The following is a 72,089-nucleotide window of genomic DNA, read 5'->3' on the forward strand; positions in this document are numbered from 1 at the left end:
CACACCCACTCACTCCATTGCACCACAAAGAGTGTATCTTGTGAGATGTGTGATATATGTCAAACAAACATCAGACCAAGTGCATGCAGTGTGAAATGACTGATGCTTACTCATCTATCTGAAACTGTTAAACAGCTATTCCTACTACTGATATCAACCTGTTGCATACAACAAGCTATTTAGCACTTTTGTTCATTCTCCAACACCCTAAATGCTAAATGTTGCCAATGCAATACAGGCTAATGTCAGCACAATACCAACGGAGGGTGCTAGAGTGTTTGTGGCCTGTATCAGCACTGTAGTGGTGCACTGGCCTGTGTTATGACAAAGACAGAGAACAAGGGCACGTCTTTAGAACGGTCTCTGCAATTTATTGTCTTGCTGGTAAGCAACTCCAGAGTAGATTTGGCTTTGTGTTGTATGTTATTGTCCTGCTGAAATGTGATTCCTTCCCCAGTCCCTGGTGTAAAGCAGACTGAAGCAGGTTTTCTTCTAGGATTTTGCCAATGTCAAGCATACCCATACCATGATGCAGCCACCACCATGCTTGAAAATAAGGAGGCAGTTACTCAGTGATGTGTTGTGTTGGATTTGCCCCAAACGTATGCATTTAGGCCAACAAGTGCATTCCTTTGATGTGTTTTGTTTTCTTCTTCAGTGTTACTGTAGTGCCTTGTTGCATACATATGCATATTTTGGAATATTTTGATTCTGTATATTTTGATTCTTATTTTCACTCTGTCATTGGTGACATCCCTAAGCAGTTTCCTTCATGTCCTGCTGCTCAGTGCAGAAGGACAACTGCATCTTTGATGTGTCTGTGTCTGACATCATCCACAGCATAATGATTAACTTGACCATGCTTAGACATATTAAATGTCTGATTTGTTATTGTTAACCATCTACCAACCACTGCCCTTCTTCATGAAGCTTTCGAAAAGCTCCCTGGTCTTTGTAGTTGAATCTGTGCTTAAAATTCAGTACTTGACTGAGGGACCTTACAGATGTTTTATGTATGAGGAACGGAGGAAGGGTTAGTCATTAAAAAATAATGTCATCCTCTATTATTTGGACACACAGAGTGAGTCCATATAACTTATGTGATTTGTTAAGCCACATTTTACTTCTGAACTAATTAAGGCTTGCCAAAACAACGGGGGTGAATACTAATGTGACTATATTTCAGTTATTTAATTTTAATTAATTTGTAAATATGTGTATCATTTTATTTTCACTTTGACATTATGGAGTATTTTGTATACTTTGTAACTTTGTAATGCAACACCATGTGAAAAAGAGGGTGCAGACTTTCTATAGTCTCTGTACTTTACACCAAAGTGATTAAAAAACTAACTGTAACGTTGTCAATGCAATACAGGCTAATGTCAGGCCAATACCAACGGAGGGTGCTAGAGTCTGGTGGTTGAGGCCTGTATCAGCCCTGGTGGACTGGCCTGTGTCATGACAAAGACAAACAGGGGAACAAGACAAGGGTGAGTTTTTACAGTTTTTCTCAATTGCTAAAACACTAAAACCCATTGGCTGAACAAAGTTCTCAGTTGCCTGGACTCATTTAGCTAATTATGCAGTCTGTTGTCAATACCTTAAACCATTTCACATGGTAAAACACAATTTGCAGATCTCACTTAGACTTTTCAGCAAAACTCTAAACACATTCTCAAAACACCTTCTGCACTCTATTTCACATGTCATCCATACTGGTAAACACAAGTGGCAACAATCAAATACAAATAGAGAACACATGTCATTGACTGAACACAACCACTCAAAATTGATTTAACCTGTTTCAAATGATGCGACACAACCAATATAAGCCAATTCAGAGAGCAAACAGGTTGTTGAAGGTGGGAAGGAGAAAGTCTGAGAATGGATAGAAGAAACAATGTGAGAGGACGAGTGCGTATGCGTATGCGAGGTGGGCGACGAGGAGGAAGAGGAGGAGGAGGAGGGCAAGAAACAGGAAGAGGAGGACGAAGAGGAAGAGGAAGACAAAGAGTAGAAATATCTGATGAAATTCGGGCAACAGTTATAGACCATGTTCTTGTCCATGGACTGACAATGAGGGAAGCAGGACTTATAGTGCAACCCAATTTCAGCCGATTTTCTGTGTCCACCATAGTAAGGACACTCAGAGAAGAGAACAGGGACAGTATACTACTGTAGTTTTGTAATTGCAAATTTACTGTACTACACTATATGCAGCTGTTTCAATAGACATTTGTAAAGTTAATCACTGTATGTATTGTACTGCATGAATATGTTTTGTAACTGCACAACTACTTTTTGTAGAATTGCAAGGCTGCGACATGCAGGTGGAAGGACAGCTATATTCACTCGGGAGCAAGAGGCCGTTATAGTTGGCATGGTCCTTCAAGATAATGCAATACGACTCAGAGAAATCCAGGAACGAGTGATACAAGACAACACACACTTCCAGGGAATCGACAGTGTGAGCATTTCCACAATTGACCGTGTCCTCCATCGTAACAGGATGCGAATGAAACAAGTATACAGAGTACCTTTTGAGCACAACTCACCAAGGGTGAAAGAACTGCGAGCTCAGTATGTGCAAGTAAGTGTACATTCAGAAACATTTACTGTAATCCAGATTGTCTACAGTACTAACACATACTATGTGAATGACATTACTCTTCAGTACATACAATGTATGTGAATCAGAAGTGCATACAGTAGGCCTAATTGTACTCTACAGTATAGCACTGTCTCTGTACGACTTACAAAATCCTACATACAGTATATTGTATTTCTACACAGACAATATTTGACTTGGAATCCTTGGACAGACCCCATGAGTTCATATTTGTCGATGAAGCAGGCTTCAATCTAACAAAGAGGAGAAGGAGAGGCCGAAACATGATTGGACAGCGGGCCATTGTTGAAGTCCCTGGTCAACGAGGTGGCAATGTCACAATCTGTGCTGCTATCAACAACCATGGTGTTCTACATCACCATGTTACACTCGGGCCATATATCACCCAGCACATTCTAAGATTTATTGCCAATCTAAGAGATATTTTATTTGAGCAGCAGGTTCAAGAGCAGCAGGGTCAAGAGCTAAATGAGAATCCCATTCCCACCTATGTGATAGTGTGGGACAATGTCAGTTTCCACCGAGCTGCTCAGGTAAGGGAATGGTTTAACATCAATGGGCAGTTTATGAACTTGTACCTCCCTCCATACTCGCCTTTCCTGAATCCGATTGAGGAGTTTTTCTCCTCTTGGAGATGGAAAGTGTATGATAGACAACCCTACACCAGAGAAAATCTGCTGCAAGCCATGGATTTAGCCTGTGGTGATATAGGTGAGGAATCATGTCAGGGCTGGATACGGCACACAACAGGCTTCTTCCCCCGTTGCCTCAGGAGGGACAATATTGCTTGTGATGTCGACGAAGTGCTCTGGCCTGACCCAGCCCAAAGACAAGAAGAAGCACATTGATCACATGTTTACTCCTTTGATTTTTGTCCCTTTTAGTATTGTATACTGTAGTACAGTGCATTGTAGGCTGTATACTGTACAATGGACAAATTGTATGGCCCTGAACATTGTGCTTTCCATTTATTAACAGTACTGACTGCTTAATAGATTTTGACTGGTTGCAGGTTCATATCAACAAAGAACAAGAATTACAGTATCACAGAGACAAAGGACAAGTTTGTGAGATGCAGGGTACAGTACTGTAAAAATAGGGGTACAAGGAGGAGGAAGAACAAAAAACAAAAGAGCAAAGCAGAGTAGTAATTTCTGATCAATTTTGAGCTACTATGATAGAACATGTTTTCGTTCATCAAAAGACAATGAAGGAAAAATATGAATCTTTTTTTCAATTAAAAATGTACTTCTCCCTGAGAATTGTATGTTTTGAACAATGTGTTTTCTATTTTTCGGTGTATTGTTTACTGACTGCTTGAGAGTGTATATCATTTTGATCACTTTGTTTATGATTTGAGAGCAGTGTTTGATTTTGAACACAGGTAAAACTGTTTTGAGGCGAATGTTTCATTTTGCAAGAGGAGTCAGAGGTTATGTAAATAGTGCTTGAAGATGAGGTTTTGTGTTTAATGTTTTCAGGAAATGAAGCAAGGTTTCAGAAATTGTGTTTTAGCAATTGAGAAAAACTGTAAAACGGTCTCTGCCCGCTGCCAGGAGAATCGTCCAGCAGCCACTAGACTTCTGAACAGCTGCCTTAATGGGGCTACTGAACCTAGGAGCCGCAGTAAAAACAAAATAACAGCTTGAAGATAATTAAAGTGGTAGAGTTGAGCAAATGATGAGCCAATTAGCAACAGCTAATTAAGTAGTGGGTGGGAGAATTGGAGGCATGGCTGTCTGTGTAGGGCTTTATGAATAGTTTGTGACAGATGTGTAAAAAGACATGGAAAACTGTATCACTCAGTGACTTGGTGACAATATTGCGTATTGATGCTACAGGATGTTGCAGTATAATCATGAGAACACAATGCACTATGCTGTCAGTAGAGGGTGTTCTTCTGCATAAAATGTGTGATTAGTCTAGATGGCCACATGGCATGTAGTTGTTAACAGTTCTAACATGTGAGCTAATCAACATTTTATTACCAGAGATTTCAAAATGAAATACATTTCAACATTTTTTGTGAAGGTAGAGCATCAGTATTTCCAGAAAATATCAACGTGATTCCCATATTATTTATATTTGTTATGAGGGAATGTGCATCCCTTTCTTAGTTCTCGTGTGGAAAATGTGTATGGAGCTGGAGAATGGGAAGTAGGTGAGGATGAGGGGGGAAGCAGCCTCTTCATCACGGTGGATGGGTTCTCATAAGATATTTTCTCTGACAGGGCAGCAGGCCCCAGGTTAACCAAGGCTTGTCTTAGCGAGTATTATATTGGAGATCATACTGGTGGAATATAAGCGTCATACCGCTGAGTTATCCTCTTTCCAAATGAGAGGAAATGCCTCCCTTTTGAGACAGTATTGGGTTATATTGCACCAAAGCAGTTCTTAAATGGATACTTCGGGATTTTGGCAATGAGGCCATTTGTCTACTTCCCCAGAGTCAGATGAACTTGTGGATACCATTTTTATGTCGCTATGTCCAGCATGAAGGAAGTTAAAGGTAGTTTCACAAGAAAATGTTAACTAGCATTAGCGCAATGACTGGAAGTCTATGGGTATCTGCGCTAAAGCTAGTTAGCATAGGCTCGCGAAACTACCTCTAACTTCCTTTATACCTCAATGTATAGTCAGCACAGGCATACATGACTGTGATGTTTTCTGTGTTCCGAGTATGAAGACAAAGCTATCTATCTCGAGTTAAGGACAGTGCTTTATATATTCTGTAAATAGTTTCCCAAAACGACGATAATAAATTGATACAATTGATAAAAAAATTCTAATCAATTTATTTTTTATTCTGTGCATACAATCTATACAATACAGTGGTCTTTGACTATGGTTGCAAAATTCCAGGAACTTTCAATATATTCCCTGGTTTCCCAGAAATCCTAGTTGGAAGATTCCATATTTCCTGCTTATTGTCTTCTTATTCCCAAAATCCTCCAACTGGGTTTTCATGAAAACTTGGGGATTTATTGAAAGTTCACGGAGTTTTACAACCCTATCTTTAGTTTCAGTGCAGCTTAGATGAACTTATAGAGAGACACATTTACTACCATACCTTTCCATTGACAGTTCATTTGTTATAATAATATTTTAACAGAAAACAAATATACAAACAATAAATCCGCAAAGAATATTGCTATTCCTCAAGAGAAAGGAATAGAACATGTGTGTCATAAAGAGTGACATTAAAGGGAAAGTTACATCTCAACAAGCATGTCTTGATTCGACGAAAAATGGTGTTTACATTGTTTAAAGTGAATAGCCATATCTGAGTGACCATTTAGTGCAATTGGAGCAAGCATACATGAATGTAAATCAAAGCTGAATTTCATGTAGCTCATGCATTGAAGCTTCTCTGATCAAATACCTTGACAATAACAGGTGTAAAAAGCCATTTGTATAGGAAAGAAATGTATATAACTTGTTTTGGTTTATTTGTTATTGTGTATAGAATCTAATGTAATTGTGTCGAAATGTATATTAGAAACCACACCAACAGGTATGCAGATTTTATGACATACATTCAAAAACAATTGATCTAACCACTTGTTAGAGGTTGACCGCTTCCTAAATTCACATAATTTCTTATCAAATCCATTATCCTTTATAAAACACATCAAGAAACAAGGTCATGATGAGTTACCTGAAGAGAACATTATCACCAGACTTTAAGTTGCAAATTAGGTATTCATTGTTTTGAAATATTCACAAAATCTGTTTGACAGGTTTGTAGTCCTTTTGTGGTGTCATATTTTTTAACCGCAAATGTGGATGGGTAAGCAGCTAGACTAGGAACATCACCAGTTGGATTTGTGCAAAAGATTTCTTTCTCCTTTGAACAATACTACCTCAGAAATCTTGATACATTTCTGCTTCGTCTAATTCTTTTTGTTGTTCCTCTCCAGTGACAAAACCAATGTATGGAATTTTTTGTATCACAGAGGGACGGATTCTTGGGAGAATGGGTCTGTAATTGTGAGCTTGAGGCTATCAAGACTCAGTAGAGCCATCATACGAGCATAGAAGAAAAAAGACTTATCTTCTATGCTTTTGATAAATATGCTGTTTGTAACCTCAACTGCTTGCATCAAAGTTAGCGTAAGTGAATAAAATATGATTATTTCAGAATCGAATCTTCGGCTATAGAGAACAAGTGCTTGAACATTTGGGCTTTCGGTTAAACAGGCGGTTCAAACATACTGCAGCTGATGCTAAATAAGCAAGTATGTATACATAAAGAAAGTTGCCGAAAGTAGATTTCCTTGCTCTCTCGGTCTCAGTAGTAGACACACGAGTACATTCAGTATATTCATGCATGATGCGTCACCTGCATTCTCCACTGGGAAATCCCACAAAGAACAAACAATGCTCAGCTGTCCTAAAAATCTAACAAAATCAGAATAAAAATCTAACCAAATCCAGAGATGCAATCACCCCACTCTCCCTCCCTGTGACCACAAAGTCAGGTTATCTGATCCGTCGCAACACTTTCCCCTTCAGGCTAAAAGGGAATGAGGAAGGTTGGCTCTGACTCTGACAAAGGCATTCCCTTAATGGCAACAACAATATTTTGGAGTTTGGATCTACAGCTCAACAGAGGATTTCCTCCATGGTTTCAGGCGGCCATTTTGTGGGAAGAATGGTCCTCTCCCTCATGCCTGAGGTTGGCATCTAATCAGAGCTACTGTCAGAGCCATCCCTGCGCATCATGGGAGTGTGCCACTGTGCCTCTCCTCCCTCCTCTCTCTCCTTCTCTTCCTCTCGTTATCTCTCTCCAGCACTCTCTATTTCTCTCTCTCTCTCTCTCTCTCTCTCTCTCTCTCAGATGTTTTCCAGGACATCACAGGGCACGTAGCCTCTCTTCTTTCCACTGGCCACTCGGATGAAGCCACTGTGTTCATCCTCACCGCTTACACAAATCTGATGAAACAGTGAAGAATGATCTCGTGATTTAGTTGCTTTTTGTACAAACCAAACACATTTTAAAACATTCAATTCACAATGCACAGTGGCCCTAAAGCGCAAAGTAGCTTTAGGGTCACTGTAAGAAATATATAATTCTCCCACCAAACAACAATGACACCTGTCTGTATTTGCCTGATAATCTTTGATACAGCTGCAGAGGGGTAGTTTGAATAGTCTTTGATACAGCTGCAGAGGGTAGTTTGAATATTATTAGATACAGCTGCAGAGGGGTAGTGTGAATAGTCTTTGATTCAGCTACAGAGGGGTAGTGTGAATAGTATTTGATACAGCTGCAGAGGGGTAGTGTGAATAGTCTTTGATACAGCTGCAGAGGGGTAGTTTGAATAGTCTTTGATACAGCTGCAGAGGGTAGTTTGAATAGTATTTGATACAGCTGCAGAGGGGTAGTTTGAATAGTATTTGATACAGCTGCAGAGGGGTAGTGTGAATAGTATTTGATACAGCTGCAGAGGGGTAGTGTGAATAGTATTTGATACAGCTGCAGAGGGGTAGTGTGAATAGTCTTTGATACAGCTGCAGAGGGGTAGTGTGAATAGTATTTGATACAGCTGCAGAAAGGTAGTATGAATAGTCTTTGATACAGCTGCAGATGGGTAGTGTGAATAGTCTTTGATACAGCTGCAGAGGGGTAGTGTGAATAGTCTTTGATACAGCTGCAGAGGGGTAGTGTGAATAGTATTTGATACAGCTGCAGAAGGGTAGTGTGAATAGTCTGATACAGCTGCAGATGGGTAGTGTGAATAGTCTTTGATACAGCTGCAGACGGTAGTTTGAATAGTATTTGATACAGCTGCAGAGGGGTATTGTGAATAGTCTTTGATACAGCTGCAGAGGGGTAGTGTGAATAGTATTTGATACAGCTGCAGAGGGGTAGTTTGAATAGTATTTGATACAGCTGCAGAGGGGTAGTGTGAATAGTATTTGATACAGCTGCAGAGGGGTAGTGTGAATAGTATTTGATACAGCTGCAGAGGGGTAGTGTGAATAGTCTTTGATACAGCTGCAGAGGGGTAGTGTGAATAGTATTTGATACAGCTGCAGAAGGGTAGTGTGAATAGTCTTTGATACAGCTGCAGATGGGTAGTGTGAATAGTCTTTGATACAGCTGCAGATGGGTAGTGTGAATAGTCTTTGATACAGCTGCAGAAGGGTAGTGTGAATAGTCTTTGATACAGCTGCAGATGGGTAGTGTGAATAGTCTTTGATACAGCTGCAGAGGGGTAGTGTGAATAGTCTTTGATACAGCTGCAGAGGGCTAGTGTGAATAGTCTGATACAGCTGTGGATGGATAGTGGGAATAGTCTGATACAGATGCAGATGGGTAGTGTGAATAGTCTTTGATACAGCTGCAGACGGTAGTTTGAATAGTATTTGATACAGCTGCAGAGGGGTAGTGTGAATAGTCTTTGATACAGCTGCAGAGGGGTAGTGTGAATAGTATTTGATACAGCTGCAGAGGGGTAGTTTGAATAGTATTTGATACAGCTGCAGAGGGGTAGTGTGAATAGTCTTTGATACAGCTGCAGAGGGGTAGTGTGAATAGTATTTGATACAGCTGCAGAAGGGTAGTGTGAATAGTCTTTGATACAGCTGCAGATGGGTAGTGTGAATAGTCTTTGATACAGCTGCAGATGGGTAGTGTGAATAGTCTTTGATACAGCTGCAGAAGGGTAGTGTGAATAGTCTTTGATACAGCTGCAGATGGGTAGTGTGAATAGTCTTTGATACAGCTGCAGAGGGGTAGTGTGAATAGTCTTTGATACAGCTGCAGAGGGCTAGTGTGAATAGTCTGATACAGCTGTGGAGGGATAGTGTGAATAGTCTGATACAGCTGCAGATGGGTAGTGTGAATAGTCTTTGATACAGCTGCAGACGGTAGTTTGAATAGTATTTGATACAGCTGCAGAGGGGTAGTGTGAATAGTCTTTGATACAGCTGCAGAGGGGTAGTGTGAATAGTATTTGATACAGCTGCAGAGGGGTAGTTTGAATAGTATTTGATACAGCTGCAGAGGGGTAGTGTGAATAGTATTTGATACAGCTGCAGAGGGGTAGTGTGAATAGTATTTGATACAGCTGCAGAGGGGTAGTGTGAATAGTCTTTGATACAGCTGCAGAGGGGTAGTGTGAATAGTATTTGATACAGCTGCAGAAGGGTAGTGTGAATAGTCTTTGATACAGCTGCAGATGGGTAGTGTGAATAGTCTTTGATACAGCTGCAGATGGGTAGTGTGAATAGTCTTTGATACAGCTGCAGAAGGGTAGTGTGAATAGTCTTTGATACAGCTGTAGATGGGTAGTGTGAATAGTCTTTGATACAGCTGCAGAGGGGTAGTGTGAATAGTCTTTGATACAGCTGCAGAGGGCTAGTGTGAATAGTCTGATACAGCTGTGGAGGGATAGTGGGAATAGTCTGATACAGATGCAGAGGGGTAGTGTGAATAGTCTGATACAGCTACAGAGGGGTAGTGGGAATAGTCTCTGTTGATGCAGAGGGGTAGTTTGAACAGTCTTTGATACAGCTGCAGAGGGGTAGTGTGAATGGCTGTGTGACTGGAAACAGCGGATGTTGCTACTCATTGGGGATGGAGGCAGAGCTATGAGGTCACTGAGTCATCTTCAAAGTGTTAGGAATGGATGCATCTCCATTGGGGTTTACAAGCATGAACTCTCCTCTGAGTCCTAAAATGGCCATGCAAAGCATTGTGGGAAAAGGATTTGAGACGGCAAAGCCATTTGCCATGCCAAAATGGTAATGCCATGGAAACTGCTGAGAGGGGGGGACTACCAATTGGCCAGCTCAGGTCCATCCTTTGAAGTGAATGTTCACTGAGAGAGTCTTTGGACTGAGTGCCCAGGACTCCCATTGCCTATGGGAATTGGTGAGCGTATGAACTGTGTCTGACGTCCACTTGTATCTGAGGCTTAAACATGAACTGCAGCAAGTAAAGTTGTACATGGAAACATATAAGGGACTAACTACACAATTCTTTAACAACAGATAATAACAATCATGTTTTCTTGTATATTAGTTCAATTGGGGATAATTGGGTACGTTTTTGTCACAAAATAGTTTGACATAATTATAGTATGATTTTTAAAGAAAATGCTGTTATGGAATTTTCTGATTTTATTGGAGACATACAGATAGAGGATGACAGGAAAGATAGAGAGAGAAATATAGAGAGATGGAAATATAGAGAGATGGAAAGATAGAGAGAGAAAGATAGAGAGATGGAAAGATAGAGAGAGAAATATAGAGAGATGGAAAGATAGAGAGATGGAAAGATAGAGAGAGAAATATAGAGAGATGGAAAGATAGAGAGAGAAATATAGAGTGATGGAAAGATAGAGAGATGGAAAGAAATAGAGATACAGAGAGATAGAAATATAGAGATAGAAAGAGATAGCAAGATGGAAAGATAAGAGGGCTAGAGATAGCAAGATAGAGAGACAGAAAGATAGAGAGAGGTTGTCTCAAAAGGCAGCAGGCCAGATTCAAACCTATGCGTGGCAGAGGCTGGGCATTACCACTCAACCAGACAGGCCACAATAATCATTGTATTCAAACATGCGTGGCGGAGGCCGGGCATTACCACTCAACCAGGCCACAATAATCATTGTATTGTGGGTAACAGTGAGATCACATACCTGGCCCTCCTTCAGAGTGATCTGGCCTTGCTCCTTACAGCCGATGAACGTCCGGTGACACCTGAACACTCTGTCCCCAGTCTTCACCTGGTGAGCAAAGGCTGCTGGGAAGAAACCGATCCTGTCCTCGATCATGCCCTAGATCCATCATCCAGAAGAAAAATTATACACCATCACAGCTACTGGTCATACTAACATGGCAGCAGACTGGTGCAGATCCAGCGCCAGAAAGAATCCGTTGGACCGGCCTTTCATTTCCATAGGGGGGCATGTTTTTCCACAGGACCTCCTATGTGTGCACCCGCTTGAGCCTTCACAATGGGTTAATGTGTCTAATAGTAAAGCACATAGGCAGCTGGTGAGTTTCAAGTTTGGGGAAACTTACAATTTATCCTACCACTTCTACCGATCTGCTTGCCAGTCATGATCATTTTTATACCCGTAATTTCGTGGAACAGTTTCATTTCAATAATAACGTTTTAGTTTTTTTTTCAAAATTATTGTCATGTGGTTAATCATAAAAATCTGAAGTAAAATGATAAACATCTAAAAGTTCAAATTCAACTATGGCGAGAGCGCCAGCCTCATATGGACCCATTGATACACTGTGATCCATTGGCGGCTAAAGAAATGATAGCATAGAACTCAGAGATAGCCTATAGGCCAATGCAGCAGTAGGCCTATAACTTCCATCGTCAACTAAGTAAAATACATGGGCATAAAGCCGACAAATACAAACAGTAGAAAATATCCCGATGAAAATTCTGATTCTTTCAATCACATTCATCTCTCTGCCTCCCTTTCTATCTGTCTTGATATGAGCTATTGCTAGTGAAGTGCAACATTGTATCAAATCATCACTTGGTCCAGCCTGAAGCTCTAGCTAGTGAACTTGCAACATTGTATCAACTAGTCTATTCTGGGCCCATGTGAGTTTCCTGCCAGTGAGCCCAGGACAGAAATATGTTCGTTTTTTTATGTTTCCACTGGATATATGGGATCATGATATTTATCTCTTTCACACCGAGGCTTGGTGATTATCGAGGCCGGGGTGTTGGATAGATTTTTCACATACTGAGGAACTATCATTCGCATGTAAAAATGTTTTTAAAAAAATGTTTAAAAAAACTCAGACTTCGTTGACTTGTGTGAGGTGAATAAAAAATGGACAGAGAGGCTCAGCTTATTAGTGGTGTACGTGGTCAGTAACAACAATCAGAAATCAGACATTGCCAAATGGGCTCTTTCCAACAAATGTATTCTGGAGAGAGATGCACCCTATTCTCCACACAAACCTCCCCTTCTTCTTGATGCAACATTTTAAATTATAGTCACAACACATGCCATGCTATTTTGGTCCAGACAGCATCAGATACATGGTCTACACATACTGAGACAAAGGGGCGCTGTTTCATTCACTTGGATGCTTTAACTGAGATTGATGAGTCTGTCTGTTGGTGCGTGTCTTGGTCAAATAAATGATCAATAACGAGGTAGGGTAGGGTTATGGAGGTAGAGTAGGGTGGGCCAGGCCCCCTAAGCCCCCCCCCCCCCCCCCATAACGCCGGCCCTGGACTGGTGTAGTGTAGTGGTTTAAATGTCAGTGTTAGCTGTCTTCTACTTAAATACATACCTTCCACCAGTCATCATTGGAGTCGTCTGCCAGTACGATTCTGTCTCCAGGTCTAAATTAGAAATAAATTGCGTATTAAAAAAATCAACGTCTCTGATGCTGTAAATTAGATTTAATCTGACAATAAGAAAGACAAATCTGAAATAATGTTTCAATTATGACTCGTTGCTTCCTAGAGTCATAATGTCTCTTTAAAAAATATCCTGTCTATTGAATCAGGTCTGTGAGAGGAAAAACACTGGTTTTAGTTTGAACATGTTAAAAATGGTTGTCTATTGAGATGTTTCGATTATGAAAAAAAGATGGACGATTTTGGTTTATTAAATACACTGCTCAAAAAAATAAAGGGAACACTAAAATAACACATCCTAGATCTGAATGAATGAAATAATCTTATTAAATACTTTTTTATTTACATAGCTGAATGTGCTGACAACAAAATCACACAAAAATAATCAATGGAAATCCAATTTATCAACCCACGGAGGTCTGGATTTGGAGTCACACTCAAAATTAAAGTGGAAAACCACACTACAGGCTGATTCAACTTTGATGTAATGTCCTTAAAACAAGTCAAAATGAGGCCCAGTAGTGTGTGTGGCCTCCACGTGCCTGTATGACCTCCCTACCAGGGCTGGGCATGCTCCTGATGAGGTGGCGGATGGTCTCCTGAGGGATCTCCTCCCAGACCTGGACTAAAGCATCTGCCTACTCCTGGACAGTCTGTGGTGCAACGTGGCATTGGTGGATGGAGCGAGACATGATGTCCCAGATGTGCTCAATTGGATTCAGGTCTGGGGAACAGGTGGGCCAGTCCATAGCATCAATGTCTTCCTCTTGCAGGAACTGCTGACACACTCCAGCCACATAAGGTCTAGCATTGTCTTGCATTAGGAGGAACCCAGGGCCAACCGCACCAGCATATGGTCTCACAAGGGGTCTGAGGATCTCATCTCGGTACCTAATGGCAGTCAGGCTACCTCTGGCGAGCACATGGAGGGCTGTGCGGCCCCCCCAAAGAAATTCCACCCCCCACCATGACTGACCCACCGCCAAACCGGTCATGCTGGAGGATGTTGCAGGCAGCAGAACGTTCTCCACGGCATCTCCAGACTCTGTCACATCTGTCACGTGCTCAGTGTGAACCTGCTTTCATCTGTGAAGAGCACAGGGCGCCAGTGGCGAATTTGCCAATCTTGGTGTTCTCTGGAAAATGCCAAACGTCCTGCACGGTGTTGGGCTGTAAGCACAACCCCCACCTGTGGACGTCGGGCCCTCATACCACCCTCATGGAGTCGGTTTCTGACCGTTTGAGCAGACACATGAACATTTGTGGCCTGCTGGAGGTCATTTTGCAGGGCTCTGGCAGTGCTCCTCCTGCTCCTCCTTGCACAAAGGCAGAGGTAGCGGTCCTGCTGCTGGGTTGTTGCCCTCCTACGGCCTCCTCCACGTCTCCTGATGTACTGGCCTGTCTCCTGGTAGCGCCTCCATGCTCTGGACACTACGCTGACAGACACAGCAAACCTTCTTGCCACAGCTCGCATTGATGTGCCATCCTGGATGAGCTGCACTACCTGAGCTACTTGTGTGGGTTGTAGACTCCGTCTCATGCTACCACTAGAGTGAAAGCACCGCCAGCATTCAAAAGTGACCAAAACATCAGCCAGGAAGCATAGGAACTGAGAAGTGGTCTGTGGTCACCACCTGCAGAACCACTCCTTTATTGGGGGTGTCTTGCTAATTGCCTATAATTTCCACCTGTTGTCTATTCCATTTGCACAACAGCATGTGAAATTTATTGTCAATCAGTGTTGTTTCCTAAGTGGACAGTTTGATTTCACAGAAGTGTGATTGACTTGGAGTTACATTGTGTTGTTTAAGTGTTCCCTTTATTTTTTTGAGCAGTGTATATTGCCAATCGGAATATGTTTGGAATCATGCTTTTATGGTATCATCACCATCATCGTGGGGCAACAGGTAGCCTAGTGGCTAGAGCGTTGGACTAGTAACCGGAAGGTTGCACGATCGAATCCCCAAGCTGGTAAAAATCTGTCGTTCTGCCCCTGAACAAGGCAGTTAACCCACTGTTCCACGGCCGTCATTGAAAGTAAGAATTTGTTCTTAACTGACTTGCCTAGTGAAAAAAAGTACAAATAAAATCATCACGTAGCAGTAGGCTAATAACAAATTATACAGAAGAAAGTTATCACAAGACAGGTGTCACAACATGTAATGTAAAAAGAGAGTGAAATTTCTCCACCTTTTGATGAGGGTGCCTTTAAAGTCTACAGTACAATGTGATTTATTGTGTCTGTCTGAAGTGTTGATTAGGGTCTGTAATGGGATCCTGAGACCTTGATCCTGTCTAGCTTGTCTTTCATAGGAGAAGATTTAAAACAACACCCAACTGTACAGCAGCTATTTGTGAGTTGGGAGTCATGCTGTGATGTGGGTGTGAATGAATTTCAAATGAAGTGGGGGAAGATTGAAGTCTTTCTGGGGAGCAAGGAGGAAGATCTCAGATGATTGGAGCGTCTGAGAGGAAACAGTGTAGACATTATACACGCCAGGTCCAAGGACTGGATTACTAAGGGAACGATGGAGTAAAATGGATACTTAGGATCAAGAGAAACTCTTATTGCTTAAGGGCCCATTGCAAAATGACATAAAAAAAGGGTGCCCTATATGTTAATATTTACGTAGTCCAGACAATTCTCACTGGGCACAGACATGGAATAGACGTTGAATTGACGTTGGTTCAACGTAATTTAATTGAAATGACATGGAAACAACCAGTGTGTGCCCAGTGGGTTGCCAGCTTTCCACAGGTTCCAGAAAATATCACAGAGACGTTGATATTTGTCTCATTAAGCAATGAGGACCGAGTGGGTGTGGTATATGGCCAATATACCACGGCTAAGGGCTGGTCTTTTTCACGACGCAATGCGGAGTGCCTGGATACAGCCCTTAGCTGTGGTACAGTATATTGGCCATATACTACAAACCTCCGAGGTGCCTTATTGCTATTTTAAACTGGTTACCAACGTAATTAGAGCAATAAAAATAAATGTTTTGTCATACCCGTGGTATACGGGTAGCAAATCAGCATTCAGGGCACGAACCACAGTTTATGATAAGCAATAAACCATCAGGTATTGTCTTTCTATCACATCATATTGTAATTGTGTCAAATCACAACCATATTTATCTAACAACATCTTTATAAGCTAATGAATCGGGTCAAATCATAACCATATTCATGTGTCGATATCTTTGTAATCGAATGAATTGATGTGGGTTTATGCCTGGCTCATGATTAAAAGATAGTCTTATGGTCGTTAAACTGAGCAAAGTACAAGCAGAAGACCACATACAAATCACAGACAATTTAATTGTCATGCATAACAAAACAGACAATGTTTATTCATGTTGTATTAGAGAATAGCACTGGCAAAGACCAGATATCTACTGAGCAGTGATTACAGCGTGCATTCAGTGACGTCTGCCTGCTTATCGAGGTAAACACAGTGTGTTCTACATTCAAGAGAAACCTAAGGTAATTGTTAACGTCATGGTTTTAACAAAGAAAATGCAGGAAATGTCCAGGCAAGGCCAAGGCCCATCAGAAACCAATCAAACCCCCCGTTCTGACAGTCAGCTAGTAGGAGTGTCTGGCCCTTGTAGATAAGAGAGTTTAAACTAAGCAGTCCCATAAATCAGTCACACCATTTATGATACTGTTTTTGTAAGTATTACAAAAGTGAGACCGGTAATGTGTGACTGACTGGCCATTGGTGCCTGCTTCTAGGTTAACGGACAGCTTCAGTGTGTGTAGATTTGTGCGTGTAGTTGTGTGGGTCGACTCAAGCTTATTTCCATTACAATTTGCCACCACAATTGGGGGCCACACACAAAAATAATATCAACTTGGAGAGAAAAAGAGAATGTGTGTGTGTGTTTGTGTATACCACTGACCTCATCTCCAGGTCTTCACTCTCCTGGGGAGTGAATGTAAATAAAGCAACGTAGGTGTTGAGCTGAAGTGTGTCCTTCTGCAGCCATTTCCTCTCCTGCAAGGCAAAACACACACACACACGCATACAGACACACACACACACACACACACACACACACAGACACACACACACACACACACAGCAGCTGTGAGCACCATCCACAAAACAGAGTATAGACGTGCAAAGAACTACTACAGGTTTGTTGTTATTCCCTAATCAAATCACAGAGGAAATGCATTACTTCTTTCGTTCCTTTTGATTATTCCTAGAATAGAATGAGCTCTTCCAATGGAAAAAGAGAGAATTTCTAAAGTCGTTCTGCCACCTGCTACTGTAAAGTTTCCACAACATTATATACATGTGTGGGAGGAAGCATCCTCTTGTTGAGTTGATCTGTTTTCATAAGCTCCCAGGAAATTAAAAGACAATAATAGCAGGGGCGGAGAGGATGTTGTTAGAGAAGTGCTAACACAATTACCGCAGACACATTCAGTAACCGTATTTGTACACACTCGCACCTTTAGGCACTTTCTACTTTTGTCACAATTAGTCGCAATGTCACAATGACCAAGAATGCCAGGCGGTGTCTGAGAAAGGCCCATAAAATTGCCAAAGACTCCAGCCACCCGAGACATGGACTGTTCTCCATGCTCCAGTTTGGCAGACGGTACCGGTGCATCAAGGCTCAGACCAACAGATTACTAAACAGCTTCTATCCCCTGGCTATAAGACTGTTAAATGGGTAATAACTACTGCTCACCCTCACACCTACGCTGCTGCTAAAATGATTATTGATTTGATGTATTACTACCACTATGCTGCTGTTCACTGATTATTGATTGCCATTACCATTAGTACCTATCTATTTTAGCCAGTTACTTGTCACTGTTACTCCTGTTTACATGTATACTGTATACAAAACCTTAGGAACACCTGCTCTTTCCATGGCATAGACTGACCAGGTGAATCCAGGTGAAAGCTATGATTCATTATTGATGTCACCATAAATCCACTTCAATCAGTGTAGATGAAGGGGAGAAGACAGGTTAAAGAGGATTTTTAAGCCTTGAGACAATTGAGACATGGATTGTGTATGTGTGCTGCTGGCCCTGGGTGAAATGTTCTGCTGGCTCTGGGTGAAATGTTCTGCTGGCCCTGGGTGAAATGTTCTGCTGGACCTGGGTGAAATGTTCTGCTGGCCCTGGGTGAAATGTTCTGCTGGCTCTGGGTGAAAATGCGGTAAGGCACAACAGAAACTTTAGGGGATCATTATGGCAGACTAACAGCTCTCTGGGGACATTTCCTCCGCCCTGGGTGGTTATATTTGTCTGTATGGTGGCCATTACATTGGAAAATGTCAAAACAATGATAACTGCAGTAGGGCCAATGAGACAGAGTGAAGAGTTAAACAAGCAGCAAAAAAAACTCTAAGTTCACAAATCAGTGTAAGAAAACAATGTACACGCCATTTGATTACTTCGCAATCATTCAAGAAATGGGGACATAAAATGTCCAGGGAACAGGTCTTGTTGGTTCAAGACATGGGGACGTAAGATGTCCAGGGAACAGGTGTTGGTTAAGACAAGGGGATGTAAGATGTGCAAGGAACAGTTGTTGGTTGGTTTGGAATTTAGGACATTAAATGGGCTGTACATTTGAATAGGCCAGCTAGTAATTTGTGTCTCTCATTTCAGATAGGACAAGAGGCAACACGGGACAATCTGCTCCTGCAGCGTGTGGTTCATTCCTCTGCTCATTATCCTGTAGAGCCTGTGTCTGTGTGTCCTTGTGTTTGGGTGCCAGGCTGCTTTTATAGACCTGCCTTCAGACGAACAAATGACATCCTCCCAGCTGTGCTAAGCTCAGCCAGATAAGAGTGGCGGAAAATACCACTTTACATGTTTCAGCGAGCTGGCCAGGAGAGATCGCATAGTGTGTGTGTGCGCGCGTGGGCGCGTGTGTGCGTGGGCGCGTGTGTGTGTGTGTACACATTCACATGCATGTTTGCTTGTATATCTTTGTGTTTCTCTGTACTTTGTGTTTTTGGTCATTTCCAAAGATGACATTAAGGATAAACATGTAAAATGAATGATAGAGGCAGGCTAGAAATATTACAAATATGAAACATGTTCTGGGAACATGAATACGGCATTTCTTATACAAGTATTTTTTTCATTCTACCACCGTAGAAGCCAGAGAGAGGGCAAAATAAATCTGTCTGAGATTTGCTAATCGATATTACACTACAGGGAACAGTATGGAGTTTGCACTAGTTTTGTAACGTGTCAGGCTATGCACAGAAAATAAATATTGCACAGACCGGAGCTGGAGATATAAACATCAGGGTCAGAGCCTATTCATATCTGTGTGTGTGTCAGTGACCGAGGCAAGGGTATAATTTGTCTGTAAGGGAGATACGTTTTTCTCCTAACTCCTGGGAAAGTAAGTAGTGATGGGAGTCTGGCCAATAGTAAGTAGCATGCTGATGGACACCCACACAGTAAGAACTGGCTCAGGATCAGGTCTCAGGCTGAAGGCACAGAGTAGAGTACAGCCCACCAGCACGCACAGCACAGACACAGTTCTCAGAGGCTTTCAATAGAATACTGTACAATATCTCAGGACATCCTTTAGTCCAGAGCTATGATTTGCTCAGGGCCGGCCAATAGACAACAAAAGCTAATGCCTCATGTCAGTTCTCTTCCTCGCCATACACTAATTGTGACATGATGAAATCTAAGTTTAGAAGCTAGTTATTGATAGGATTTTCACACTGCTCCTCTTTTGGGTAGGTCCAAGCCCTACCCATTATAGACAATGCATGTTTCAACTTGGGATGACACCAACGTTACTAAGCCCAGAGCTCATTTGTCTCCAGAGCAGTTTGTGCTATCCTTAGACTTTATGTCAATGTGTTAGTCCGCAGGACAAATGGGCAATAGACTAAGGATAGCCGTGGGTTAAGAGACATTTCTGCAGCACACACAAACAATAAGGACTGAGAAAATAATCAGTCACTGGGCTCCACTGAAGAACAATAACTTTGCATTTTCCATTTCCAGATCAGAAGTTATTATGATTTGTCATGAACAGCTCTTGCTGTGTTTACTTCTACCTGTGTTCTATGTGCCAGCAGTCTTTCTCAATGCATTTGTGTTCTGTCATGAAAGAGCGCATCGCCCAAGACAACGGAACTGTACAGTAGATGAGGCAGGCGCCTCGCAAGAGACATTATTTGTGACCTCATAAAACAGTATTAAAATGATGGTTGGTGTGTTCTACTCTGTTCCGCCTGTGTAAGACAAGACAGACTGGTCATTTGTCACACCCTCAGCTGCCATACTGTACCCTTTTCTCTCTCTACTGACCCTGTTGTCTCAAAGCATCTGGGTGTTCAGGGGCGTCCTGGATGAGTTCAACACACAATCACACAGTTACTAATTTAAAAAAGATCTGTAACTCCCTTAGCATTCCACTGATATGCTTGGGCGGGAATTAAATGAGTAACACTAATGTAATTCACAGTAGGAAAAAGTCTGTGTGGAACTTGAACTTTTCTCTCCGCTGCCCTCCTCGGAGTTAGAGGTAGTCTGGTTACTATACTGTAAGTGTTTGTGTTCCTTACCGGTGAATCATCAGGTTTCCTCTCAGCTACGTGGCAATAGGGAATGGGCTCCGTCCCATTCTCAAGCGATGTGAACACTGGAAAATGTCAAAACATTCAGTAAATCACCCCAAATCAATGACAAATACTTCAATTATCAAAGACAACACTAAAGCTATCAACACTTTGACAATCATAAACAAGACAGCAAAGCTTGGATGAATCTCAATAGCAGTGGGATTTCATCTACTGAACGTCCTGGAATAAACCAAAATATTTATTTTTATACTGAACGTCCTGGAATAAACATAAGTATTTATTTTTACAGTACAAGCTGTGATAGAAAAGCTATTTCATAAACAAATACATCATTTCAGAAAGCCATAGAGTATTTAGATGGGATTACTAATGGGACAGATTCCCATACTGGAATCTGTCCCATATTTTCCTCTTCTTAGTGAGCACTGTCCAGATATTCAAGTAGGATTGGGGAGTAATTACAGTCTCTACATGTGGCAAGTAGAGAGGAACACAGAAGAAGGTTACCCTTCCTCAATCCTCAGGGGTCAGATATTGTTTTTGTGGAGCTTCTAAAGGCATTTTAGCCTTCCCTGTAGCTCGGTTGGGTGAGCGTGGTGTTTGCAACGCCAGGGTTGTGGGTTCAATTCCCACGGGGGGCCAGCACAGAAAATAAATGTATGAAATGAAATGTATGCATTCACTTCTGTGAGTCGCTCTGGATAAGAGCGTCTGCTAAATGACTAAAATGTAAAATTGTAAAAAATGTGAGGTCTACTTCAACCAGTGTCCCTTCTACAACTTCATTGTCCTGGGTCAATGCTACTGCACGCAAAAGGTCAGGGCAATAGGCGTATTACTCTTCCTCTTTGAGATCTTACAGTACATAGAACTGAGAATCCATTACATTCAGTCGGCATCCATTACATTCAGTCGGCATCCATTACATTCAGTCGGCTTCCATTACATTCAGTCGTAATCCATTACATTCAGTCGGCATCCATTACATTCAGTCGGCATCCATTACATTCAGTGAGTATCCATTACATTCAGTGAGCATCCATTACATTCAGTGAGCATCCATTACATTCAGTGAATCAACTGAAATTTAGATCAAGGATCTGGCATATAAGGTTATAGACATGCCATTGAGCAGTCAGTAATGTTTCATTCATAAAGTCTATGCATAACAGAAGTGCATTTCCAAGTGTCACTGATAGCTGCCTCTTAGTGACTGATGGCTGCCTCTTAGTGACCGATGGCTGCCTCTTAGTGACTGATGGCTGCCTCTTAGTGACTGATGGCTCCCTCTTAGTGACTGATGGCTGCCTCTTAGTGACTGATGGCTGCCTCTTAGTGACTGATGGCTGCCTATTAGTGACTGATGGCTGCCTCTTAGTGACTGATGGCTGCCTCTTAGTGACTGATGGCTGCCTCTTGGTACAACGTGTACAGTACTCACCATTATCACTGTGCTTCCTGGTGAGTTCATGTCGACTGCTGTGAGCGTCGTCCTCCTCTGGAACCTGGGCTAAGTCACTGGTCTGTGGGAGCAGATAGAGAGCATTACATCTAACTGACAGATTGTTGCCAGTCATTCAGATCCTATAGTAGCTAGATACCTAGACCACACACACACATTTCTGATCTTTAAAGTGATGCAGCAGAGTTTTTGTAGTAGCTAGTAGTTTTGAAGTAGCACTCACGAGTCAAAATGGGTCCCCGAAAATTGTGTACAACGTCATCCATTTCTTATGATATGTTACGTCCTTATTTTGTTCCAATTTGTACTTTTTCCTGCAATTCGTACCATATGACAAAGTGCTTAAGATCCTGTTAAATCTCTTTAATGTTTGTGACACATTTCCTAGAAATCGTAGAGGGTGGTCTAGATTTAGGACCACCAAAAAAACTTTGATGTTATCTTGAATTTACAAACGCTGCTCAACAGAGCACAAAAACATTGACTAATATTATGACTGGGCAACAGTTGAAGGAATCATAACAACATATGAACCCACCAAAGCAGTACTGTAGATGTTCTAAATAGTTGCCAATTATCATTGTAACCTATGCGAAAAGTATACAATGTGTATGACAAGTTTAACGTGCAACTTATGTATTATGTTGAGTGTAGAATATACAGTGTCTATTTTGTATGCAGCACTACTGTGTGTCTAAGACTATTTTCCCTTCGGGGACATTAAAGTTCATCCTATCTTATCCTTACCAGGGATGTACTGGTAAACAAACTAGGTGGTTGAACTGAGTTTACCCTCTGCTATCACTGATGCTAACCATTGTCCTAGTTTTTAAGCTCCGGGTACTTCAGCTTAAAAATAGCAGCTGCAGTTGGCAGGACTTCCCTGGTGGTTTTAAGACATAATTTCCAGGACTGATTCAAGCCGCAGATACAGTTTAAATTAGATTTACACAGATAAGCAGCAGAGAGTAGAGAGGTGCTCCCTTTTTCTTTTGCAATGACTGCATTGTTTACAGTTTGAGTCTTCAAGTCCTCCTCTCTGTCTAAAAGCTCAGCAGATATCTGTCCTGGAATAATTATTTCAATCCCCTCATCATCATCATCTCTTCCTGGAATAGATTTCCTTTATTGGTAATATTTACTCCACAATGGCTGTATCCAAGTACACCTTTATTGGTCATATTTACTCCACAGTGGCTGTATCTGAGTATACCTTTATTACTCCACAGTGGCTGTATCTACACCCACCAGACATGCCACCAGGGGTATTTTCACAGTCTCAAAATCAAGAAGAAATTCAAAAAGCGTGAAGTATCATATAGAGCAATTATTGCATGGAACTCCCTTCTATCTCATATTGCTCAAATTAACAGCAAACCTGGTTCCAAAAAAACAGATAAAGTAACACCTCTCCCCTATTTGACCTAGATAGTTTGTGTGTATGTATTGATATGTAGGCAACGTGTGCCATTTTTTAATTGATCTAGTTCTGTCCTTGAGCTGTTCTTGTCTATTAATGTTCTGCAGTGGGTGTATCTGAGTACACCGTTATTGGTCATATTTATACCACAGTGGCTGTATCTGAGTTTACATTTATTGGACATATTTACTCCACAGTGGCTGTATCTGAGTTTACATGTATTGGTCATATTTACTCCACAGTGGGTGTATCTGAGTACACCGTTATTGGTCATATTTACACCACAGTGGCTGTATCTGAGTTTACATTTACTGGTCATATTTACTCCACAGTGGCTGTATCTGAGTACACCGTTATTGGTCATATTTACTCCACAGTGGCTGTATCTGAGTTTACATTTATTGGTCATATTTACTCCACAGTGGCTGTATCTGAGTTTACATTTATTGGTCATATTTACTCCACAGTGGCTGTATCTGAGTACACCATTATTGGTCATATTTACACCACAGTGGCTGTATCTGAGTACACCGTTATTGGTCATATTTACTCCACAGTGGCTGTATCTGAGTACACCATTATTGGTCATATTTATTCCTTTGTGGGTGTATCTGAGTACACCGTTATTGGTCATATTTACACCACAGTGGCTGTTTCTGAGTACACCTTTATTGGTCATATTTACTCCACAGTGGCTGTATCTCAGTACACTATCATTACTCAAGGCAGAGCTGGCATGCGCATACAACAACAACACCATTACTGTAGCTTTTCAATCTATACTTTGCCTTTTTGCACATTCATTGCTGTAAGTAAGAGACAGAGCTCACTTGGCCCAGACTTTAGCATGAGTCTCCCGTCTATACCATTAATCCAACTGAATATGATGTATTCACTTGACCCGTCATCCATGCTCCCAGGCCCCAGGTTAAAAGGAGTGATCGAACTCTAATTAATTAAGCTGGGATAACAGCAGCCATAGAACTGTGCCGGAGCGCAGACACACCAACAGGTTTCCTGGGTGCCACAGTCTCTTCTTATCTACTGCGGCCCTACATTCCGACACTCATTCACTCACAGTAGGCAAAGACGAAAGAGAAGTAAAACCAAAAACCAGAACAACGTGTTATAAACACTTTGAAATCACCTGCTTAATGACCATTATATTAGTAGCCTAACCACTGGCCTGACATAGCTATTAGTTCATTTCGTTCTTAATCTTTATACGTTGCTGATGAGGTAGTTCCTTAAATGACAGTCAGGTGGTGAATTGCTAATGAGGTAGTTTCATTACAGTTTTTCTATCTGAGTTGAAACGTATCGATAGCATAACAGCGATGATCAAATACTCAAATATATTTACTGACTCAGGTGAAGAAGCCGGATGTGGAAATCCTGGGCTGGCGTGGTTACACGTGGTCTGCGTTTGTGAAGCAGGTTGGACATAATGCCAAATTCTCTAAAACGACATTGGAGGCAGCTTATGGTAGAGAAATTAACATTCAATTCTCTGGCAACAGCTCTGGTGGACATTCCTGCAGTCAGGATGCTAATTGCATGCTCCCTCAAAACTTGAGACATCTGTTGCATTGTGTTGTGTGACAAAACTGCACATTTTAAAGTGGGCTTTCATTGTCTCCAGCACGAGGTGCACCTGTATAATGATCATGCTGTTAAATCAGCTTCTTGATATGCCACACCTGTCAGTTGGATGGATTATCTTGGCAAAGAAGAAATGCTCACTAACAGGGATGTAAACATTTTAGCGAAATAAGCTTTTTGTGCGTATGGAGCTCATGAAACATGGGACCAACACTTTATATGTTGCGTTTATATTTTTGTTCAGTGTAGTTACTCATCAGCATATCAGGTATTTCTATGGTTGTGTCATAATGTTACCTCATCAGCATAGCTTCATGTCTTTACTCATCCTTTACTATTAGCAAGCGTGCAGAATGTCATTCACCTAACTTCAGCCTATGAGCATGGCAATTCCACCACGCTTGCTGATTAACCTATGAGTTCACTCGTGCAATAATCCCTTTCCTTTCTTTCAACCAATGGGCATAAATCTAGTGTATTAGTACTTATACAGTACCAGTCAAAAGTTTGGACATTGTCGAATAATAGTGAAGACATCAAAACCATGAAATAACACATATGGAATCATGTAAAACCAAAAAAGTTTCAAAAAATCTAAATATATTTTAAAGTATATTTGAGATTCTCCAAAGTAGCCACCCTTTGCCTTGATGACAGCTTTGTACACTATTGGCATTCTTTCAGCCAGCTTCACCTGGAATGCTTATCCAACAGTCTTGAAGGAGTTCCCACATATGCTGAGAACTTGTCGGGTGCTTTTCATTCACTCTGCGGTCCAACTCATCCCAAACCAAATAGCCCTTACACAGCCTGGAGGTGTATTGGGTCATTGTCCTGCTGAAAAACAAATGATAGTCCCACTAAGCACAAACCAGATTTGATGGCGCATCGCTGCAGAATGCTGTAGTAGCCATGCTGGTTAAGTGTGCCTTCAATTCTAAAGAAATCACTGACAGTGTCACCAGCAAAGCACCCCCACATCATCACACCTCCTCCTCCATGCTTCACAGTGGGAACCACATATGCAGAGATCATCCGTTCACCTACTCTGCGTCTTACAAAGACACGGCGGTTGGAAACAAAAATCTCCAATTTGGACTCATCAGACCAAAGGACAGATTTCTACCAGTCTAATGTCCATTGCTCTTGTTTCTTGGTCCAAGCCAGTCTCCTCTTCTTATTGGTGTCCTTTAGTAGTGGATTATTTGCAGCAATTCGACCATGAAGACGTGATTCACGCAGTCTCCTCTAAAAAGTTGATGTTGAGATGTATCTGTTACTTGAACACTGTGAAGTATTTATTTGGGCTGCAATCTGAGGTGCAGTTATTCTAATGAACTTATCCTCTACAGCAGAGGTAACTCTGGGTCTTCCTTTCCTGTGGTGGTCCTCATGAGAGCCAGTTTCATCATAGCGCTTGATGGATTCTGAAACTGCACTTGAAGAAACTTTCAAAGTCCTTGATATTTTCCAGATTGACTGACCTTCATGTCTTAAAGTAATGATGGACTGTCGTTTCTCTTTGCTTATTTGAGCTGTTCTTGCCATAATATGGACTTGGTCTTTTACCAAATAGGGCTATCTTCTGTATACCACCCTTACCTTGTCACAACACAATTGATTGGTTCAAACGCATTAAGAAGGAAAGAAAGAGGAAAGAAATTCCACCAATTAACTTTTAACAAGTCAAACCTGTTAAATGAAATGCATTACAGGTGACTACTTTGACTACCTTATGAAGCTGTTTGAGAGAATGCCAAGAATGTGCAATGCTGTCATCAAAGCAAAAGGTGGATACTTTGAAGAATCTCAAAAATAAAATATATTTTGATCTGTTTAACTCTTTTTTTGGTTACTACATGATTCAATACGTGTTATTTCATAGTTTTAATGTCTTCACTATTATTATACAATGTAGAAAATAGTCAAAATAAAGAAAAACCCTGGAATGAGTAGGTGTGTCCAAACGTTTGACTGGTACTGTTTGTCACCTCAAACCTTGTGTGTCACACCTGTTGTTTTGCAGTAACAGTCTTCCAATGACCTTCCACCTGCCCACCCCCAACAACAAAATTCCATATTGTATTCTGTCTCTGTTGTCATTCAGTTAAGCCTTTACTCGACTGAGCTGTAATAGATTGTGTTGTTGTTCTTACAGAATTCCTGTGGGGGGACTCGGAGCCACTGGCCCTCTTGTCCCTCTGTGCCAGAGATGTCCCAAACCGGAGAGCTTCATACACAGGGTCCACTTTACTGCCACAAGCTGGGGAGAGACAGCAGAGAAGAGAAGCTCATGTCAGTCAAAACAGCCAGACAAGGACAATCTAGTTGTGCATCAATTTACTGTAAGTGTATTGACATTTTGAAAAGCAGGCCTATATAAATCGCTTTGGCTTGTCTCACATTGCTTTCAACAATCAAATATATATTTTTTAAGCAAACTTCCATTGTCTTATAAAGAATTGCTGAGTGTCTTTTCATCTTCAGTTTTCTCCACTGTTCATGCACCTTGGTTTGTAATGACATTTCTTTGTCTTTAGAGTATTGTAAGGCAAAGGGAAAGTGTGCTTACCAATAGGCATGACTTCTTTGATGCAGCCAAATTGCTCTGTTATCAGCAGTGGGGAGCTGTAGTACCTTCGAAAGCCCTTTGGCTGTGGAGGGGGAAAGAGAAGGGAGGGAGGAAGGGAGGGAAGGATGGAGGGCAGGAACATCATGGTGAGTGAGGGATCAATACATCAACAGGCAGTGCAGCACACCACTAGCAAAATACATTAGAGCCACTGCATAACCTAATTTCTCTGTTAGTTTCCACATGCACTATACTGTACTCCAGTCTGGGTTTGTTTCTGTTTACAACAACACAACATCATTGTTTGGTGAGACAACAACAAGCTGGCTAAAGCAGAGGAGACATTTTAGACACATCCCAAGCCAGAACAACTGGTTAAAAGCCATTCACCATTATAGACCTCTCTGTGATCACCACCTGCTGATCACTCTCTCTACCTCAGCCATGCTAAACAATATTAAACAAGGTGTAAATAAAAAATTGCTTCATGAGGGTTGAGTGAAGATGTGCATCTGGAACAGGATCAGATTAGTCCAGTAGGGTAAGCAGAAATACATTGGTGGGTGGGCCTGCAGAAATGTGGTTGGGCCCAAAATAATATATGTTTTAAAGCAAATTTTCTGCTATTCTACACATTTTTGCCATGAGGCTGAGGTAAAATGCTGCAATTTTAAACCTAACTAAAGCTAGAACATACAATCTATTCGATAAGTAGGTTACAGCCTTATTCTAATATGTATTTAAAAAAAAATCATAATCAATCTACACACAAAACCCCATACTGACAAAGCAAAAACAGGATTTTTTTAAATGTTGCTAATTCATACAAAAAAAACTGGATATATCACATATACATAAGTACTCAGAATCTTTACTCAGAACTTTGTTGAAGCACCTTCGGCAGCGATTACAGCCTCAAGTCTTCTTGGGTATGATGCTACAAGCTTGGCACACCTGTATTTCAGGAGTTTCTCCCATTCTTCTCTGCAGATCCTTTCAGGCTCAGGTTGGATGGGGAGCGTTGCTGCACAGCTATTTCTAGGTCTCTCCAGAGATGTTCAATCAGGTTCAAGTTCGGGCTCTGGCTGGGCCACTAAAGGACATTCAAAGACTTGTCCTGAAGCAACTCCTGCGTTGTCTTGGCTGTGTGCTTGGGATCGTTGTCTTGTTGGAATGTGAACCTTCGCCCCAGTCTGAGGTCCTGAGTGCTCTGGAGAAAGTTTTCATCAAGATCTCTCTGTATTTTGCTCCGTTCATCTTTTCCTCGATCCTGGCTGGTCTCCCAGTTCCTGCCGCGGAAAAACATCCCCACAGCATGATGCTGCCACCACCATGCTTCACCGTAGGAATGGTGGCAGGTTTCCTCCAGAAGTGACACTTGGCATTCAGGCCAAAGGGCTGAATGTTGTTTCTCATTGTCTGTGAGTCTTTAGGTGCCTTCTGGCAAACTCCAAGCACTCTGTCATGTGCCTTTTACAGAGGAGTGGCTTCTGTCTGGCCACTCTACCAGAAAGGCCTGATTGGTGGAGTGCTGTAGAGATGGTTGTCCTTCTGGAAGGTTCTCCAATCTCCACAGAGGAACTCTAGAGCTCTGTCAGAGTGACCATCGGGTTCTTGGTCACCTCCCTCACCAAGGCCCTTCTCCCCCGATTGCTCAGTTTGGCTGGGCGGCCAGCTCTAGGAAGAGTCTTGGAGGTTCCAAACCTTCAATGGTGCAGAAATATTTTGGTACCCTTCCCCAGATCTGTGCCTCGACGCAATCCTGTCTCGGAGCTATACAGACAATTCCCCTTGAACCTCATGGTTTTGTTTTTGCCCTGACTTGCACTGTCAACTGTGGGACCTTATATAGACAGGTGTGTGCCTTTCCAAATCATGTCCAATCAATTGAATTTACCACAGGTGGACTCCAATCAAGTTTTAGAAACAGCTCAAGGATGATCAATGGAAGCAAGACGCACCTGAGCTCAATTTCGAGTCTCATAGCAAAGGGTCTGAATACTTATGTAAATAAGGTATTTCTGTTTTTTATTTTTAATACATTTGCTAAAATGTCTAAAAACCTGTTTTTGCTTTGTCATTATGGGGTATTGTGTGTAGATTGCTGAGGATTTTTATTTATTTCATACATTTTTTAATAAGGCTGTAACGTAACAAAATGTGAAAAAAGTCAAGGGTTCTGAATACTTTCCAAAGATGTAGATGATAGACTTCTAGAGGAGTGTCCTTGTTTGCACTTGGTATGTGAGGAATGGGACGGATCATAACAGCAAAGGGACTGGTACACATCCTGTTAATGACTCTGGGACTGTATTCAAAAAGTGTCTCAGAGTAGAGTAGTAGATCTAGGATCAGGTCCCCCATCTAATTCGTTATGTTCTAAAAGGCAAAAAACTGATCCGAGACCAGCACTCCTCCTCTGAGACTATGTGGATATGGGCCCTGAAATCTGCAGTCTGGCACTCTGTCAACTGAGCTGTACTAACTGTACACAAACTAGTCAAAGTAACAGAATTGATGCTGCACTAATCTAGCCGCTTAGGTATCTTGGCATTCAGGCCAAAGAGTTCAATCTTGGTTTCATCAGACCAGAGAATCTTGGTTCTCATGGTCTGACAGTCTTTAGGTGCCTTTTGGCAAACTCCAAGCAGGCTGTCATGTGCCTTTTTTACTGAGGAGTGGCTTCCATTTGGCCACTCTACCATAAAGGCCTGATTGGTGGAGTGGTTGTCCTTCTGGAGTGGTTGTCCTTCTGGAAGATGAACGGAACAAAGTCCAGAGAGACCTCAGACTGGGGCGAAGGTTCACCTTCCAACAGGACAATGACCCTAAGCACACAGCCAAGACAACGCAGGAGTGGCTTTGGGACAAGTCTCTGAATGTCCTTGAGTGGCCCAGCCAGAGCCCGGACTTGAACCCGATCTAACATCTCTGGAGAGACCTGAAAATAGCTGTGCAGCAACGCTCCCCATCCAACCTAAAAGAGCCTGCAGAGAATAATTGGAGAAACTCCCAAATACAGGTGTGCCAAGCTATTAGCGTCATACCCAAGAAGACTTGAGGCTGTAATCGCTATCAAAGGTGCTTCAACAAAGTACTGAGTAAAGGGTCTGAATACTTATGTAAATGTGATGTTTCCATTTTTATTTTTAATAAATTAGCAAAGGTATCTTAAAGCCTGTTGTGCTTATCATTATGGGGTATTGTGTGTAGATTGATGAGGGAAAAAGTATGAATACTTTCCCAAGGCACAGTATCTAACCATGACGTTTCTGTGTTACCGTCTCCCATACAATCAATATTTCCCATCAGAGATGTCATTCATACATCCAGAAAAATTACAGTGGATGGCCTCCATTTTCAGAATTTCAGTTTCTCAGAATCTCGCCCAAGAAATAGTAATTATCTTAGGCAAGGATGGTAATGTCAGTGCAATACATGACAAGACAAGTAGGTAGAATAATTAAACTACAGATGTAGGATCTTATTTTGATCACCCTGTTGCAGGAGAACTGTCCTGCAATGCAATACATTTTACATTTGTGTATTTGAGGTTTAAAAAAATGCTTCTGAAGTTTGTAATTTCCACTTTTGACATTTTAGACTTGATTTTCCTTACGAAAAATGTATCAATCCATACAAAAATGTCAATTACTTATAATCCACATAATAATTAACATTTCCTGTTGCCGCAGGATTATTTTCCAATTGTAGCAGACTGGCTCAAATTAAGATCCTACATCTTTAGGTGTTTATCACATAATAAGCTTATCAAACACAAGGACAGATTCACCTTGGTATCATATACAGTGAAAGGTAATTTCAAAATCAGGTATTAACTGACAATGAAATCAACTTATTGTGTTTAGGTGCTTGGCAGCCATTATTCCTGCAATAAGCACAGCCACTCTGCCTCAACTGTACAAAGAAGAAGCATTTCTATTTGATTACATTTTGTATAATCAACCGTGGGTTCAGGCAATCTGCATGTGTAATCTGCCTTGATTAATTCTCAATGTGCCGCGGCTGGTAATGAGAAGGTAAAAGAAGCAACTCTTGAACTTTATAAGCACCTCTGAAGTGCCTCCCAATGTCAGGCCCTGTCAGAGGCAAGCTCCTTAATGAAAAGGTTGTCTGGTTGATGCATGAGACCACTGAAACCCTTCTACTGAAATAACATGGAGGTTTGAATCCAGTTTGAATGGTCACTGGTCAAAAGTGTGGAATTATTGCTGTGATAGTCATGTTAACTGTTTGGGAAATATAAAAGGATATATGTTTTCACTGACTGTGTCATACAGTACACATATTGGTGGGATAGCCTATACCTACAGTGTGAATGTAATAGGCTGTGTTTACACAGGCAGCCCAATTCTGATCTAAAAAAAAAAAACTAATTGGTCAGAATTAGGCTGCCTGTGTAAACGCAGCCATATTGACTGAAATACTAAGAAAGATGATTTCAGCTGTAGTATGTAAGTGGCCATTTCATATGACTATGTCTAATCTAATCTAGTCACTGTTTCACTGTTATGAGATGTCATGGTGTAATATTTTGATCTTCAACTCAAACAACACATCATGATATATATTTGGTTTCATGTACTCTCTTTTTTCTCTGACCAAATTCTCTTGCCAAGAGAAATAAGCAGGGTTGAAGAAATACAACCTGCCAAATGTAGAGAAACCTTAATTTAGAGGCGAGCCCCACTGGGAGTGTATTCTCTTTTTATGCTCGACCCCTCAATCTCATTTTCCACTCCTGGAAGCTGATCCTTATCTCCATGAGCCTCATCCTCAATGCATTAGGCAGCTCATGGAAAAAGGAAAATGGAGGGCAAAGGGAACTCTTGTCTTCCTGTATCCTGAGCCGTCCCATGGTCACGGTACACAAGGTTCACTAAACCCCAAGTCAATCCTGATCATCCCTGTTCCATCCCACCCATTCCTGGCCAGTTCTTTATTTCAGCTCAGTAATAATAATAGTAATGTCCAGTTATTCCCAGTGATTCCCTGTCAATCCCAGTTAATTCCCTCCCATGCAGGCCAGGGGCACCTGGACTCTGGAGGAGTTAGTCACTGGAGAGCCAAGCAAATGGGAATCACACATGACGGAACCGCACATGCTATATATTTTCCACGTGGGACGTGTGATTCAGTGTGAATGACTAAAAAGCCCCACTGCCAGTTCCCAGAGTACATTGGACAACAGCGAAATGACAGATTGGTCTTGGCATTCTCTGCAACAAGCCCCCCCCCCCCCCACTCATTCAAATGCAAGCTCACAGTTCACATACTGAGATAAATGAGGGAGAGTGATGATTCACACTGTATATAATGGAATTGCCTGATAATGGGAGGACACAATACAAGCTAAGAAAGTGTAAGTTCGACCCAGTCAGAAATATGGATATTTCAGATAATGGACAATAAAGTGTTCTTCTTTTTCTAGTATTATATCCCCTTTTTTATGAGCTGCTTATTGACTCCTGTGGCAGTGGACTTTCAGCACCACCATGATTATTCAATTCCGTAATTGCAGTACCGCATTACTAATCTACCTTTCATGTCTTTGTGATGAGTACATTAACCTCTGTGGAGTCCTGCCTCGCTGCACAATATGTTCCGCACCACAGCTTTAATGTGGTATTCTGGTGGGACAGTTGAGACAAATATATGTGAATCATACTAAGCAACAGGCTGTAATCGCCATGGTGTACTTCTAACAGAATGGCATATAGCATTTCAATATATTCCAATGTAATAAAAAGATTCCTCGAGGCCAGACCTATTGACCTTGGATTAACTTTTTAGCGACAGGGGGCAGTATTCGGAAATTCGGATGAATGACGTGTCCAAATTAAACTGCCTACTACTCAGGCTCAGAATGTAGGATATGCATATTATTAGTAGATTTGGATAGAAAACACTCTGAAGTTTCTAAAACTGTTTGAATGATGTCTGTGAGTATAACAGAACTCATATGGCAGGCAAAAACCTGAGAAGAAATCCAACCAAGAAGTGAGTTGTAGTTCTTCTATCTAATCCCTATTCAAAGTACAATGTCTGTGGTGTCATTTTGCACTTCCTAAGGCTTCCATTGGCTGTCAACAGCCTTTAAAAACCTGTTTCATCCGTCTCCTGTTACTGGGCAGAGAATAGGAGCTCAGACAATCAGTGGACTGCCTGGGACCAGTGAGTTGTTTACTGCGCAGGTACATTGGCGCGCCTCTCCTTCTTTTTCCTCTGTAATGAATACGCTATTGTCCGGTTGGAATATTATCGACGTTTTATGTTAAAAAGACCCTAAGGATTGATTGCAAACATCGTTTGACATGTTTCTATGAACGGTAATGGAACTATTTGACTTTTCGTCTCTGGTTCTGCGCTCTCGCGTTATACCTTTGGACTAGTGACCTGAACGCGTGAACAAAACTGAGGTATTTGGACATAAATATGGAGTATTTTGAAGAAAAATAACATTTCTTGTGGAAGTGGGAGTCCTGGGAGTGCATTCCGACGAAGATCAGCAAAGGTAAGGGAAGATTTATAATTCTAATTCTGAGTTTAGTTGACTCCAGAACTTGGCGGGTAACTGTATAGCTTGCTTTGATGTTTGAGCTCTGTACTCAGAATATTGAAAAATGTGCTTTCGCCGAAAAGCTATTTTAAAATCTGACACAGCGGTTGCATTAAGGAGTAGTATATCTATAATTCTTTCAATAACTGTTGTAAGGTTTATCAACATTTATGATGAGTATTTTTGTAAATTGATGTGCTCATTCACCGGTAGTTTTGGTGGGAATACATTTCTGAACATCACGCGCCAATGTAAAATGGGGTTTATGGATATAAATATGAACTTTATCGAACAAAACATACATGTATTTTGTAACATTGAGTCCTGGGTGTGTCATCTGATGAAGATCATCAAAGGTTAGTGCTTAACTTTAGCTGTATTTCTGGTTGTTGTGACGCCTGTCCTTGCTTGAAAAATGGCTGTGTGACTTTTATTTTTTAGGCACTGTCCTAACATAATCTAATGTTTTGCTTTCGCCGTAAAGCCTTTTTGAAATCGGACAACGTGGTTGGGTTAAGGAGAAGTGTATCTTTAAAATTGTGTAAAATAGTTGTATGTTTGAGAAATTTGAATTATGCGATTGTTGTTGTTTTGAATTTGCCTCCCTGCTATTTCACTGGCTGTACCGCGGGTGGGACGCTACATAGCCCATACTAGTTAATGCTTAATGCGGGGAGAAATACTGTAGGCACGAAGGGAGCTTGATGGCACCGATGATGTTAATACAACATTTTCAATACATTCTCTGGTTAGCTGGGAAGAACACTGACGACACTGATGACAATGACAGTGATAGAATATAGATGTAACTCTATTGATGATGACAGTGACGATGTCATTGATGATGACACTAATGATGACACCGGTGATGATGTCCATAGAGATACAGTATATATAATACCTTTGTTCTATATTTAATTCTGTGATGATGTTCAGGCTCTTACCAGCTTGCCTTGGCAGCGTTGCGTTCCCACTCCTTTCTCACACTTGTGGTGGATGCTCATCTTGCAGGCTTTGCAGCGGAGGCCATGTTTGGCCGTGTTGCCTGCCAGCATCACCACATGCTTGGAGGTGGTACCTGTCCAAAAAGCACAACATGAAGTCCATTTCATCTTTAAAGAGCCATCAAAGTTTGGTGATGTATTCATAAATTATTTGGCTGAATTATCTACAATTTCCAGGACACAATTAATTTGGCAATTCCCATGACAGAATACGATTCCCAAAACACAATTCATTCAACATTTTCCATGACTGAAAAAAGGGGATACAATCACAACTATCATGTCATGTCATAACTGCTTTTATCAGACTACAGGAGAAGGAATAGAGGACAGGTGAGTTAACTCAGTTCTGTTGTAATCACGGTCGTTGCAGCTAACAGTATTACTCAGACATTGCCCATTTGCAGTGCTGTCAATCTCTGACACAGCAGTGTTCACCTTGAGAGTGCAGTAGACCATACTTTTGTCTAGACTTGACCGTCTGGTTAAGGTAATCAAATCCAGTGTTAAATTAAAAATGGAACAAATATGACCTCCCTCAACCCCAAACCATTTCCCCAAACTTCCTCTCTTAAAGTTTCATTAAATTGGACCCAACTTAATCCAGTACTCTTCTCCTCAGTGTCTAGATGCGCTTCTGTTCACCTTCAACAGCTTTCCCGTTTCTGGATACAAAGGAAGTTTGATGCGAAAAATCCCCATGCGGAATGATGCCTCCTGTCTATGTGTCTACACCACTAGTGGTTTCATTGATGTATGAGTCACAGACATTGGAATAATTGAAGACTAATTAGGCTTAATTGCATTCAGAAGTTATGAAACATACAATGTGACTGTCTGTAAGCAAGTGAGAGAGAGACAGCAGTAGAGAGAGAGAGAGAGAGAGCAGAAGAGATAGAGAGCAGAAGAGAGAGATAGAGGAAGAGTGAGAAAGAGCAGAAGAGAGAGGGAGAGCAGAAGAGAGATAGCAAAATATAGAGATAGGGAAGAGGGAGAGAGAGAGACAGCAGAAGAGAAAAAGAGAAAAAGGAGAGATAGGAGAAGAGAGAGTGAGAAACAGAGAGAGAAAAAGAGAGAGTGTGAGCAGAAGAGAGAGAGCAGAAGACAGCAAGATAGAGAGAAATATAAATAAAAAAGAGAGAAAAAAGAGAGAAAAAAAAGAGAGAAAAAAGAGAGAAAGCGCAGTGGAGATGCCACAGATGGAAGGAAAGTATTGTAGAAACCTACCAAAAAACAATTAGCCAAGAAATTCTAACTGTTTCTATAATAATTTTCTTCCTGCTGTTTTTGCAACAGCTAATGGGGATCCTAAAAAAATACCAAATACCAAATACCAAAATAAAAAAATGGCATTAGACAACCAAAGAAAATTAACAACAATGACAAATGGTTTGATGAAGAAAGCAAAAACCTGAAAAAGGAATTGAGGAACCTATCCAACCAAAAACACAAAGACCCAGAAAAGCTGAGCCTATGCCTTCACTATGGCAAAACAATTAAACAGTACAGAAATACACAAAGAAAAAAATTATGAACAGCACATCATAAATCAGCCCAATGTAATTGAAGAATCCATAGAATCTAACGACTTCTGGGAAAATTGGAACACATTAAAATAATAGTGAAGACATCAAAACTATGAAATAACACATATGGAATCATGTAGAACCCCAAAAAGTGTTAAACAAATCAAATATATATTTTATATTTGAGATTCGTCAAAATAGCCATCCTTTGCCTAGATGACAGCTTTGCACACTCTTGGCATTCTCTCAACCAGCTTCATGAGGTAGTCACCTGGAATTCATGTCAATTAACAGGTGTAAACAAGTTAATTTGTGGAATTTCTTTCCTTCTTAATGCTTTTGAGCCAATCAGTTGTGTTGTGACAAGGTAGTGGTGGTATACAGAAGATAGCCCTATTTAGTAAAAGACCAAGTCCATATTATGGCAAGAACAGCTCAAATAAGCAGAGAAACAACAGTCCATCATTACTTTAAGACATAAAGGTGTCACACCCTGATCTGTTTCACCTGTGTTTGTGCTGTTCTCCACCCCCCTCCAGGTGTCACCCATCTTCTCCATGATCCCCAGTGAATTTATACCTGTGTTCTTTGTTTGCCTGTTGCCAGTTTGTTTTGTTTCTCAAGCCTACCAGCACTTTCCCCCCTGCTCCTGTCTGTTTCTAGTTCCTGTTTTCTAGTTTTCCTGGTTTTGACCATTCTGCCAGCCCAAACCCTGAGCCTGCATGCTGTTCTGTACCTTGTCACACCACACTGGATTATTGACCTCTGCCTGCCCTGACCCTGAGAATGCTTGCCATTCTGTACCTTTTGGACTCTGATCTGGATTGCTGACCTCTGCCTGCCCTTGACCTGTTGGTTTGCCAGCCCCCTGTTCTAATAATAAACTTTTGTTACTTCGACACTGTCTCCATCTGGATTTCACCTAAAACGTGATAGAAGGTCAGTCAATATGGAACATTTCAAGAACTTTGAAAGTTTCTCCAAGTGCAGTCGCAAAAACCATCAAGCGCTATGATGAAACTGGCTCTCATGAAGACCGCCACAGGAAAGGAAGACCCAAAGCTACCTCTGATGCAGAGGATAAGTTTAATAAAGTTAACTGCACCTCAGATTGCAGCCCAAATAAATGCTTCACAGAGTTCAAGTAACAGACACATCTCAACATCAACTGTTCAGAGGAGACTGTGTGAATCAGGTCTTCGTGATTGAATTGTGCAAAGAAATCACTACTAAAGGAGACCAATAAGAAGAAGGGACTTGCTTGGGGCAAGAAACACGAGCAATGGGCATTAGACTGGTGGAAATCTGTTTGTGGTTCCAACCGCCGTGTCTTTGTGAGATGCAGAGTAGGTGGACGGATGATCTCTGCATGTGTGGTTCCCACCGTGAAGCATGGAGGAGGAGGTGTGGTGGTGTGGGGGTGATTTGGTGGTGACAATGTCTGTGATTTATTTAGAATTCAAGGCACACTTTATTTATTTGTATTTTTTTGTTACCCTCTTTTTCTCCCCAATTTTCGTGTCCTCCGAAACATGACCCACCAAGCTGCACTACTTCTTGACTTTTTGCTTGCTTAACCCGGAACCCAGCCACACCAATGTGTTGGAGGAAACACCGTACACCTGTCGACCATGTCAACATGCATGCGCCCGGCCCGCCTTAGGAGTCGCTAGAGCGTGATAGGAAAAGGACATCTCGGCCGGCCAAACCCTCCCGAAACCAGGAAGACAATGGGCCAATTGTGCACCGCCTCATGAATCTCCTGGTCGCGGCCGGCTGTGACACGGTCCGGTATCAAACCAGGATCTGTAGTGACGTAGCTAGCACTGCGATGCAGTGCCTTAGACCGCTGTGCCACTCGGGAGGCCCAATTTAAGGCACACTTTAACCAGCATGGCTACCACAACATTCTGCAGCAATACGCCATCCCATCTGGTTTGAGCTTAGTGGGACTATAATTTGTTTTTCAACAGGACAATGACCCAAAACACACCTCCAGGCTGTGTAAGGGCTATTTGACCAAGAAGGAGAGTGATGGAGTGCTGCATCAGATGACCTGACCTCAAAAATCACCCGACCTCAACCCAATTGAGATGGTTTGGGATGAGTTGGACTGCAGAGTGAAGGAAAAGCATTCAACAAGTGCTCAGCATATGTGGGAACTCCTTCTAGACTGTTGGAAAAGCATTCCTCATGAAGCTGGTTGAGAGAATGCCAAGAGTGTGCAAAGCTGTCATCAAAGCAAAAGGTGGCTACTTTGAAGAATTTAAAATCTAAAATATATTTTGATTTGTTTAACACTTTTTTGGTTACTCCATGATTCCATGTGTGTGATTTCATAGTTTTGATGTCTTCACTATTATTCTACAATGTAGAAAATAATAAAAATAAAGAAAACCCTAGTAGGTGTGTCCAAACCTTTGACTGGTACTATTTTTATACTTTTTTAAAAATTTTAACTAGGCAAGTCAGTTAAGAACAAATTCTTATTTTCAATGACGGCAGAGGAACAGTGGGTTAACTGCCTGTTCAGGGGCAGAACGACAGATTTGTACCTTGTCAGCTCAGGGATTCAAACTTGCAACCTTTCGGTTACTAGTCCAACGCTCTAACCACTAGGCTACGCTGCCGCCCCAAACTATACATCACAGAGACTGAAATTTAACAAAACCATTTAACATAAAAACATCAGATTTCCGCCGTAAAAAAACAACAACAAAAAAAACATTTATTAATTATGAAATTCGAACAAGATATTAATAACATTACACCTATGAGGCAACTAGAGGGAAATTTGGTAATTTAATTGCAGGAAAGGCGTACACATGCACACTTTATCTTCAGATTTAATATAGAAGCTTAGTACTTTTTAATCAAATCAAATCAAATCAAATTTATTTATATAGCCCTTCGTACATCAGCTGAAATCTCAAAGTGCTGTACAGAAACCCAGCCTAAAACCCCAAACAGCAAGCAATGCATGTGAAAGAAGCACGGTGGCTGGGAAAAACTCCCTAGGAAAAACTCCTGAGAAAGGCCAAAAACCTAGGAAGAAACCTAGAGAGGAACCAGGCTATGAGGGGTGGCCAGTCCTCTTTAATCAAATATAGATTCAAACCTGGCCACATATAGAGTGTGGCTGGCCTGAAAAACTGTAGTAAACTGATTAAACTCAATATCCTTGATACTGGATTGTAATATCACACAGTTTACACCCAAGCACATCTGTGTCTAGACCATTTCTGTCTCAGCCCATTTCCCTCTCTTTTCTGCCCATGTTTTGATTGACTTTGTACAGTAGACTTTACAGTAGCATGTTCCTATGAAACACCACTGATATTTCATTCCATAGACAATGTTGCTTACATAATAATGTTAAAATGCTACATATGAGTGCCTATTCGACTGTAAGCAATATGCCATGGTGGAGCCCCACTGCCATTTGTCATATGTCTAGCAAAACGTTTGCTTCCAGGACTTCATTGATTAATCAATGAGCACGTGCCCATGCAGCCCAGACCCTATATGCGTGTGGATATGTGAAACACAATCGTTCGATTCCTTCACATTGCACAGAGGCAGAGTAAGGCCTGTTTTGTTTGACTTCTATCAGTAACTATGTTGACCTACTGCACAGCCATCATTCATAATTAACATTGGAATCTGGATTAGCAGTGAGATGCGTTACAGAACCAAATTATAGCAGTAAAACCTGATCCACAGGATGAGATCTGACATGAGATATGCGGCACTGAACAAGCTGAACGCACCACTCTTCCCCTCATCCCCACATACTACAGTACTTAGTATAGAATTCTGTTGTAAACTGTAGTATACTGTAGAATGCTATACTACACACTGTAGTATCCCTCATTCATGTGTAGTAGTTAGTATAGAATTTTGTAATATACTGTAGAATACTATAGTGAATATTACATTATTATCCACACAAAAAACACTGTAGTAAATACTACAGAAATGTCTGCAAACACCGCAGTCCGCAAAAACACTAAAGTATTTAATTTACACATACCCTGTCCATTCCGCTCCCCCATATACACATTTGTGCCACCCATAAGAGAGAAACCTACATGCAAAGTATAGACCATATATTGCGTTCCCTATGGTTATAGAAAAGAGCAGAAGATCTGATCCCTCCATTCAGAACCCAGTTCTATCTACAGTTGGAAATGTACATACACCTTAGCCAAATACATTTAAAATCTGTTTTTCACAATTCCTGACATTTAATCCTAGTAAAAATTCCCTGTCTTAGGTTAGTTAGGATCACCACTTTATTTTAAGAATGTGAAACGTCAGAATAATAGTAGAGAGAATGATATATTTTAGCTTTTATTTCTTTCATCACATTCCCAGTGAGTCAGAAGTTTACATACACTCAATTAGTATTTGGTAGCATTGCCTTTAAATTGTTTAACTTGGGTCAAACGTTTCGGGTAGCCTTCCACAAGCTTCCCACAATAAGTTGGGTGAATTTTGGCCCATTCCTCCTGACAGAGCTGGTGTAACTGAGTCAGGTTTTTAGGCCTCCTTGCTCGCACACACGTTTTCAGTTCTGCCCACAAATTTTATATGGGATTGAGGTCAGGGCTTTGTGATGGCCACTCCAATACCTTGACTGTGTTGTCCTTAAGCCATTTTGCCACAAATGTAGAACTATGCTTGGGGTCATTGTGCATTTAGAAGACCCATTTGCGACCAATCTTTAACTTCCTGACTGATGTCTTGAGATGTTGCTTCAATATATCCACATAGTTTTCCTCCCTCATGATGCCATCTATTTTGTGAAGTGCACCAGTCCCTCCTGCAGCAAAGCACCCCCACAACATGATGCTGCCACCCCCGTGCTTCACGGTTGGGATGGTGTTCTTCGGCTTGCAAACCTCCCCATTTTTCCTCCAAACATAATGATGGTCATTATGGCCAAACAGTTCTATTTTTGTTTCATCAGACCAGAGGACATTTCTCCAAAAAGTATGATCTTTGTCCCCATGTGCAGTTGCAAACCGTAGTCTGGCTTTATTATGGCAGTTTTGAAGCAGTTGCTTCTTCCTTGCTGCGTGGCCTTTCAGGTTATGTCGATATAGGACTCATTTTACTGTGGATATAGATACTTTTGTACCTGTTTCCTCCAGCACCTTCACAAGGTCCTTTGCTGTTGGTCTGGGATTGATTTGCACTTTTCGCACCAAAGTACGTTCATCTCTAGGAGACAGAACGCGTCTCCTTCCTGAGCGGTATGACGGTTGCGTGGTCCCATGGTGTTTATACTTGCGTACTATTGTTTGTACAGATGAACGTGGTACCTTCAGGCATTTGGAAATTGCTCCCAAGGATGAACCAGACTTGTGGAGGTCTACAATTTCTTTTCTGAGGTGTTGGAGGTGTACACCTCCAATTGACTCAAATTATGTCAATTAGCCCATCAGAGGCTTCTAAAGCCATGACATCATTTTCTGGAATTTTCCAAACTGTTTAAAGGCACAGTCAACTTAGTGTATGTAAACTTCTGACCCACTGGAATTGTGATACAGTGAATTATAAGTGAAATAATCTGTCAGTAAACAATTGTTGGAAAAAGTATTTGTCCTAACCGACTTGCCAAAACTATAGTATGTTAACAAGAATGTTGTGAAGTGGTTGAAAACTAGTTTTAATGACTCCAATCTAAGTGTATGTAAACTTCTGACTTCAACTGTACCTACCTACAGTACCTACCTATACAGGTTATGGAAAATGAGCTCCTTTACTATTTCTCCAGTAAGCTTCCTCAAGGAGAAAGCACCCCACTTCTATGTCATAGATAATTTTAAAAAAACACTTTAGTAAATACTACAGTATTGTACCCCAAATCATTACAGTAAATACTACAGTACACTACAGTGAATACTACAGTGAATACTACAGTAAAGTCTGCAAAAACACTAAAGTGAATACTATAGTATTCATATGGGATCCCTCCAAAGAAACTTAAACCAGAGGGAAAAGCTAGGTCCTTGTCATGCAGTCTGCTCCTGTGTTGCTTGACTAAGCCTCATTAATACTCAACAACAGGAGTCATTAGTGATACTGATCTGTTTTTGTTCTCTTGCCAACTCCTTATGGCTTGACAATGACACTGGAGTAGACAAAAGCACAGACAGACCTGGGACCAGGCTACAGACAGATCTGGGACCAAGCTACAGACAGATCTGGGCCTAGACTACAGGCAGATCTGGGCCCAGGCTACAGACAGATCTGGGCCTAGACTACAGGCAGATCTGGGACCAGGCTACAGACAGATCTGGGACCAAGCTACAGACAGATCTGGGAACAGGCTACAGACAGACCTGGGACCAGGCTACAGACAGATCTGGGACCAAGCTACAGACAGATCTGGGCCCAGGCTACAGACAGATCTGGGCCTAGACTACAGGCATATCTGGGACCAGGCTACAGACAGATCTGGGAATATGTACCTTGTCTGGGACGGAGAGGGACGGAGAGGTCAATAACAGAGCACAACAACAACAAGGCCACAAACAAACCAACAGCAACTGTAAACCAGAGAGGAGCCCAAGCCCTGCATGGCTAAGCCTACATCTGTAGAGATTTGGGTGAGACAAAGTCAGCTTACTGCTAGTCTCGTGCACCACACTTCATATGCCTGGGGACAAGGTTAGGTTACTGCTAATGTCAAAATATGTCAAGGTTACAAAACAAATGATCTCATATAAGTACGGTTTGGAAGGCATTGATTATTGTTTTTTCTGCATTTATTGTGTAGCCTACAGTAGTACATTACCGTTTTTAATGGGAACTATGGTTGTCCTTGAGCACAATATACTGGGATCACTGCCATTTCTATCCAGATGGGCTAGGGTGCCTGACAGTGACAGAATAGCAAAGGCCAAATTAAACCCTTGTTACACATTTGTTAAATGGGGGTGCTTTCACTGACTCATTGTAATAATGTGGAGGTATGATGAGAACCCCTCACGCTGAATGAGATGAGTGCAGCTATGGGATGAGCCATGGTGCCCAAGTGCCTAGACACTTCTGACAAAAGCCCTTTCAACTGTGGTGGTGAATGCTGTCTGGTGGGGTGAGCTGGCAAGGAGCTGGCCAAACAGATTATAATAGGAGAAGTGATGGCACCCTGGCATCCAATCACACTGTGGTGGCATCTGCTCTCATGGCTGAGGCTACCTTAACAGACCTTTTTTTTTTATAAAAGGAGAAGTGATGGCATCCTGGTATCCAATCACTCTGTGGCATCTGCTCTCATGTTGAGGCTACTTTTAACAGCCCATTTTTTATTTATACCGCAGTAATAGTTTGGACAACTGCCAGACCTGAACTTCCTCTTCCTTCTCCCTCACTCTCTCTCTCCCCCCACTTTTTTTGTCACTCTTTTTTCCCTCTCACTCCACACGTGAGCATGTGCACACACACACACACACACACACACACACACACACACACACACACACACACACACGCCCAAACTCTGATACAGTGAGTCGGCACATTGATCCGTTAAGCCCCCTTTCCTGCCTGGATCCTCTCATTTCCTGTGTAAATTACCTTCATCGTGCCTGAGACTCGCCTGCCTCCCGCCACTTCTCTCTTCCGTACCCTTATTCAACTTCAAATGAGGACCTGTACAACTAACTTTGATTCATTTATAAACTTTTATCCGTTTTTGTTCAACTGGGTTTCGGCGTATGACTTATTCAGCGGTACTGAAAAAACACAGATTTCCTTTGACCCCCTTCATTAAATGAAACACTGTAGTAAATTAATTAAGCATGATGAAGCTGAATATTGTCGTTTGGATCAGAAGGAAGGTGATAAGATTGATCATTCTTTCATGAAGGAGCTTACTCATTCCTGATCATCACTGTTATAGCCTGCTGTAACAATCACAGAGCAAAGTCTTTGCTGTGTAGGCCTATGTTGTATATTGCTATGTAGGCCTACGTTGTACATTTTTCTAAGTGCCATACTCCTTACTTATAATACATACTGTACATAGATTAAAGCAGGTGCTATTCTTTGAGCTCTTGGGCTTAGAATGGTTGTGTATTTCCCTATTGCTTTCCTGGAGCAATAAGGCATCATAGTCTGTTTGTTCAATACTCATACACACACTCATACAGAATAACGGCTAGAATATTATTCATTTCGAGGCATTCGAGGTAAAAGCTGGATGAAGATTTATAACCTCTTTTCAACTCTGTAAATTACTCTCCACCTTCTGCCCCCCCCCCCCCGCCCCCCCGATAGATCTCCTATTCACTTTATTTAATAAGTCATTTGCAGCAAGGCCCTGTACTCAATAAACAACTAACGCGCTGTGCTCAATCAGAGGCATTTTTATGTACTTCAACTAATCTGCTGTGGAGTTAATATCGCTTTCAATAACAGACTTATGTAGGCTAGGCCTACATCTACGGAACGCAAGGAGCCTTCTAGTCAGTTAAATTCCTTTTTGGAAAAAGCCTTCGTAGACTGAAGCTTATCATCACAATAACGTGCGTGCCATCTTTCAAGTGCATGGGGCCAGTTACAAAAATAATATAATCTTGGGGAGAGAAAGAGAGTGTGTGTGTGTCTGAGAGAGAGAGAGAGAGAGAGAGAGAGAGAGAGAGAGAGAGAGAGAGAGAGACAGAGGAGTTAGGCTAGGAAATACAGACTGAGATGGATAACAAACACCTCATCATAATATTCCCCTGAGCTCAGTGATTAGTATTTCACCTGATAAACTTTTAAGCTAATGAACTTTGACCCGTATTTTGGATGTTTCCTTCTGTTTACATGTGTATCTTAGGGATTGAATTTGCAGAAATGCATCAAAGCGAATAGATTACTTTCCCATGTCTTACGACAATTATGTGATTTGCAATTTGCCAAATCAAATTATATACAATAGAAGAACCCATTTCATACATCCAGCAGCACAATTACATTTTCACATAGGAGCACACGCAAGAAGGGGAACATGCTCGGGGGCTTAATTGATTTACAACAAATGGTGTGTTCGCATTCTATAATATACCCCATCAATCCAATGAGCCGGAGAACAAGGTAATAAAATCAGCTTTTTCATTATGGATGACATTAATTCTGCATTAACTTTTATTAAATAAAAGCACCCTATGTGCAAACAGGGTGATGTTGACTCGTTGCAGAGGATTCTCAACAGGTCTTCCAACAGGTCTTCTAATATGGCTTCCTTTCCAGTTCTCTAGAGTCTAGACAGGCATTAGAGATTCATTGATTGCTGAGAAAAGTTCATCAGGCCCCTTAATTGATGCATAGCGCAGACATTTGTACAACTCCCAAGACAAAATATTCTATCAGAGAGCAGCATTGAAATTCATATAATCTGTCTGAATAAAGGTATAGTAAACCGATATCTTATCTGAATACCTCTACAGTGCCTTCACAACATGTACCATTTCTTGCATAATTGCATTCCTGAGTACACCTATACCTAGTCTGTATCGCCCTGACCAAGTCCATTTTGCTCTGTGATTCAGCATGCTGACATCCCAGCATCTACTCTACAGTAAGCCTTTAGTTCTATGTGATGGTCTTGCAGCCCTTCTGTGACTCTCTGACTTTAACTCTCCTTCCACCGGGCTCATTAAACAGTCTCTCTCTCTCTCTCTCTCTCTCTCTCTCTCTCTCTCTTACACATGCTCTCATTAGATCTGGTGAGCCGGACAAATGGAGAGCAGTTCACCCACGACTGTGTGACCATGCACGACTCCAACACCATCATCAAGTTTGCTGATGACACGACGGTGATAGGTCTGATCTGTGTGATCACGCTCTCCATAGCCGATGTGAGTAAGACCTTTAAACGGGTCAACATTCACAAGGCCGCAGGCCAGACGGATGACTAGGACGTGTACTCCGAGCATGCGATGTCCAACTGGCAAGTGTCTTCACTGACATGTTCAACCTGTCCCTGACTGAGTCTGTAATACCAACATGTTTCAAGCAGACCACCATAGTCCCTCTGCCCAAGAACACTAAGGTAACCTACCTAAATGACTACTGACCCGTAGCACTCACGTCTGTAGCCATGAAGTGCTTTGGAAGGCTGGTCATGACTCACATCAACACCATTATCCCAGAAACCATAGAACCACTCCAATTTGCATACCGCCCCAACAGATCCACAGATGTTCTGTTCTCTATTGCATTCCAAACTGCCCTTTCCCACCCTTTCCCATTCATTGACTACAGCTCAGCGTTCAACAACATAGTGCCCTCAAAGCTCGTCAATAAGTTAAGGACCCTAGGACTTAACACCTCCCTCTGCAACTGGATTCTGGACTTCCTGACGGGCCGCCCCCAGGTAGTAAGGGTAGGTAACAACACAACTGCCACACTGATTCTCAACACGGGGGCCCCTTAGGGGTGCGTGCTCAGTCCCCTCCTGTACTCCCTGTTCACCCATGACTGCATGGCCAGGCACGACTCCAACACCATCATTAAGTTTGCCGACGACACAACAGTGGTAGGCCTGATCACCGACAACAATGAGACAACCTATAGGGAGGAGGTCGGAGACCTGGCCGTGATCGTGATCAAGACAAAGGAGATGATTGTGGACTACAGGAAAAGGAGGACCGAGCACAACCTCATTCTCATCGAAGGGGCTGTAGCGGAGCAGGTTGAGCGCTTCAGGTTCCTTGGTGTCCACATCACCAACAAACTAACATGGTCCAAACACACTACGACAGTCGTGAAGATTGCACGACAAAGCCTATTCCCCCTCAGGAGACTGAAATGATTTGGCATGTGTCCTCAGATTCTCAAAAGGTTCTACAGCTGCAACATCGAGAGCATCCTGACTGGTTGCATCACTGCCTGGTATGGCAACTGCTCAGCCTTCGACCGCAAGGCGCTACAGAGGGTTGTGCATACGACCCAGTACATCACTGTGGCTAAGCTTCCTGCCATCCAGGACCTCTTTACCAGGCCATATCAGAGGAAGGCTGCATCTACACTGAGGTTTCTCTGCAATAAACTACAGTGTGAATGTTTGTTTGAGTTTGGAGGGTGACTATTACCTACGATCATGTGGTTGCAGACGTCGCAGAAGGTGGGCTTCTTGAAGATGTGCTCCATGAAGCCATGTCCAGTGGGGTCGATGGCAAGGGGGTGGCGTCCCGGGGAATAGACCAAGGAAGGGGGGGCACACGGGATGGCCGGGGGTGCATTAGAGATCACCAGGTTGGAGGTTGAGAGAGGGGGGGCATGGTGAATGGGGTGGACTGGGTGGACGGGGTGGACAGGGTGGACGGGGTGGACGGGGTGGACAGGTTGGACGGGGTGGACAGGGTGGACGGGATGGGCCACCGCCACCCCGACCACGCTCAGTTGGCACGTGCTGCTGCTGTTGTCAGAGAGCAGCTCCGTCGACAACTTGGCGTCATTGTTGTTGCGCTGGAAGAAGTTGTCAGCGCTCTTGCTGCGCATGCTCTTGGTCTTGAAGGAGAGGGAGCGCTTCAACTTCTGCATCTGCAGAGCGAGAGAGAAAGGGAGAGAGAGAGAGAGAGAGAGAAATAGATTGAGAAGAAATTGACCTTAAAACATGTTTATTACTGTACAATATTGTACAGTATGTATCAAATTAATTCAAATTGGCTCCATTACTGTAGCATGGGTATCTTTGCTCCATAAGCACCACATCTATACAAGGTGCCATACAATCCTTTTCTGCATTATTACTCCTTATGACTTCTCATTGGGCTGTTCCAAGATAACTCACATTGAGTCTTCAACTGAGAGTCTTCAACTGAAAGCTTCAACTGAAAGAGAAAAACATTCATGAATGTTCACTCATATTTTTCTAAGTCTATTTCTGGCGGTCATACTGTAAGTGGCCACTGAAATTGCAAAGTCAACCTGCAGTTCTTTTGTAGAAAACCGCTGTATAGGTTCGGTCCCCCACATGGAAAGGAAATGTAATTTCCCGGGTTATGCTTTGCATCATGAAGGAATCATTTCTACCATGCTGGGCCATAACCTGAATCAATTTCCTTACTGCTTCTCTTTTTTAGGTATAATTTATAGAGCAACCCGGGAGACAGGAAATGTCTCCTCTACCATCTCTACAAATGTATTTCCTCATCTTGAAGGACTTATTGTTTACTACACTCTCACTTGGGTTGTGACAAACTCTCAACAAATTCCTTACTGTACACCCTGAGGCCATGCAACCAAAACATGTCAGAGTTTTTAAACTTTGTTTCCATTGAACATGCCATACAAATAAAGGGATTTTAATTCATTATATGAAGAGTGCCTCGGTCCTCCTTTCTTTTTGATGACCAATTTATTCCTTTTACCAAAGAGCACCTTCTATCTACCAAAATCTACTATTGTGTACCTTAGCACCTTCTGTCTACAAAAACCTACTATTGTGTACCTTAGCAACGGTTTCCTTCCTCCTTTTTTTCTACAAATTCCTTACTGCTTCTGTTTATTTTTTTGTATAACTTATAGAGCAACCCGGCAGACAGGAAATGGCTCCTCTACCACCTCTACAAATGTGTTTCCTCATCTTGAAAGATGTATTGTTGACTACGCTCCCACTTGGGTCGTGACAAACTCTCAACAAAACGACTCTCAGCCAAACTATAATTTCATTGCTTCCGTATGTCTGCCCAGTCAGTGCCTGCACCGTCACATTAAAGAGCACTTCTTTATAAATTATGGTGAATGGTGGTCAGAGAATGGACTCATTAAACAATTATTTAACATTTCACAAGTCAGTGGCTGAATCTGTAATGGGGACCCAACACCAGGGTCAGTGGCTATTTTCAACTTGTTATTTAGGTGCATTTGTCCCTGCAGTTGATCTGTTTTCATTAGATTGGCCTCAATGATTTCCAGGTTCCATGACTGAAAAGTGTTGAAGATAACACACATATACAGATCATAAAATGTTTTGTTGGATGAACAAATCTCCTGTGGTGACCAATGATTGCATTATCTCAAATGCAATTTGCAATGTGTTCCCCTGTTGTATTTTCTATCCAAATGAATCCAGCAGTGAAACTGAGTTTTGGCAGTATGCTTGTACGTGATCATGACCTGTTGATCAATCTGGTCAATCTGGAAATAATTAACTCAGCCCCCCTATCAACACAGCATGGTACTCTGGTAGTTCAGTGTAGCTGTCTTTTCACAATTAAGCTTTGATGTAATCTAGCCTTGACAAGGAGATGGTGATTGGAAAATAAAATACCTATCTATAATGTATAGATCCAGTCTTCTTCCTCACTGAGAAAGGCGGCCTTTTTTGTCTGTTTAACTTCTCAGTAATGAGATTGAAATGAAACAATGGTCCAGATAAATAAAAATAAATCCTAAATTGTGTCATCTTGAAAGTCAAATTGCAATGATATAATTGAATGAAACAGATATGATGGGGTAAGACATGAGTTGATACCGTATCTGTCTACTCCCGCTCCTCCCCTCCGGCGTTCGACGTAGCCGGTTTACTAACCACCGGTCCTGGCAACCATCATTACGTGCACCTGCGCTTCATCATCAAGCACACCTGTTCTCCAATACCTCACCTTTATCTGGCACTCCAATAGGTTCCTTCCCCAGGCAGTATTGTTTCTGTTTGTTCATGTCTAAACGCTACTCCTACGTTGTATCGTTCCATGTTTGTTGCTATATTAAACTTACCACCTGCTTCTCCACTCCCAGCGTCGACATTACAGAATACAGTATCTAAGGAATACCTATTCCCCATTTCAATAGGATCCGACTGAGAAGTATAATTATTTTAAGTTATAGCTTGGGGATGGACAAAATACAGATGTGTTATCATTGCATTTTGCACTTTTTTTCTCTACTAAGACCAGAGAGAGAGCCATAATACACCAGACGTCAGTATTTTATGAGCATCTGTGTTACCCACTCTATCATGAGCTTAGTGGCTGGAATCCTTAAAGCCCCTACATGTGCACATTACAGCAGTCAGAGAATTGGAGAGGTGGGATCTATCGAAAATATTGTGTGCTTTCTTCCTCTCTCTCAATGTGACTGCTCTGTGATTTAATGAAAGGAAACAGAAAACTGTACTTCAATTAGACGCCCATCTAAAATTATTAGCCATGTTTTATATTCTATAGAAAATATGTTTACTGGTATGTTGCTCCCCTTCCATGAAAAATAAAACAAACTATGAAGAGCTTTCAGCTATATTTCTATAAAGGCAGCTGCCACTCAATGCACTTCGCCATAAACAATGAAGGCTGCACTGTTCTGTTTCTCAAGACTAGAACTCTACATTAAGGTCTTCCTCAGCATAATAAGACAAATGAATCAACAGACCAGGCTGCAGGAACACCATTGGGAAATGTCTGGCTGTTGATACAGGATCCATCACAAGAGCAATAGCCACATGGACAAGCTTAAAAAGAGCCACTCTATCATACTTCACAGGGGGCTAATGAGAAGGGGGGATTTCAAGCTAAAAGCTAATTTACCAAAAACACCTCAGGGAATATCATGAATTATACATTTCCCAAGGCAGCTTAAATAGTGTTTCTCATCAAGAGTATATAAAATGGAGGTTTTAGCAAAGAGGCTGATTAAAGTTTTGATAGGGCACTTCACTTCTCTTACTTTATGAACCCCAACTTTCCTTTAAAAGGAAAAACAATGAAAGTCACATTGAAACAAGTGAAAGAGTCCCTATATGGTGCCTTTAAAAAAGTAGCCTAATTATTTCTCTGCAACTTGCATTACAAATGGTTTACTATGCATTCCGAATGAAATCAACCGCCTGCGCCATGTGCATTGAATCACACGTGTGAGGTATGGTTTCATGCAGTATTCTAACGTTCTAGAATGACTTAGTATAAGTGGCATTCTGGGAACAGGTATCATTTCTCATTAATAAAAAAATGATCATGACACGTGACTAATAACTAATTATCCATTCAGAAAGCAATCAGCATACCCTACAGTCACACCTCTCTCAAAGGAACCCAACCATAACATCCCAACTGAGACACCTGGAAGAAATGATTACAGTTGCTTGCCCACAGCTGCTAACTACGCCAGGATACCTGCCAAGAATCCATTCAAATAGCAATCTAGCGACCACATTTACTGATGTGTAGAGATGGGGAGTGCTACAAACTAATGTAACAATGAAAGGGAAAAAGCTTTCGTTTTGCCATCGCTGGAGCAACTGGCTGGGAAAGGGAACGGAAAGGGAACGGAAAAACTGAAATGGCTTCTCTCAAATTGAGATTGTCATTTACGAGAACTGAGATGCGTGTCTAAAGTGTCCCGCATAAGCCAGAGAGCTTTGGGACAGGAAATGGAGTGTAACTGGCTGAAAATCTACAACCATAATGATAGTGACTGGTCCAGTATTTTAGAGCTAATTATAGCTAGTACTTACTCAGGGCTATGGGTGACCCAGATAAATAGGTGTGGACCACACAATTAGACAAAATGCCAATGGCAGAGCTGGAACCCTCCTATAGCTCAGCTCCCACGTGCAGAAACCCCCATCAACTTTTATGGGTCCATCTGTCTGTCCTATTCATAAATATTCAGCTTTTTATGATATTGTACTTTCATTGGCAAGGTTAGATATGATACTGTACTTTCATTGGGAAGGTTGGATGTTATAAGCCAATATTATTGGCTGAAAACAATCAGTGAAAACACTTCACTGGAATCAGTGGGAAAAGTCAATTCAGACTAAATCGAACTCAGGAACAATTAATGTTGTTATTATAGGATTTTAAGCTATAATACAACATAGTAGCCTAAAATAGTATTTCAGAGTATATATAGTTTAAATGTGTCCATCATATAACTTTACTTTAAGAATGCCTATTGTGGGACAGACACTTAGATACTGTACATAGTTAATACATGAAACATGTATGAATGGGTGGAATATACCATATGAAAATGTTTTTGTTTACAACATGATGCATAAGTATGACCATGTGCAATGTATGAGCCATTTAAAACATATACAAATAGCCTTAATTGACCATTTGGCAAAATAATTGAAATAAGCTACATGTCTAAGCTTTAGCTGTTCCCGACAGATTGCGAGGCAGTCATGCAGGTTCTTTATCTATTTTAAACCATTTCACGATCTATTGATTCATGGAATGGGCGCATCAACTAAAAACCGACCTTCTTGGGTACCACTACCTTTGTCTCCTGTTGACTCGCGCTGGGCGCTGGTGACTGAGGGGTCTCGTGCTGCTCGCGCTCGTTCTCCTTGCCCAAACGCTCGTCTTGCATGATGTTAGCTGGTGGAATCATGTTATTTCCTCTTGGACAACAACAAAAACTTAAAGAGCGGCTTCGGGTTGCGCTGAGGACTTTGTACACTCGTGTACAGCTTTGAATATCTCAATTGGCTACATTTTTCAGTGTTTCTTCATTCTTCGTCGTGACTTCGTTTTCAACTGTCCTGAGATGAGAAGTCAGTCTTATGGCGGTTCTGAGAGATAGGCTACAGAATCGACTGCCGGGAAAAGAAAACAATTTGGTGCGTAGAATACATACTTGCTAGCCAATTGCCTTATAAGTGTACCCACTATCGACTCTGTTCGGTACTTTCCATCACTATCCTGCTGCGTAATGTTGCCTACATCCCATCCGTGTCCATGCGCGCGCTGGTCTTGCGCTGTCTGTGCCCTTGCTGTCAGTGATCAGCCGGATTCTGCTGTCAGCTTGTTTATGGGCAGATAGCTGAGCGCCTGCCTCATTACTGTGAAGGGAGGGGTCTTTCTTGTCAACGTAGTTTGGTAAGCCAAGGCAGGCCTAGACAGCCTTCCATTTCTGTCATCATACATTTCAGAAAGAATTCTACATGTATTTGGTTATTTTAGTTCAAATTGAAGGAGGCAGCTGGCAGGCTATCATATTTACATAGGCTATATAATATACATGTTAATACATTTATATTTCTGAAGTACTGATGTACTGTTGAGTGACTCACATGAGGTATGTTTGTAAATACATTTGATTAAGCTACAGTATGTAGCCTATTGACAATGTTTTGTTTTTTCTCTGTAATACTAGGGAGGAGGTGAGGGCCCTCGGAGTGTGGTGTCAGGAAAATGATCAGGTAAGACCCAGATGCAGACCACGCCAAATAAACAATGGTTTAATAATCCAACAGGGGCAGGCAATAGACAGGTCAAGGCAGGCAGGGATCAGTAAACAAGAGGTGGGGCAACGGTACCGGGTGGCAGGCAGGGTCAGGGTAAGGCAGAGGTTGAAAATTCAGAGGGGGGCAAAGGTACACGTTGGCAGGCAGGCTCAGGGTCAGGACAGGCAAGGGTCAAAACAAGGAGGGCGAGAAAAGAGAGACACTAAATGTCAGCAAAACAAAAGAGATGATCGTGGACTTCAGGAAACAGCAAAGGGAGCACCCCCCATCCACATCAATGGGACAGTAGTGGAGAAGGTGGAAGGTTTTTTAAAGTTCCTCAGTGTACATATCACCGACAAACTGAAATGGTCCACGCACACAGACAGGGTGGTGAAGAAGGCGCAACAGCGCCTCAGAAGGCTGAAAAAATGTGGCTTGTCACCGAAAACCCTTCCCTAACTTTTACAGGTGCACAATTGAGAGCATCCTGTTGGGCTGTATCACCGCCTTGTACGGCAACTGCACCACCCACGACCGCAGGGCAATCCAGAGTGTGGTGCGGTCTGCACAACGCATCACCAGGGGCAAACTACCTGCACTCCAGCACACCTACAACACCCGATGTCACAGGAAGGCAAAACAGATCATCAAGGACAATAACCACCCGAGCCACTACCTGTTCACTCCGCTTCCATCCAGAAGGCGAGGTCAGTACAGGTTCTATCTCAAGGCCATCAGATTGTTAAACCGCCACCACTAGCACAGAGAGGCGGCTGCCTACCTACAGACTTGACATCATTGGCCACTTTAATAAATGAAACACAAGTCACTATAATAATGATACTTTAAGAATGCTTACATATCTTGCATTACTCATCTCATATGTACAGTTGAAGTCTGAAGTTTACGTACACTTAGGTTGGAGTCATTAAAACTCGTTTTTCTACCACTCCACAAATGTCTTGTTTACAAACTATAGTTTTGGCAAGTCGGTTAGGACATCGACTTTGTGCATGACACAAGTAATTTTCCCAACAATTGTTTACTGACAGATTATTTCACTTATAATTCACTGTATCACAATTCCAGTGGGTCAGAAGTTTACACTAAGTTGACTGTGCCTTTAAACAGCTTGGAAAATTCCAGAAAATGATGTCATGGCTTTAGAAGCTTCTGATTGACATCATTTGAGTCAATTGGAGGTGTACCTGTGGATGTATTTCAAAGCCTATCTTCATACTCAGTGCCTCTTTGCTTGACATGGGAAAATAAAAAAGAAATCAGCCAAGATCTCAGAAAATAAATTGTAGACCTCCACAAGTCTGGTTCAGCAATTTCCAAACGCCTGAAGGTACCACGCTCATCTGTACAAACAATAGTACGCAAGTATAAACACCATGGGACCACGCAGCCGTCATACCACTCAGGAAGGAGACGCGTTCTGTCTCCTAGAGATGAACGTACTTTGGTGCGAAAAGTGCAAATCAATCCCAGAACAAGAGCAAAGGACCTTGTGAAGATGCTGGAGGAAACAGGTACAAAAGTATCTATATCCACAGTAAAACAAATCCTGTATCGACATAACCTGAAAGGCCGCTCAGCAAGGAAGAAGCAACTGCTCCAAAACCGCCATAAAAATCCAGACTACGGTTTGCAACTGCACATGGGGACAAAGGTTGTACTTTTTGGGGAAATGTCCTCTGGTCTGATGAAACAAAAATAGAACTGTTTGGCCATGATGACCATTGTTCTGTTTAGAGGGAAAAGAGGGAGGCTTGCAAGCCGAAGAACACCATCCCAACCATGAAGCATGGGGGTGGCAACATCCTGTTGTGGGGGTGATTTGCTGCAGGAGGGACTGGTGCACTTCACAAAATAGATGGCATCATGAGGGAGGAAAATTATGTGGATATATTGAAGCAACATCTCAAGACATCATGTTAAAGCTTGGTCTCAAATGGGTCTTCCAAATGGACAATGACCCCAAGCATACTTCCAAAGTTGTGGCAAAATGGCTTAAGGACAACAAAGTCAAGGTATTGGAGTGGCCATCACAAAGGCCTGACATCAATCCGATGGAAAATTTGTGGGCAGAACTGAAAAAGATTGTGCGAGCAAGGAGGCTTACAAACCTGACTCAGTTACACCAGCTCGGTTAGGAAGAATGGGCCAAATTCACCCAACTTATTGTGGGGAGCTTATTGTGGAAGGCTACCTGAAATGTTTGACCCAAGTTAAACAATTTAAAGGCAACTCTACCAAATACTAATTGAGTGTATGTAAACTTCTGACCCACTGGGAATGTGATGAAAGAAATAAAAGCTGAAATATATCATTCTCTCAACTATTATTCTGACATTTCACATTCTTAAAGTAAAGTGGTGATCCTAACTGACCTAAAACAGGTGATTTTTACTAGGATTAAATGCCAGGAATGGTGAAAAACTGAGTTTAAATGTATTTGGCAAAGGTGTATGTAAACTTCTGACTTCTGGCTTCTGACTTCTTCTGTATATACTGTATACTGTATCCTTCACTATCTATTCCTTACTATCTATTGCATCTTAGCCACTCTGTCACTGCTCATCCATATATTTTATACTTATATATTCTCATCCCATTCCTTTACTAGATTGTGTGTATTAGGTTTTGTTGTGGAATTTGTAAGATATTATTTTTTTGTTGGAATTGTTAGATATTACCTGTTAGATACTGCTGCACTGTCAGATCTAGAAGCATAAGCATTTCGCTACACTCACAATAACATCTGCTAACATGTGTAAGTGACCAATAAAACTTGATATGATTTGATTTACTAGCCACCTAGCAATTGTTTGAGGTTGGCTTTAACTAGCCCGCTAGATAGGTTCCCAATCTCGCAACCTCATAACTAGCTACCATGCCTTTTCAGGCTATCAATCAAGTTAGAGTAGACTGTCTATCTTAGCTGGTATGCTTGCTGGCAAGGTTGCAAGACTTTAGAAAATACAAAAAATGCTTTCATTCTTGACTGACTTAGCACTTACAGTGCCTCCAGAAAGTATTCACATTCCTTGACCGTTTCCACATTTTGTTGTATTACAGCCTGGATTTAAAATTGATTATATTTACAAATACCTCATCTCTGTACCCCACACATATATGTCTATAAAGTCCCTCAGTCGAACAGAACATTTCAAACACAGATTCAACCACAAAGACCAGGGAGGTTTTCCAATACCTCACAAAGAAGGACACCTATTGCTAGATGGGTAAAAGCTAAATTTAAACAGACAATGAATATCCCTTTGAGCATCGTGAAATTATTAATTACACTTTGGATGGTGAATCAATACACCCAGTCAGTACAAAAATTCACCACACTTTTACGTGCGTAGACTACTTCCTTGTAGATGACAGACTTTCCATTCCATGTTAACATGCTGTATTTCCCAATTAGATGACATTTATGCCGTTTCACCATCTCATGATATTTCTAAGGAGCGTTTAACTTTGCAAGCAGAATTTGACACATTATTAACAGACCGGGTTACTCAACTGCTTGTCAAGTCTAGGAGCACTTACTATGAACAAGGAGATAAAGCCAGTAAATTATTAGCTCACAAGTTACGTGAACTATCATCATCACGCCAGATTCCTAAAATTCGTACATTGGGATATCATTAGACCCTAGGGGGATCAATGATGAGTTCAAGAGATTTACATTGGAATTGGATGATTTCTTCCTCTCACTTGCTGTGCCTTCTGTCAGCCGGGATTTGGTCAAAAAAATTGAGCAGCCGATCACTGTTGAAGAATTGTCTAATGCTGTCAAATCCCTTCAATCCGGGAGAAGCTCAGGGCCTGACGGCTACTCGGCAGAGTTTTATAAAAAGTTTCTCTCCAAAATAGCCCTACTCTAATTTAAATGTACAATGAAGCAGTTGTAAATGGTGCTCTCCCACAGACTCTCACTCAGGCAACCATTTATCTTATTCTTAAAGAAAACGAAGACCCTCTTGACTGTGTATCATACCGTCCAATTAGCCTGCTAAATGTTACTCCTAACAATGCGTCTGGAAACAGTCCTCCCATCTATTATATTTCTGGATCAAACAGGATTTATTAAAAATAGACACTCATTCTTCAATCTTCAACGATTATTTAATATTATATATAATCCTTCTGTCGCCAATGCTTCTGAAGCCATTATATCCCTGGATGCGGAGAAAGCGTTTGACCGGGTGGAATGGAAATACTATTTTTAAACTCCAAGTAAATTTGGCTTTGGCTCCAAATTCATGACTTGGAAAAGACTTCTGTACTCCTCCCCTCAAGCCTCTGTCAGGACTAATAACACCCAATCAGATTGCTTCCCTTTGCAACGATCGACACGCCAGGGTTGTCCTTTAAGTCACTTACAGTTTGCCCTCGCCATAGAACCCCTTGCAATAGCACTTCGCTCCAACTCCCTCATCAAAGGTATAGTCAGATACGGACACGAACACAAACTGTCTTTATATGCAGATGATTTATTATTATACACATCCAACCTTTCTGTTTCTGTTCCTGCTGCCCTTATCACTTTCACATCCTTCGGTCACTTATCAGGGTATAAACTGAATCTCAGTAAAAGTGAATTGATGCCGTTTAATATGGCCGCAAAAAATTCCCCTTTACATAGCTTGCCATTTAAAATTGCTCACAGTAGTTTTATTTACATGTCACAATCAGGTTTGAAAACCTTTTTCAAATCAACTTTGCTCCTCTTTTAACCCGTACTAAGGACAATTTGGAATGCTGGTCTTTGCTACACCTCTCCTTAGTCTAGTCTCCGTATTAAAAGATTCAGAGATCTCTATATTAACAATACATTTAGTACGTTTGTCACGCCCTGACCTGAGAGAGCCATTTTTCTCTGTTTGGTTAGGTCGGGGTGTGATATGGGGTGGGCATTTTATGTCATTGTATTTCTTTGTTTTGGCTGAGTATGGTTTCCAATCAGAGGCAGCTGTCTATCGTTGTCTCTGATTGGGAATCATACTTAGACAGCCCGTTTTCCCTTCTTCAGTGTGAGATCTTGTTTTTGTACAGCTCAGTAAAGCCTGCAGAACGTGACGTTCGTTTTCCTTTGTTTGTTTTGATTTAGTGTTCTGAGTTATAATAAATATTAATCATGAGCACTTACCATGCTGCACCTTGGTCTCCCCTCTTCGACGTGCGTCACAACGTTGGAACAATTGTCAGCTAAATTTGGTCTCTCCAGACTTAATTTCTTTAGGTTCTTACAAGTTCGGAGTTACGTCCACAGCATAGATCCCCACTCCCCCACCCTTCCTGGTGAAACACAGTTTGACACATTTCTTATCCCACTTTCTACTTTGAAAGACACCTTGTCAATAATCTATAGTCAAATTTGCTCACTACAAACCACCTCATTAAACAATATTAAATCCTCATGGAAGGAGGAACTGGTTGAGGAAATATCTTATGAACTATGGGAAGGGGCACTCAAAAGGATACATAGCTCTTCTATTTGTGCTCGGCACGGTCTCATTCAATGCGAACTCATTCATAGGGCCCACTGGACCAAAGCAAGATTATCCAAAATTTACAAAGATGTGAACCCTTGTAACCAGTCTCCTGCTAATCATGTACACGTGTTTTGGTGTTGCCCATCTCTTGTTGGTTTCTGGAAAGACATCTTTAACACACTCTCAGAATTAAGCGGCACACAGATCGAGCCAGAACCTTTTATTGTATTATTTGGGGTTTCCTTACCCACAATACAATTGACCAAAATGAAGAAGAATGTAATTGCCTTTGTCACTTTGTTAGCGAGACATACACGACATCTTGGATGTTAAGGACTGTATTATCTGTGCTAGTTGACCTGTAACAACTGTATCAAAATATATCTATTTTCTTGTCTTTTTATTTTTTATGTTTATTTTTCATTTATTTATGTTTGTCTCTCTCTTTGTTTTGCTGTATTGTTGTCTTTGATGTGTTGTTTTATATTACTACCAACTAACTTACAAGTGCAATTATCTTTTAAATGCTGGTGTTGAAAGTTCAATAAACAAAGTTTTAAAAAAAAGACACTAACAGCTTACAGACAGTAGGCACTTAAGGTCACAGTTATGAAAACTTAGGACACTAAAGAGGCCTTTCTACTGACTCTGAAAAACACCAAAAGAAAGATGCCCAGGGTCCCTGCTCATCTGCGTTAACGTGCCTTAGGCAGGCTGCAAGGGGGCATGAGGACTGCAGATGTGGCCAGTGCAATAAATTGCAATGTCTGTAATGTGAGACGCCTAATACAGCCCTACAGGGAGACATGACGGACAGCTGGTCATCCTTGCAGTGGCAAACCACATGTAACAACACCTGCACAGGATCGGTACATCCGAACATCACACCTGCGGGACAGGTGCAGGATGGCAACAACAACTGCCCGAGTTACACCAGGAACGTACAATCCCTCCATCAGTGCTCAGACTGTCCGCAATAGGCTGAGAGAGGCTGGACTGAGGGCTTGTAGGCCTGTTGTAAGCCAGGTCCTCACCAGACATCACCAGCAACAACGTCGCCTATGGGCACAAACCCACCGTCGCTGGACCAGACAGGACTGGCTAAAAGTGCTCTTCACTGATGAGTCGTGGTTTTGTCTCACCAGGGGTGATGGTCAGATTCGCGTTTATCGTCGAATGAATGAGCGTTACACCGAGGCCTGTACTCTGGAGCGGGATCAATTTGGAGGTGGAGGGTCCGTCATGGTCTGGGGCGGTGTGTCACAGCATCATCACTCCATCACTCCAGACCTGACTGCCCTTGACAGCACAAAAACATCCTGTGGCGGACTGCAATAGCATCGAATAGTCCCCGCGATATGCAACTATTCATGGAAGTCCGGAACCAACACACGCAGTCAGTCAGGAAAAGGCTAGCTTTTTCAAACAGAAATTTGCATCCTGTAGCTCTAACTCCAAAACGTTTTGGGACACTGTCAAGTCCATGGAGAACAAGAGCACCTCCTCCCAGCTGCCCACTGCACTGAGGCTAGGTAACACGGTCACCACCGATAAATCCATGATAATCGAAAATTTCAACAAGCATTTCTCTACGGCTGGCCACGCTTTCCTACTGGCTACCCCAACCCCGGCCAACAGCTCCGCCCCCCGCAGCTACTTGCCCGAGCCTCCCCAGCTTCTCCTTCACCCAAATCCAGATAGCAGATGTTCTGAAAGAGCTGCAAAACCTGGACCCGTACAAATCAGCTGGGCTAGACAATCTGGACCCTCTCTTTCTAAAACTATCTATATTGTTGCAACCCCTATTACCAGTCTGCTCAACCTCTCTTTCGTGTCGTCCGAGATCCCTAAAGATTGGAAAGCTGCCGCGGTCATCCCCCTCTTCAAAGGGGGTGACACTCTAGACCCAAATTGCTACAGACCTATATCCATCCTGCCCTGCCTCTCTAAAGTCTTCGAAAGCCTAGTTAATAAACAGATCACTGACCATTTCGAATCACACCGTACCTTCTCCGCTGTGCCATCCGGTTTCCGAGCTAGTCACAGGTGCACCTCAGCCACGCTCAAGGTACTAAAAGATATCATAACCGCCATCGATAAAAGACAGTACTGTGCAGCCATCTTCATTGACCTGGCCAAGGCTTTCGACTCTGTCAATCACCGTATTCTTATCGGCAGACTCAATAGCCTTGGTTTCTCAAATGACTGCCTCGCCTGGTTCACCAACTACTTTGCAGACAGAGTTCAGTGTGTTAAATCGGAGGGCCTGTTGTCTGGACCTCTGGCAGTCTCTATGGGGGTACCACAGGGTTCAATTCTCGGACCGACTCTTTTCTCTGTATATATCAATGATGTCGCTCTTGCTGCGGGTGTCACGTCCTGACCAGTGAAAAGGGTCATTTGCCATAGTAGAATGGTCAGGGCATGGCAGGTGGGTTGTTTTGTGTGTTTTGGGGTTTGTTGGTTTCTAGGGGAATGTGTTCTAGTTTTCATTTTCTATGTTTCGTTTTCCAGGTTTGGCCGAGTATGGTTTCCAATCAGAGGCAGGTGTCTTTTGTTGTCTCTGATTGGAAGCCATACTTAGGCAGCCTGTTTTCCTTTGGGTTTTGTGGGTGGTTGTTTTCCGTATAGTCGTTGTACCTTACGGAACTGTTGGCTGTAATTTTTTCTTTTTGTTTAAGTGTTCTCATAAAATAAAGGAAATATGAGCACTTTACACGCTGCGCCTTGGTCCCCTTCATACGACCCTTGTGACAGAGGGTGATTCCCTGATCCACCTCTATGCAGACAACACATTTCTGTATACTTCTGGCCCTTCTTTGGACATTGTGTTAACTAACCTCCAAACAAGCTTCAATGCCATACAACACTCCTTCCGTGGCCTACAACTGCTCTTAAATGCTAGTAAAACCAAATGCATGCTTTTCAACCGTTCGCTGCCTGCACCCGCCCGCCCGACTAGCATCACAACCCTGGACGGTTCTGACCTAGAATATGTGGATAACTACAAATACCTAGGTGTCTGGCTAGACTGTAAACTCTCCTTCCAGACTCATATTAAACATCTCCAATCCAAAATCAAATCTAGAATCGGCTTCCTATTTCGCAACAAAGCCTCCTTCACTCATTCCGCCAAACTTACTCTAGTAAAACTGACTATCCTACCGATCCTCGACTTCGGCGATGTCATCTACAAAATAGCTTCCAATACTCTACTCAGCAAACTGGATGCAGTCTATCACAGTGCCATCCGTTTTGTTACCAAATCACCTTAATCCACCCACCACTGCGACCTGTATGCTCTAGTCGGCTGGCCCTCGCTGCATATTCGTCGCCAGACCCACTGGCTCCAGGTCATCTATAATTCTATGCTAGGTAAAGCTCTGCCTTATATCAGTTCACTGGTCACGATAACAACACCCACCCGCAGCACGCGCTCCAGCAGGTATATCTCACTGGTCGTCCCCAAAGCCAACACCTCCTTTGGCCACCTTTACTTCCAGTTCTCCGCTGCCAGTGACTGGAACAAATTGCAAATATCGCTGAAGCTGGAGACTTATATTTCCCTCACTAACTTTAAACATCAGCTATCTGAGCAGCTAACCGATCGCTGCAGCTGTACATAGTCCATCTGTAAATAACCCACCCAATCTACCTACCTCATCCCTATACTGTCCCCATACTATTTTTATTGGGTCCCATGTGGCTCAGTTGGTAGAGCATGGTGTTTGCAACGCCAGGGTTGTGGGTTCGATTCCCACGGGGGACCAGTACGGAGAAAAAAAAATTATGAAATGTATGCATTCACTACTGTAAGTCGCTCTGCATAAGAGCGTCTGCTAAAATGTTATTTACTTTCTGCTCTTTTGCACACCAGTATCTCTACTTGCACATCAGCATCTGCTCATTTTTTCACTCCAGTGTTAATCTGCTAAATTGTAATTACTTCACTACCATGGCCTATTTATTGCCTACCTCCTCACGCCATTTGCACACACACATTCTTTTTTTCTATTGTGTTATTGAAAGGACGCTTGTTTATTCCATGTGTAACTCTATGTTGTTGTTTGTGTCGCACTGCTTTGCTTTATCTTGGCCAGGTCGCAGTTGTAAATGAGAACTTGTTCTCAAATAGCTTACCTGGTTAAATAAAGGTGAAATATATATATATATTTTTTTAAATCATCAGACTGAGCTTGTTGTCATTGCAGGCAATCTCAACGCTGTGCGTTACAAGGAAGACATCCTCCTCCCTCATGTGGTACACTTCCTGTAGACTCATCCTGACATGACCCTCCAGCATGACAATGCCACACTGCTCATTCTGTGCATGATTTCCTGCAAGACAGGAATGTCAGTGTTGGCCAGCGAAGAGCCCGGATCTCAATCCCATTGAGCACGTCTGGGACCTGTTGGATTGGAGGGTGAGGGCTAGGGCCATTCCCCCCCAGAAATGTCTGGGAACTTGCAGGTGCCTTTGTGGAAGAGTGGGGTAACATCTCACAGCAAGAACTGGCATATCTAGTGCAGTCCATGAGGAGGAAATTCACTGCAGTTCTTAATACAGCTGGTGGCCACACAAGATACTGACTGTTACTTTTGACCTCCCCCCCTTTGTTCAGGAACACATTATTCCATTTCTGTTAGTCACATGTCTGTGGAACTTGTTCAGTTTATGTCTCAGTTGTTGAATCTTATGTTCATACAAATATTTACACATCTTAAGTTTGCTGAAAATAAACGCAGTTGACAGTGAGAGGACATTTATTTTTTGCTGAGTTTATGTGAGAATGCTGTTCATTGACTACAGCTCAGCGTTCAACACCATAGTGCCCACGAAGCTCATCACTAAGCTAAGGACTATGGGACTAAACACCTCCCTCTGCAACTGGATCCTGGACTTCCTGACGGGCCGCCCCCAGGTGGTAAGAATAGGCAACAATACGTCTGCCATGCTGATCCTTAACACTGGGGCCCCTCAGGGGTGTGTACTTAGTCCCCTCCTGTATTCCCTGCTCACCCACGACTGCGTGGCCAAACACGACTCCAACACCATCATTAAGTTTGCTGATGACACAACAGTGATAGGCCTGATCACCGACAAGAGTGAGACGGCCTATAGGGAGGAGGTCAGAGAACTGGCAGTGTGGTGCCAGGACAACAACCTCTCCCTCAATGTGAGCAAGACAAAGGAGCTGATCGTGGACTACAGGAAAAGGTGGGCCGAACAGGCCCCCATTAACATTGACGGGGCTGTAGTGGAGCGGGTTGAGAGTTTCAAGTTCCTTGGTGTCCACATCACCAACGAAATATCATGGTCCAAACATGCCAAGACAGTTGTGAAGAGGGCACAACAAAACATTTTCCCTCTCAGGAGACTGAAAAGATTTGGCATGGGCCCCCAGATCCTCAAAAGGTTCTACAGCTGCACCATCGAGAGCATCCTGACCGGTTGCATCACCGCCTGGTATGGCAACTGCTCGGCCTACAGAGGGTAGTGCGAATGGCCCAGTACATCACTGGGGCCAAGCTTCCTGCCATCCAGGACCTATATAATCGGCGGTGTCAGAGGAGAGCCCATAAAATTGTCAGAGACTCCAGTCTCCCAAGTTATAGACTGTTTTCTCTGCTACCGCACGGCAAGCAGTGCTGGAGCACCCAGTCTAGGACCAAAAGGGTCCTCAACAGCTTCTACCCCCAAGCCATTAGACTGCTGAACAATGCATAAAAATCGCCACTGGACAATTGACATTGTCCCCCCCTCCCCCCTCTTGTACACTGCTGCTACTCGCTGTTTGTTACCTATGCATAGTCACTTCGCCCCCACCTACATATACAGATTACCTCAACTAGCCTGTACCCCTGCACACTGACTCGGTACTGGTGCCCCCTGTATATAGCCTTGTTATTGTTATTCTTATTGTGTTACTTTTTATTATTACTTTTTATTTTTACTTTCTATTAAGCGCACCTGAATATAAGCCGCACCCACTGAATAAAAAAATATATATTATTTTGAACATAAATAAGTCGCACATGTCTATAAGCTGCAGGTGCCTACCGGTACATTGAAACAAATTAACTTTACACAGGCTTTAACGAAACACGGCTTGTAACAAAAATAAATAGGCTTTAACGAAACACGACTTGTAAAAAAATAAATAGGCTTTAACGAAACATGGCTTGTAACAAAAAATAAAAAATTAGCAGTAAGCTTTAGTTGTCTTTTTGCACTGCGTCAATTCCTCACGCTGCTGTTTCCAACGTCTTATCATCGACTCATTAAGACCAAGCTCCCGTGCAGCAGCTCTATTTCCTTTTCCAACAGCCAGATCAATCGCCTTCAACTTGAAAGCTGCATCATATGCATTTCTCCGTGTCTTTGCCATGATGAGGGTGACAAAATGACTACCGTAATCAGAATGATGGGAAGTTTGAGAGTTCTCGATTTAATCTAAACAGTAAACAAAAACGTTTTTTGACCTTAACCCGTTCGGCAATTTCATTGGTCTCATGAAAGCTTCATCCGCCAAAAAACTGAGCACGTCACAGAATGTGTTTTTTTGGGAGAAAAAAAATTGAAAGCGGGAAAAATCCATATATTAGCCGCGTCATTGTTTAAGCTGCGAGGTTCAAAGCCTGGGAAAAAAGTTGCGGCTTATAGTCCGGAATTTACGGTAGTTGGTAAATATTTTCTTCTTGAACTGCACTGTTGGTTAAGGGCTTGTGATAAGCATTTCACGGTAAAGTCTACACTTGTTGTATTCGGCGCATGTGGCAAATAAAGTTTGATTTGAATTATGTTTGGGTGAAATCCAATACAACACCTTACTGAGTACCACTCTCCATTTTTGGAAGCACAGTGGTGGCTGCATTGTGTTATGGATATGCTTTTAATCGTTAAGTACTGGGAGAGTTTTTCAGGAAAATGTTAACGGAATAGAGCTAAGCACAGGCAAAATCCTTGAGTAAAACCTGGTTCAGTCTGTTTTCCACCAGACACTAGGAGATTAATTCACCTTTCAGCAGGATAATAACCTAAAACACAAGGACAAATCTACACTGGAGTTGCTTACCAAGAAGACAGTGAATGTTCCTGTGTGGCCGAGTTGCAGTTTTGACTTAAATCTACTTGAAATCTATGGCAAGACCTGAAAACGGTTGTCTAGCAATGATGAACAACCAATTTGACAGAGCTTGAAGAATTTTTAAAAGAATAATGGGCAAATGTTGCACAATCCAGGTGTGGAAAGCTCTTAAAGACATACCCAGAAAGACTCAACTGTAATCGCTGCCAAAGGTGCTTCTACAAAGTATTGACTCAGTGTCAATTTGGCAGTCAGTGTGGCAGTTGTACTTAACTCCTAAGGTATTAAAGTTCTTAAAGAATCAATGTGCATCATTTAATAAAATGACAGTTGAACAGGTAAAGAGGTATGCTTAGATAACCTATGCAGAAAAATATAGGAATAGTGATTATATCTCTAGATTGCAGGAAAAAAGCTGTTTCAGGTGTTTGAGAAATGCTAAAATCTACACCCCCCCCCACCCCATATATCATGCCTACTCTAAAATAATAGGTGCATGACGCCCCTGCTTTCACCTTGAAGTTCCATAATTACCCTGTCACTCTCCAGATCCAGCGTATCTTGTTTAAATTAGAAGACTTTAGGAAAATATTTCAAGCAATTGGAACAAAACCTCTTGACATTTGGTATAATTAATTTTTGTTCTATTTCTGCATACCTTCTAAATTACTTTTGCTGGAGAGCAGAGACAGAATTCTGCTAGAGACAGTCAATACAATGAGACAGGCATGTGTCTTTATTGACAATCAATTTGATTTAATTCTCCAATATGTTGAAGCCACAAACAAAACATAATGCATATGTTTTCTTTTTTCTTATGTGTTTTCATTGTTTTAGATTCATTTGGTTTGTAGTGCAGGACTTTAATAGGCATTTCTAAAACAAATTAACTCCCCTAATGCTCCTCTGCAAGGTTATGTCTGTGAAATTATAGCAGAGAGAGCTAGACTGCAGCCTCACTGAGACTAGAATGCAAACCATAGAGCAGTGTATGATATACAGATATTACGATACTGATCTTATATCAGGATACGGTCATCCCAAAAAGTTAAAGGTCAGAAAAAATTATAATCTTAACGTTATAACCTGGCCTACACGTCTACAATCAATACTGATGTTAGCCTACTCTACTGTGAAGTGATAAAGGTTTTTCGTATTATCTCCTGTAGCTGGATAGTGCTGCTTGAAACGAATGAAGACAGCATGCCCTTAATAACATGGTACTTTATTTTGTTGTAATCCATAATACTAAGCAGAAGGACACATTGTGGCCACAATGCGGCAGGTAACCTAGTGGTTAGAGCGTTGAACTAGTAACCGAAAGGTTGCTAGATTGAATCCCCGAGTTGACAAGGTAAAAATATGTTGTTCTGCCCCTGAACACGGCAGTTAACCCACTGACATACCTAGTTAAAAATAAAAATGCCTTTCATCAGCATAAAGACTCAGAGACAGATCAACTATCATGACACAAGGTGAGACCCAGATTCCGACACAGGAGGCAGATGGTTGGAGTCTAAGATGTTTAGTTATCCAAAAAGGAGTAGGCAAGAGAATGGTCGTGGACAGGCAAAAGGTCAAAACCAGTTCAGAGTCCAGGATGTACAGAGTGGCAGACAGGCTTGAGGTCAAGACAGGCAGAATGGTCAGGCAGGTTGGTACAGAGTTCAGAACAGTCAAGGGTTAAAACCAGGAGGACTAGAAAAAGGAGAATAGCAAAAGCAGGAGAACTGGAAAAAATGCTGGTTGACTTGGAACATACAAGACGAACTGAGACAGGAAACACAGGGATAAATACACTGGGGAAAACAAGCGACACCTGGAGGGGGTGGAGACAATAACAAGGACAGGTGAAACAGATCAGGGTGTGACGTCAACATGGTTCATGACACATCGTTATGCATAATAAAATTGCTCAAACAAGTAAGTGTAAATGACTCAACCAAGATGGTGTGTTACTGAGAACCAACTCATTACCTAAGATAAGAAGAAAATGCATTACTACTTTGAGACAGGAAGTTGGAGAGTGAAGGAAGAGAAACACTATAATTTTCAGGCTCAGCTGCTGGTCATGACTGAGAGCCAAAGGGCTAGGAGAGATGGAGGGTTAATTATATAAAATGAAGGGTCTCGGCTGAGGCACTGCAATGCGAGCTGACTTGTGTAATTTCATGGCTGACCGACTGGTTATCACAGATCTTTTATTTTCTATCCGTTCTCTGTCTTTTTTTCTTTTCTTTTTTTTCTTCCTCGTCGTGGCTTTCCGTTCAGCATCAAGGCCCTGCTTAAAGAAAATAAAGACTTTTTTCTATGCCATTTTTCTCTCAGGCAAGATATTCCGATATTACATTTTGAAGATTTCCAGTGTTGTTTTTCAATTAGTGTGCGGGTTATTACCCGAGGGAGAGAGTGAAAAATAAAATGATATTTATTTCCCATTATGACTCCGATATGCAGTGGCGGTTCCCCACATTCGACGTGGCAGAGTAATAAAGAGAGGCCTAGCCAACTTCGTTCATTCTAACCTTGATGTCTATTCATATTACTGAGAGAAGCTAATCCAGGGGTTTACAGTGTTTGCCAATCTCTGGAAGAGATCCATTGAGATTGTTTGTGTGTTATGTAACTCTACAGCAGGGATCATCAACTAGACTCAGCCGGGGGACAATTTTTTCTGTTGGGGGGCCGGAACATAATTACAAATAATTTGTAGACTACAAATTGACCGCAAGAAGCCCAAACAGATATACGTTATATATGATCACGTGTCTCTCTATTATGCATGGGAATACCTGGGAACAGATTTCTTAAATTAAAATCACTTGGAGCTGATTTTTCTTTTATGTCCAACAATGAAAACCTGTGGGCTGCCAGTTAGGGAACGCTGCTCTACAGTATAATGCATACTGCATCCTATCAGGAGAGGATCTACAAAGAAATGTTCATATTAATGGTAACGCTTTATTTGACACCAAGCATCATAACACGTTATGACACGGTCATAACCATGTCATGATATTTCATAACAGCTGACATAACCTGTCATAACACTCTCATGACACATATATTTAGACCTGTTGTGTTTGGACACACCTACTCTTTATTTGTACTATTTTCTACATTGTAGAATAGTGAAAACATCAAAACTATTAAATAACACATATGGATTCATGTAGAAACCAAAAAAGTGTTAAACAAATCAAAATATATTTTAGTAGCCACCCTTTGCCTTGATGACAGCTTTCCACACTCTTGGCATTCTCTCAACCAGCTTCAACTGGAATGCTTTTCCAACAGACTTGAAGAAATTCCCACATATGCTGAGCACTTGTTGGCTACTTTTCCTTCACTCTGTGGTCCAACTCATCCCAAACCATCTCAATTTGGTTGAGGTCGGGTGATTGCGGAGGCCAGGTCATCTGATGCAGCCCTCCATCACTATCCTTCTTAGTCAAATGAGAAAACAAATGATAGTCCCACTAAGCGCAAACCAGATGGGATGGCATATCACTGCAGAATGCTGTGGTAGCCATGCTGGTTAAGTGTGCTTTGAATTCTAAATAAATCACCAACAGTGTCACCAGCAAAGCACCCCCACACCATCACACCTCCTCCTCCATGCTTCATGGTGGGAACCACACATGCGGAGATCATCCGTTCACCTACTCTGCATCTCACAGCGGTTGGAACCAAAATTCTCAAATTTAGACTCATGAGACCAAAGGACAGATTCCCACCAGTCTAATGTCCATTGCTCGTGTTTCTTGGTCCAAGCAAGTCTCTTCTTCTTATTGGTGTCCTTAGTAGTGGTTTCTTTGCAGTAATTCAACCATGAAGGCCTGATTCACGCAGTCCCCTCTGAACAGTTAATGTTGAGATGTGTCTATTACTTGAACTCTGTGAAGCATTTATTTGGGCTGCAATTTCTGAGGTTGGTAACTGTAATGAACTTATCCTCTGCAGCAGAGGTAACCCTGGGTCTTCTTTTCCAGTGGCGGACCTCAGGAGAGCCATTTCCATCATAGCACTTGATGGTTTTTGAGACTGCACTTGAAGAAACTTTCAAAGTCCTTGACATTTTCCGGATTGACTGACCTTCATGTCTTAATGTTTCTCTTTGCTTATTTGAGCTGTTCTTGACATAATATGGACTTGGTCTTTTACCAACACAACTGATTCGCTCAAACGCATTAACCTCTACGGGCTACGGGGGCAGTATTGAAAATTTTGGAAAAAATATGTGCCCATTTTTAACTGCCACCTACACCAACTCAGAAGCTAGGATATGCATATTATTACCAGATTTGGATAGAAAACACTCTGAATTTTCTAAAACAGTTTGAATGGTGTCTGTAAGTATAACAAAACTCATATTGCAGGCAAAAACCTGTGAAAAATAGATTAAAAAAAATTGTATTTTGTGACTGTACTATTTAGTGTCATTGTTTTATAGATACCACAGTGAGAAAGGGTTCATTTCGCAACTCCTACGGCTTCCACTAGATGTCAACGATCTTTATAAAGTTGTTTGAAGCGTCTATGATTAACAGGGAGCAAATTAGAATGCAGGGAAGTTGACATGTCGTCACTTCATTTTTTTGCGCCTGCGCATAAATCTGAGAAGAGTGCATTTGTCATAATCGTTTTTCTAGACAAAGAACAGGTCGTGTGAAAATATTACTGATGTTTCACGTTAAAAATGGACCAAAAGATTGATGCTAAACAACGTTTGACATGTTTGAACTAACGTAAATAGATTATTTACTAGGTTTTTTTTAGCTTTTCGGCGTGATTTTACACCCCCACCCACCACGTTTTGTGGGAGCCTACTGAACGCTAACTACATGGTGTTATTTGGACATAAATTATGAACTTTGTCAAAAGAAACCACATTTGTTCTGGACCTGGGATTCCTGGCAGTGCCTTCTGATGGAGATAATCAAAGGTAAGGGGATATTTACAATGTTATTATGATATTAGATGCTGCCAACCTGTATAGCCTAGCATGTTGTTATTAGCATAGTACCCCGTTTATTGCAAAATGTGATTTCCCAGTAAAGTTATTTTGAGATCTGGCCATTCGGTAGCAATTACGAGATGATAATATATTGTTCTTTGAATGACAATATTATAATTTACCAATGTTTTCGAATAGTAATTCCGTGATTTGTAACGCTGGATTCACTGGGAGCATTCGAGCCGAAAAAAATTCTGAATTTCACCGCGACTGTAAATGCTGTTTTTGGATATAAATATGAACTTGATGGAACTAAAAATGCATGTATTGTATAACATAATGTCCTATGAGTGTCATCTGATGCAGATTGTCAAAGGTAAGTGCATAATTCTAGCTGGTTTTCTGTCTCAGTTGACGCCCTTCTTTGAATTGGCTAAACATTACACACAGCTATTGTCAATGTACTCTCCTAACATAACCTAACTTTATGCATTCTCCGTAAAGCCTCTTTGAAAAACGGACAACGTGGTTAGATTTAGGAGATGTGTATCTTTCAAATGGAGGAAAATAGTTGATTATTTGAGTATTTGAAATGATTAGACTCTTGCAGT

The 72,089-nt window shown here is 41.8% G+C and overlaps 1 protein-coding gene across 4 annotated transcripts; it reads right to left on the reverse strand.

The window, feature by feature from the left end:
* Nucleotides 1-5,407: 5,407 nt before the first annotated feature.
* On the reverse strand, nt 5,408-53,490 carry stac (SH3 and cysteine rich domain). 4 transcript variants are annotated; one of them, XM_029730668.1, is made up of 12 exons: nt 52,951-53,085; nt 48,533-48,572; nt 47,832-48,282; nt 35,156-35,289; nt 27,632-27,713; nt 27,216-27,322; nt 22,017-22,098; nt 20,558-20,634; nt 16,892-16,986; nt 12,917-12,968; nt 11,284-11,421; nt 5,408-7,567 (listed from the first exon to the last, which is right to left on the reverse strand). In XM_029730668.1, the coding sequence occupies exons 3-12, from the start codon at nt 48,280-48,282 to the stop codon at nt 7,469-7,471; spliced, it is 1,317 nt and encodes a 438-aa protein (XP_029586528.1). In that variant the 5' UTR covers nt 48,533-48,572; nt 52,951-53,085; the 3' UTR covers nt 5,408-7,468. The 4 variants fall into 4 exon arrangements, with proteins under 4 accessions (XP_029586528.1, XP_029586529.1, XP_029586527.1 ...); XM_029730669.1 differs by having other exon boundaries at nt 52,969-53,026; XM_029730667.1 differs by lacking the exon at nt 48,533-48,572 and having other exon boundaries at nt 52,969-53,490.
* Nucleotides 53,491-72,089: the final 18,599 nt, after the last annotated feature.

Source organism: Salmo trutta, chromosome 33 (assembly GCF_901001165.1).
Source record: "Salmo trutta chromosome 33, fSalTru1.1, whole genome shotgun sequence".
In the NCBI taxonomy this organism is placed as follows: Eukaryota; Metazoa; Chordata; class Actinopteri; order Salmoniformes; family Salmonidae; genus Salmo; species Salmo trutta.

Excerpts from the sequence above, each read along its gene's own strand:
- stac (XM_029730666.1), bottom strand. The coding sequence starts at position 53,082 with ATGATTCCACCAGCTAACATCATGCAAGACGAGCGTTTGGGCAAGGAG. Across the intron at positions 48,283-52,950 it reads AGGTAGTGGTACCCAAGAAG|ATGCAGAAGTTGAAGCGCTC; the intron begins GTCGGTTTTTAG and ends CTCGCTCTGCAG. Across the intron at positions 35,290-47,831 it reads CTGCAACCACATGATCGTAG|GTACCACCTCCAAGCATGTG; the intron begins GTAATAGTCACC and ends CTTTTTGGACAG.